This window comes from Hakea prostrata, chromosome 10, assembly GCF_041222555.1.
Source record: "Hakea prostrata isolate BN-2017 chromosome 10, UWA_Hpros_2, whole genome shotgun sequence".
NCBI lineage: Eukaryota > Viridiplantae > Streptophyta > Magnoliopsida > Proteales > Proteaceae > Hakea > Hakea prostrata.
This window is the reverse complement of record NC_142609.1, coordinates 41,005,458-41,074,525: the sequence shown is the minus strand read 5'-3', so window position 1 is coordinate 41,074,525 and position 69,068 is coordinate 41,005,458. Positions and strand designations below refer to the sequence as shown.

The 69,068-nt window shown below is 37.5% G+C and overlaps 9 protein-coding genes and 1 pseudogene across 11 annotated transcripts; 6 read left to right on the top strand and 4 right to left on the bottom strand.

Annotated features, from left to right (window-relative positions):
• Positions 1–693: 693 nt before the first annotated feature.
• Positions 694–3,162, top strand: LOC149003021 (uncharacterized). Its single transcript, XM_089137586.1, has 2 exons — positions 694–1,086; positions 2,525–3,162. The coding sequence occupies exons 1-2, from the start codon at positions 846–848 to the stop codon at positions 2,848–2,850; spliced, it is 567 nt and encodes a 188-aa protein (XP_088993712.1). The 5' UTR covers positions 694–845; the 3' UTR covers positions 2,851–3,162.
• A 2,600-nt stretch (positions 3,163–5,762) lies between these two features.
• LOC149003020 (heavy metal-associated isoprenylated plant protein 7-like) lies at positions 5,763–8,212 on the bottom strand. Its single transcript, XM_089138186.1, has 5 exons — positions 8,026–8,212; positions 7,789–7,945; positions 7,511–7,707; positions 6,401–6,491; positions 5,763–6,300 (listed from the first exon to the last, which is right to left on the bottom strand). Exons 1-5 carry the CDS (start codon positions 8,032–8,034, stop codon positions 5,975–5,977), a joined length of 780 nt encoding a protein of 259 aa, XP_088994312.1. The 5' UTR covers positions 8,035–8,212; the 3' UTR covers positions 5,763–5,974.
• Positions 8,213–20,624: 12,412 nt separating this feature from the next.
• Positions 20,625–26,493, top strand: LOC149003019 (Na-translocating NADH-quinone reductase subunit A). The gene is made up of 3 exons (XM_089137846.1): positions 20,625–20,975; positions 25,501–25,589; positions 25,773–26,493. Exons 1-3 carry the CDS (start codon positions 20,924–20,926, stop codon positions 26,028–26,030), a joined length of 399 nt encoding a protein of 132 aa, XP_088993972.1. The 5' UTR covers positions 20,625–20,923; the 3' UTR covers positions 26,031–26,493.
• A 214-nt stretch (positions 26,494–26,707) lies between these two features.
• On the bottom strand, positions 26,708–28,099 carry LOC149003018 (uncharacterized). Its single transcript, XM_089137845.1, has 3 exons — positions 28,019–28,099; positions 27,805–27,886; positions 26,708–27,721 (listed from the first exon to the last, which is right to left on the bottom strand). Exons 1-3 carry the CDS (start codon positions 28,028–28,030, stop codon positions 27,168–27,170), a joined length of 648 nt encoding a protein of 215 aa, XP_088993971.1. The 5' UTR covers positions 28,031–28,099; the 3' UTR covers positions 26,708–27,167.
• A 1,321-nt stretch (positions 28,100–29,420) lies between these two features.
• LOC149003017 (uncharacterized) lies at positions 29,421–30,513 on the top strand. The gene is made up of 3 exons (XM_089137726.1): positions 29,421–29,639; positions 29,844–29,925; positions 30,048–30,513. Exons 1-3 carry the CDS (start codon positions 29,471–29,473, stop codon positions 30,190–30,192), a joined length of 396 nt encoding a protein of 131 aa, XP_088993852.1. The 5' UTR covers positions 29,421–29,470; the 3' UTR covers positions 30,193–30,513.
• Positions 30,514–34,348: 3,835 nt separating this feature from the next.
• LOC149003016 (beta-1,2-N-acetylglucosaminyltransferase II) lies at positions 34,349–38,720 on the top strand. The gene is made up of 2 exons (XM_089138472.1): positions 34,349–34,716; positions 34,846–38,720. Exon 2 carries the CDS (start codon positions 34,985–34,987, stop codon positions 36,284–36,286), a length of 1,302 nt encoding a protein of 433 aa, XP_088994598.1. The 5' UTR covers positions 34,349–34,716; positions 34,846–34,984; the 3' UTR covers positions 36,287–38,720.
• Positions 38,721–40,613: 1,893 nt separating this feature from the next.
• Positions 40,614–43,931, top strand: LOC149003015 (pentatricopeptide repeat-containing protein At4g16390, chloroplastic pseudogene; annotated as a pseudogene). Its single transcript, XR_016170177.1, has 2 exons — positions 40,614–42,916; positions 43,281–43,931. The product of XR_016170177.1 is annotated as a pentatricopeptide repeat-containing protein At4g16390, chloroplastic pseudogene (transcript).
• Positions 43,932–44,681: 750 nt separating this feature from the next.
• MAP70-5 (microtubule-associated proteins 70-5) lies at positions 44,682–51,169 on the bottom strand. Its single transcript, XM_089136603.1, has 11 exons — positions 50,351–51,169; positions 48,387–48,472; positions 47,798–47,863; positions 47,536–47,706; positions 47,249–47,419; positions 46,946–47,101; positions 46,696–46,842; positions 46,446–46,517; positions 45,722–46,330; positions 45,496–45,647; positions 44,682–45,291 (listed from the first exon to the last, which is right to left on the bottom strand). The coding sequence occupies exons 1-11, from the start codon at positions 50,445–50,447 to the stop codon at positions 45,273–45,275; spliced, it is 1,746 nt and encodes a 581-aa protein (XP_088992729.1). The 5' UTR covers positions 50,448–51,169; the 3' UTR covers positions 44,682–45,272.
• A 10,537-nt stretch (positions 51,170–61,706) lies between these two features.
• ATSPO11-1 (Spo11/DNA topoisomerase VI, subunit A protein) lies at positions 61,707–67,067 on the top strand. 2 transcript variants are annotated; one of them, XM_089137281.1, is made up of 16 exons: positions 61,707–61,841; positions 61,970–62,069; positions 62,478–62,551; positions 62,667–62,768; positions 63,003–63,076; positions 63,431–63,447; positions 64,131–64,200; positions 64,332–64,368; positions 64,753–64,800; positions 64,883–64,941; positions 65,012–65,043; positions 65,133–65,238; positions 65,385–65,505; positions 65,598–65,661; positions 65,753–65,862; positions 66,986–67,067. In XM_089137281.1, exons 1-16 carry the CDS (start codon positions 61,787–61,789, stop codon positions 67,003–67,005), a joined length of 1,089 nt encoding a protein of 362 aa, XP_088993407.1. In that variant the 5' UTR covers positions 61,707–61,786; the 3' UTR covers positions 67,006–67,067. The 2 variants fall into 2 exon arrangements, with proteins under 2 accessions (XP_088993407.1, XP_088993408.1); XM_089137282.1 differs by lacking the exon at positions 66,986–67,067 and having other exon boundaries at positions 65,753–65,879.
• On the bottom strand, positions 65,603–67,450 carry KCO1 (Outward rectifying potassium channel protein). Its single transcript, XM_089137283.1, has 2 exons — positions 66,540–67,450; positions 65,603–66,314 (listed from the first exon to the last, which is right to left on the bottom strand). The coding sequence occupies exons 1-2, from the start codon at positions 67,439–67,441 to the stop codon at positions 66,152–66,154; spliced, it is 1,065 nt and encodes a 354-aa protein (XP_088993409.1). The 5' UTR covers positions 67,442–67,450; the 3' UTR covers positions 65,603–66,151.
• Between the last annotated feature and the right edge of the window lie 1,618 nt (positions 67,451–69,068).

The window sequence follows — 69,068 nt, the reverse complement described above, 5'->3', positions numbered from 1 at the left end:
ATAAAAATATATGAAAAGATCACGATCATCTACCTTCTTGAATACGAAATATCTTAACTAGGGTTGACCTCTAAGCATGAGAAACTCTGTTTGTCTTTGTTGAAGCTTGAAGGTGTGAGATTGTGTAAAGAGTAGTTAGGGTTGCAAAGAAATAATTTTTTTGTTTTTGTTTTTCTTGGTAGAAAAAGAAAGAATTTTGTAAAGATAGAAATATTAGGCAACCAACCTTTCAATTTTAGTGTTATGGTTAATTCAACTAATACAACTTCCCGCCTTGCTCATCCTTAGTTATACTCTAGGCCTTATGATTTGACCATTAGAACCCTCTATTCCTCACAGAATTACAGGATTGCCACCCACATTTTTTATACCACAATAAAAGGTGCTAATTAGACGGTTCGATTTAATCCGGTTCGTATTTGTAAAATGACCTCACTACCCTCTGATATCACTAATCAACATGTTTCTGCAACACGAGAACTTGGGTAGCAAGAATTTCGTTTTCTTAAGGAAAACCGGGTCCATTTCTTTAAGTCAAAGGTAAGGCTATAATAGTAATTTAACACAATCAATTTGCAATTTGAAAATTCCATGGTTCATGCGTAGCAAAGGTTCCAAATTTAATAATCCACAAAGCCCATCATTGTCAGGTTGCTCCCCCATATGTATCTCCCCCCTTCTTCATTCCAACTTCCAACTTCACTTGTTCTTCATTTTTAAGGGACAAAGACCCAGTACAGAATTCATTTAAGAGATTGACATTTCATTTGCAACTGCTAGAGTTTTAAGGCTTTGTCTTTAAGGAGAAGAAACAAGAACAAGAGAGAGAGAAGAAGAAGAAGAAGATGATTATGGGTTCTCAGAGTTGGTGCTGTGTATGTCTTCTGGTTTTCTTTATTGCTCTTGGGTCATCCATGGCAGGAAGACCGGAGAAGGAGAATCCATTGTTAGAGCTGTCCAGGGAGGAATTTGTTGAAATGGCTGGGTATGGAGAACACAAGCTCTCCTCTGTTCTTGTGACAGGTGCTGTTCTTTGTGAAGCTTCTGTGGATGGAGACTCTGAACCTCAAGCAACCCCTGTCTCAGGTTTGTGATTCATTTCAGCTTCTTTATTTTGCTCCCTTTCCCCTAACCCAAATCCAGCTTTATTTTATTTGAGCTTTTGGTTAAGGTAGAGATAGATAGAATAGAAGAAAAAAAAGTTTATGGGTATCTAAGTATATGAACTCCCATGAATCTTAATGGGAGGGGAGAGAAGGGAAATGATTTTGAAGGAAAAAAATGAAGAACAAAGTGATAGAATAGAAGAAAAAAATGTTTCTGGGTATCTAAGTATATGAATTCCTATGAATCTTAATGGGAGGGGAGAGAAGGGAAATGATTTAGAAGAAAAAAATGAAAAACAAAGTTTTATTAAGGTGACTATACACATATAATCTATCTTACCAAATTCAATACTGATATTTTTTAATATAAATTTTTAAGAAAAATTTAATGATTTCTGTTCATCTTGATCATGTTTGTGGATCTATTTTGAACATCAAACTTACAATCCATATGTAAACCATTAACAGTTGAGTTGGATTTTTGAACACGACACCCTTCTTAAAACAAAAGTAAAGATTAGAATCAAAATTCATAAAAGAAAAGAGATATTGACACCTGATTATATGGAATCTTGCTAGGCTTCTAACGTGATGGTGCCTGTGGTGCCCAGCTTTATATGAGACATGAATTCCATTTAATCTCAGCCACACAGACGATTAGTTCGGTTTGAATCAAGGAAAAACTGGTATAGTCTGTACATGCTCTTTTGTGCGATCGAGATTTAATGAAATCTACATGACGTACATCCAATTATGGGCACCACAAGCACCACCACAACAGACGCACCAGCATAACAAGATCAGATTGTATGTGTAGACCATTTGTCTCCATATTAGATAACTTTATTATACTCAAGTCTCAAAATCCCCCTTGAATGTCTAAAGAGTAGGTGATGGGCAATTATGGAAAAGCAAAAAAAGGTAAGTGTGAAGTGTCAAAATTTGAAACCATATATATGTAGTAGGTGATCTAAACCCAGAAGCCATATTGTTCTTTGAGTGTTCAAAGACACTAATTTAGTGGCCAATAAAGGTGGTGGGTTCAAAACTTAAATGACTAGACTTTGAAAACTTGAATAATACTTCCATAAAGATCTAGTGTAGCAATGATTATGATTTGATTTTTCCTTCTCTTAATTTCCTTGCAACAGAGAAAAGCTACTTGGTCAAAGTCTGAAATGCATCTTAAGTCTTGAAAAGAAACCAAGCTAAACCGTCTGGTTGAATCACTAGTTATTATCAATGAACAATTGGAAATAGATGAAAGATGATGATAATTAATTTTGATTTTTGAATTATACACAGTGAATCTTAGCAATAGGTTCATGTATTTATCTGCAAATGAAAATGCAAACCAAATGGGTGTTGAGGTTGATTTTAATGGAGCTACCTATTGATCTGTGTTGTAATCTTTACAGGTGCAAAGGTAGCAGTTGCATGCAGCAGTGTAAAGCAAACTAAGCAGCCAGATAGCACAGCATTGACAGACAAATATGGAGATTTCATCATCGACCTGCCTTCCCATCTCCATGCAATTCCAAATTTGGAAAAAACATGCACTCTGAGAGTTCTTGAGCTGCCAAAAACCTCTCCCTGCAACAGGGTTTTTGTAAGGAAGCCTAAAGAAATCAAATTAGCATCAATTGGGAATGGAATCCGTACTTACAACACTGAAACAATCACACTCCGTCAGCCTCAAACTTCACAGCCGAGCGAAAATAGATTCATGAAGATGATTTGGTGAGGCTAGTTTGTAAGATGAATGGGGCTAAGATTGAACTCAATCAGATGGCGCATTCTGTCACAATGTTGAGGTCATGGATGTTACCCAAGTTACAAATCCTACGAAAGAAAAAGAGTACAGAAGAGGAATAAAAGAAGTAGCAGATTGTAAATTATAGTTACTATCTGTAATCTGGTGTGGAAAGATCATAAAGATCATACATGAGAAGAGTTTTCATAAATATGGTGTGCTATTAGATATTACTGAGTGAATTGTATAGCTCTGATGTTACATACTGTAATATGGAAAGTGCCACCATAAGCAACTGAGAGCATCTTCTTCTTTTTTTGACAAATGAAAAGATTCATTAACCAAAAGGAAGGGAGGGGGGAACAAAGCCAAAGGCACAAGCAAAGCAACTCAGGGAAAAAGAAGGAAAATAAAATCCAAGACCCACTAATGTTTTCTACTTTTCTTCTACTTTTGCTTAGAAGGATGAAGCTCTATCCAAATGATGACGACCTCCGGTAACCCTGTTACTTCGCTTGCAATCTCGAAGAAGGTGGGGGGGGGGGTTCTGAGGAGGAAGAGTTCTCAAGCTCGGGATGAAGGGAGGGGGGGGGGGGGGAGGTGGCTGGATAAGGATCATGAGAGGGGGAGGGAAGGAGAAGGTGTCCCCTTATTCTCAGGTTTCTCACAACACCTTCCTTGGTAAAGAAATGACCCACAAACATGGACTACTGTTTACTAACAAATGCGTGGCCATAAAATGGACTGTTCTTTAGTTCACAATGAAAGAGAAGATGATTTAACTTTCTGTAAATGACTAATGGTGCAGTAAACTGAATGAAAAACCATTCACTATAATCATAATTAATAGAAATCATGATCTATCTGCAGAGTTCCATTTGGCTCTAGATGTGATATGCTTGGCTATGTCAAGACAGCATTAAGTTTCTACTCTTCTCCAACAGGGATCCAATTGAGGATTCTTCCTCAAAAGCCATCACAAGCTCCACCCTCTATAAGCCAACCAGAGTTCCAGACCAAAGTCCCTTTAGAAATCTTGGTTTAGCTCAGGGGTTGGGTGGGTGGTTTGTAAGCTGGGATGTAAATAAAATCTGGAACTTAATTTTCGCTTATCAAGATAAAATGACTAGCCCAACCAATTTATGGTTCCAAAAACATTTATCAAATTTGAAATTCATAGTTGCTTGATTGCAAAAGCTGATTATTGCAGTTTTATTAATTTCCATATTTAATTTCTGGGTTGGGTAATGAATCTGATGACTATCATAACTAATTAAGAATACAAAAGTGACAATCAGAGGTTTTCAGATATCACATTACAGGACTCTTTGTCTTCTGCATTCTATAGCAAGCTGAAAAAGAGTGAAACATCATGCGGCAGAAAGAACTATAGGAAAACAGCATTTTAGCTTTTCATATGAAACCACAGGGTTCTGATTGACATTGAAGGAGAACAGGAACACTTTAAGAACCTAAACAGCTGAGACAGAATCTTCATGCTGGAGATTGATTTTCCCAGAAGTTGTGACTGACATCCAAACTAGCAAAATTTGTTTCAAAATAAAGACAGAGGATATGTCTAGTGAACATATTCAAATACTAACTAACAAGTTTGAGATTTTGGTTCCTTTAGCAAGCACGCTAGACATAAGAGGAACACTTCAGTGTGAAAAACATTCAGAAAATCAGCATTTGCTTCAGTATCTTACCACTGAGGACCCAATCAGGGAAATCTACTTCTAAATTCAAAATCCATAAACTGGCCAGAGACTTCCATTGCTAATGGTGACGCAAGTAGGATTAGGGAGGCAAAGGAGGACTAACTCCCTCATAAGGACAAATTCTATCTGATCCAAAAAAAGAAGGACAATTTCATAGTGGTTTTATCTAAGACGAATTCAAAATATCCCAATGAAACTTAAAAGGTCCTCTCAACCCCCCCCCCCCCAAAAAAAAAAAAAATGCAACAGAAACAGAGCAATTTACATTTAATACTTTTCTAGTTTAGATTCTTTAGAAGCCACAATGTCCATGACAGAATTGTTTAGAACTGTTGGAGATCAAAGGATTGGGAACTGGGAAGGTAAAAACCCTAATATTCCTATTGAAGTCCTACAAGATTCCTAAACATATTCAATGTCTACTATGTAACTACCAGAGCAAATAATTCTTCAATAAAGCTTCCATCAAACATACTTGCATCTACATTTTATAGTCCACACTAACAAATTTGCTTTTCTGAAGAGAACTAATTGTGTTCTGAGGCTTCTGACTCAAGCCAATCTCATACTGGGAAATACTGGTGGTTACCAAGTCAAGCCAGCATATTTTTGGTCCCTACATGAAAACTGAAAATCTCAGAGAAGAACATTCTAACTTTGAATCTAAGAACTGGGTTAATGTTAATAGCACAGTGCAAAAACTAATACCTTCCTCTTATGGGTGGAAAACCATCTAGAAAACGAAAGATTTTCTGGGTATATTCGTTGGAGATGAACTAGAGTAACCATCCAGAACAAAGGAACAGATGAAACTCATGCGAGGCAAATTAAAGCAAATACACGGAACGGTTTGAGCATCAGTTATAAGAGTTTCGAGCTCACCACTCTGCCTCTGCTTGAAGGTCGCCATGAAAGCACCTTCGAATACTTTGAAAGCTGGATTTTACAGACAAAGAGTTGAAACTTGGGCCGGACTGGGCCTGGGCCTGGGCAAAAAGAATTCGGAAGTCCGAATAGATTATCGGAATCGGCTAGAAATTGATCGAAGAAATCGCCGCTGATTCCGAGTGAATTCGGTTTCTTACCGATTTTTTTAATTCTAAGGTTCTTGAGATTGATGATTTGATTCCACCGCAACCTAAATCAGAATTTGTACAGATTAATTCAACTTTAATTCCATGTTCTTAAGTGCTTATGGCAAATCTTTCTATTGTGAAACACTAGTTAAGATTCTATTTTAACTCTCGACAAAAACTTTTAAGAATTAAGATTAACGATACTCAAAAGAAGATTACAACCGTGCACCCCATCGGTGAATCAAGAAGCACCCTTATTTTCGTATGTATAGCTCTAGATTGACGTAGTAGACAACCATCTAATCTTCAAATACGGGACTACATCACGGAACACGCATTAGGGTTCTCATCGCTGAAAACCTGATAAGAAGGGTATGTATGGTAGTATTCTGAGTAGTATTTGGGACCATAGTACTCAAGTTTCTTGGCATCAGCTTTATTTTCCTCTTCTCCCTTACTCTCCTCCCCTTCTTTCTTCTCTTCTTTCTTCTCTTTCTTCTCTTCTTCTTTCTTTTCTTCATCTTTCACAATGGAAGCTTGTTTCCTGGTTCTCTTGTACACACCCTCCACAAGTTTTGCTGGTTCTACAACACCCTTTACTGTTACTTGATTGTTTGCAACATCCGCAGCTACTGACTCCACTCCTACAAAACATCCATTATAAGGAACCATGGGTTATCATTTCAGTAGATAGGTAAGTTTATGATTATGTGCTTATGTGAAGGATTAACTAGATATATAGACCTTCTATCTTTCTGATCCGCTTCTGCAAACCTTGAGCACAGGCTTCACAATGCATATAAACTTTCAATTTGACAGTGATAACAGGAGGTGGCTGCAACCATAAGCACAAAAATAGAGTAATTATTCAAGAAACCAGAATCACAGATCAACAAAAAGATCATTTCATGTGAAGAAGAGAGGCTAAAAAGCTTCTACAGACTAGTTGGTTTGGAGAAATTTTCTCAGGTTTTGTTACTAAGGTAGTCTAGACAAGGGTTTTGGTGAATCAGGTTCAAATAGAGTCCAATTCAGAAGCCAAGAACTAGATTAGTTAATAGAACAAAATTCTTAATTTTTTTTTGGGGGTGGGGTAAGATCTTGGTGGATTGGTTTTGCTTTGATACAATAATGGTGATGGTATCATGAATCCTATCATTGTATAAAGTTCTCCTTTATTGGCATATGGAAACCATGTGATGCCCCGATGCGTGCAAGATTCCGTTTCGTACCAATAATACCGACAAATGTTTGATTCCTATACTTTTTTCTTTTTGGGGGTAGAGATCCCCTTCTATTAGATTATAACCATGAATAATATACCTTCCAAGAATATATAACAACAGCAAAAGTGTATTGGTACCCCACATCTATGACACAATTGCTCACTCTTTTGGTATTTTATGCTTTTATCATATAGGTAGGGTTAGAAAGGAGAAGGAAATGAAAAGGATGGTCCATGAGCACTACTCCTAAGTGATAATGAGAAACTAGATCGACTATTCTTGTTTGATAGAGGTCTTTGTTCTCCTTACACTTCTCAATCATATATTATAAGTGGTCCCACTAAGGAGGGATCAACTCCTGTATTTCTTGTCAGAATTCAGAGATACGCCCCCTAATTTGTGATAAAAAAGATGCAAGGAAAGCAAAGACCTGTATCGTAAGATATAGAAGATTTCAACTCTAATGATATGTGTATCAAGTTGATTATCAAACAACCCAATCAAACTGGACTAGACCAATTTTGAAAAATTTTCTTCTATCTACACTTAATGGCAGATGTGACATACGTATCAGTAAACCATATACATGAAAGTAGGCATACAAGTATAAATACATATGCATAAGTACCTCATCTTTCTTCTCTGGAGTCTCTTCTTTCTTCTCTTCCTTCTTCTCCTCCTCAGGTGATTTGGGCAGAGGTGAAATGAGCTCTACTTTTCTACCACTCTTCTTCTGAACTCTCTCACATACCTTTAATGGGTCAGCCGTCTTTCCCTTCACTACCACCTTACCAGACTTGTAATCCGTATTCACTTCCTCAACTCCTGTGAATTTTAAGTGTCAATTTAAGAAGAAAAAAAAAATGGAAAAAATAAAGTTTTAGAAAAGAGAAGTTGTAGGTAGACCTTCAAATCCTTTGAGGGCTTTAGCAACCTTCTTTGCACAAGCCTCACAGTGCATGTAAACTTGAAGAACAATCTCTGGAGGTTCTTCTGGTTTCTTCTCTTCTTCTTTCTTCTTATCCTCAGTGCTTACTTCCTCTTTCTTTTCTTCTTTGTTTTCCTGCAAGTATATAACAGTTTAGGCCTTCAAGCATGGGAACTAGTAAAAAAAGAGATTTCCATATGGAAAACTTCACTTACTTCACCCATTTCCGCAGAGAAAGAGAGCAGCAAGTAAGAACACTTGGGAAACTAGGAAGAAAGACAGAAATGCAGAAAACGAGAAATAAACAACCTTGGCTTCTCCTTATAACTACAACGAATGAGAGTTTCTCTCTTCTCACCAAAACAAAAGAATGAGAGTTCTCTCTCTCTGTGTAATGTGTGGCGGTGATGTGGTTAAGTAGCTCGTGGAGATCTGCAAGTCTGACGTGGAGTCGTGTAATGCTGACTAAACTTTTCGTCCTCTCGCACTGTTTGAATTGAGAAAATCATTAATTCTTTGCTCTCATTTTCTTCATGGAAGAACCCAAAATTAAATTGGCCCCCCAAAAAGATTTGCCATTAATGGAGGCATCAGCTACCCACATGAGAAACACTACTTTTATGATGAGCAGCAGAGCAGGTTCATTTTACTTAAGAGATGAATCCTCTTTTTAAAATGGTAAATGATTGTGTGAGGGAAACGCAATTATTTATCTTCAGAGTCCGAATCATTTTTGCTAACGGTGCTCCTCTAAGAATGTCACAACCACAAATTATGTGAGGTTCCACAAGTAAAAAAAATAAATCCCATCACCTTAATCTTGTGGGCCCTTGTAATCAGTGGTCAACAACTATTGGGGGAGACGATCCTGATTCCTATTCTCATGGGTAGAGGATTACAGCTCAAGTAGCATCGGGATAATCTGATTTCACGTGATTGTAGAACTTATGCTTCTATGTAGGGTTCATATATGTCTCGATCAACTTCAATTAGACGATATTACTCTTAATAAAAAGAAAACTTGATTATAGATCGACATGATTAATGAGATGGGCTCTTCGGAGTGAAAACCCCTTTAGAGGGCATCCTAATGTTTTATGTGGATGCAGCACTTAAGCAAAACAATTTTGTCCAACTAAGTGGTGTTTTCAAGTATCACAATGGATATTATAAGGGAGGGTTTGAAAAGAGGTTGACTTCTGTTCGGAAGCTGAGCTTTATATGGTCAAGTAGGGATCATAGTTGGCTATTAAGAAGAGATTTCTTTTTCTTCTCGTGGAATCTAATTCTCTAGAGGTTGTCTTGTGCTTCTCCATTGGCTAGGTGATGAATGGAAGAACTGATCAAGATTATCGACAACATTAGATTGTTGATGAGGGACAAAATGAGATTAATCACGCCTGTCAAGTTATGAATATTACCGTTGATTAGATGTCAAATGTACATTTAACTTCTAGGAACACTTTGATTCCCTTTTAAAGTTAGAAGAGATCTTCCAAATAGATAACTCTAAATTTATCACTGTTTTAGTTCCTTTTCTTTGACATCATTTATGTAAAAGAATCACACAAAAAAAAAAAAAAAATCTATCTAAAAGAAAATGCTTTCTATATGAACCTTATATTATTTTAACTGTTCTGAGCCCCTCCACCATTAATTTTGAACCTGCCAAGCTATGTCCCATCCTATAAATGTTTAGGCCTGCTCAGAAAGTTACTACTCATGAACCAACTCACCGGTCGAACCAATGTCTTTAAAGTGGAGTCGGTTGGATGGGCCCAATTTTAAATTTAATCAGTTTTGAGTTGTCAAATTATGACTCAATAAAGCAATAATATCAGATTTTAAGTTGACAAGTAATTAAATTCACCACTTTCTAACAATCAGTACACAAAAAATTTGAAAAATCATGTATTTACAAAGAGTAAACATCATCTATATGCACAATAGTGCATATATATACCAAATGATTGGCTGAGAAAACAAAATAAATACAAGACTATTGAGGACTTTAAAATTTAAAATTAAGCTTTTAGTCTCAGCAAATTATTTGATACAAAAATGCTTTGTTGTGTATAGCCGAGGATTTTTTTTCCATTTATAAATTAAGAATTTTTGGCTAGAAATGACGAAGAAAAATGTTCTCTAAATCCAGTTTGGAACTTCTACCAGTGGGTAGAAGAGTGTACTTTCTTCATATCCTTCCATGAAAGGATTTACCTTTGAGCACTGACAAGGTGGACTCCAGATAGAAGTCTTCCTTAAATATATGATAGATGAGATGAGAGGGGAGGACTATCCTCTACCTGCGATGGTAGAAGATTGAACTCCAGCCCTAAATCCAAGTGATGGGATGATAATATTTTTCTTTCTTCTATATGTTTTGTCCTTGAATTAAATGATCTTCTTGTCATTTACTGATTCAACAATTCGAGAAGATCCCAACTTCTCTCAATCCATGAGAGGGGATGATAATATTTAATTCCCTTTTTCTATATGTAATGTCCTTTCATTAAATGATCTTACTGCCACTGTTTCACTCGGTTGGTTCTGAAGTATTTGGTTTAGAAGGGTGGTTTTTTACTTCGATTGTCAAGCCCTTCAACTGTTGTCTCATGGACCACTTCGTGACCTCTTTAGTTGAAGCGACTCACTATCATCTTGCACATCCAAGTCATTTTCAACAAAGTCTTGATCATTTTTCCCTTCATAATATGCTTGGAGAGCTTCAAGCGCTTGTCCCGATGAAGCGTGGATTGGATTCCTCTTTGCTAGCTCTCTCCCACCCCTAATTTCCTCCAACTCCGACCTCACATAGGATAAAGGTGAAATGTGCATCCTATCTCTACCCAAAAACTTGTCAAAAGTGGTCTCTATCGATCTCTACTGAGATTACTAGTCGATAGGGACTTATAGACAACTTAGATCCATGAAGCATGACAATATTGCTTTCTAACAAAAATAAATTCGTGAAACCAAACCAAACCGAAACTGAACCAATTAACATTCTTGGATAGAAATATACAAAAATATTGTCCATTCAATAAATTTGAGGCACTTCTCATTTTTTTTTTGGGTAAAATTGTTTCCCTGCATTATTACATTCAGAAAATTTTGGTTGGTTGAGAGAAAGGAAAAATGATCAGGATGTAGGAATCAATGGAAGGACCCACCTAATATGACTGAAGCACCATCCAGTTGCTGCCACGTGGAATGATAAGGAGAATCTCCCCTAGTGATGATGCAATGTGGTGGTAAAGATGAGAGAGAAAGAAAGAGGAGAGCATGGAAAGGAAAAGGAAGGGATAAATGGATAGAAAAGGAAGGGAAGAGGAGAAAGGTGAGAGAGCCTCTTCTGTCTCTTACTGAATAGATTTATTTGCCATTTCACACCAATCAATCAACCCACATAGAATATTCTCATCGATCTCTTTCAAAATTAGGGTTTTTTTTTTAAGCTCTAGTGTAAATTCGATCTCAGTGGTTTCCTGGCAGAGAATCTTTGCATTCTCTTTTATGGATCTGACATTGCTATTGATGCCTGTATTGAATGTGTGTGTGGAGTTAGGGTTCCTATCTTTTAGATAATGGATCTCAGGTCTCAAGGTGAGGGCCTCACCAATATGTGACCTTGGGGTCCATTTCCTCTCAGAAAATGAAAACTAGCCTCTAGTTTTTTTTTTTTTTTTTTTGTTCCTCCTAATGGTAAGGAAGCCTTTCTGCAGAGGCCTCAAAGCCGAGGAAATAGAATTACGATGAGACTGGATCCAAGGAGCGGAAGACGGTCATAAAGTTGGGGACGCTACTGACTTGACCTCCTGGGCAAGACGGTTCGCAAAAAACTAGCCTCTAGTTGTGTCGTATAAATTTATTGTGCCACACTTCCGCATTAAGAGAAGTCAACTACCTTTGAAATTGACGTGCATTTTGTGGTTACCTTTGAAGGGAGAGGAAAACATTACCCTTACATTTTTTCACTATATATTTAGGAAGGTGTTGACCTTTCAACTCTAACAAAGTGAACTTTCCTACTAAATATGATGGATGGGCATGAGGGTAGTATTATCCTTTACTTTCAAGTAAGTGTATAAAAATGTACTATCAATAAATTCAATACAGTATAGATTACCGGTACCTAAAATCGAAACCGTTTGTACTCAATATTTGTATATGTATCAGTGTTGTAGGTTTTGGTATGAAAATAGTGTATTATAGTTTCAATATGTAAGTGGTATATTAACGATCCCTCTTTGGCTCACCTCTCCTACTTTTCCTCTCTCACGCCCTGTCACTTCTCTTTATCTACCATAATCACTCTTCCAAATCGATGTTATTTTACCATTCACGTTGTCCTTCAAGATTTTGAAGGGGGGGGGCAGCTTAGTATTGGAGGTTCCTTTTGTCTTGAATTGGAAAATCCAAAGAAAAATGCAATTTTTGTTCTCCTTCCTTTCAATCTCTTTGAGTGAACATGGTAGAGGGGGGGGGGGAGGTTCATCGAGTTTGGAGGGTTATAAATTGTAAATTTAAAACATTAAAACCTTAGAATGTAAAATAGGAAAGTAAGAATTACAAATAAATGCAATCCAAACCTATTAATTGATTGGGCCCAAGAACACCTCTCTTACAACTCAGACTCTAATCATCATCAGGCATGGGGTGTCAAAATTTGGTCATGAATTGATCGGTTGAAGTCTGAGATTGGTCTGACCAGTAATTAAATATGTGTGGCTCAACCACCCACTTGTAGACCAATGGTCGGCTGTGTAGATTGATCAATTAATGCTTTGACCGGCTAATAAACGACTGTTTTTGGCCCGACTGGTCCAACCGGCTGCCGACTCTATTGGTTGGTTCCGGTTCTGGTCTGAAATCTGAAGCTTCTACAGAGATGCAATATCTTCAGCTCAGGATTAGGGAACATGGGCCGAAAATTCAATGGAATACATAAGCTCTTAACCAATGGGCCATGTTGGGCTTGAAACCAGAAACCCATTAAAGGGAGCAGTTCAGAAAAAAGTAACCCATTGGAGATGATCCTTGCCTTACACCAAACGTGGGTTTAACTCACTTAATGGATAATTTTTGGGGTTTGAAATCGGAGGCCCATTATGGATCTCATTTAGGCCCACAGGGACTCACAACCAGTCCAACCCAAATAGCTAAACTATTTTAATCTATAATCATCCATTTCTTAGGTTAAAAGTGTGGGATTCATAAGAAGTGAATATGGAGATTTTCTGTAGGCTGTGTTTGTTTGCAAATCTGGGGTGGATTCATCTTTTACACTGTGGGCCCCAATTTGTAGATGTATGGGTGAGGAGAAGGAAATAAAATGTTTCTTGCTACTATATAAAAGCTAAACATGTGCACATTCACAAAAATCACATCAACCAATGTTTTTTAGTTTAATCCACAACTTTCATTCCACAAAGCCCACAATTAATTTTATGGATTATAACCCAATGGATTTGAAATCTCTAGATATTTCAGCTTTCCCAGACTCCAAGTAACCAAACAATCCTAACATTTTGGGATTTAATCCATAATCATCAATTTCTTTTGTTTAAAGAATTTTCCCACCCCACTTTTATTCCAGCAAACAAACGCAGCCTAAAAAAGGAAAGGAAGGAAAAGTAAGGAAAAATAAAATATGTGTGCTCCACCAACATAATATATTTTCCCTAGAACCCCACAAAAAATAATGAGATTCTTTTTAGACATTAGATTGAAAAAAGTGGGTGCTACACCAACAGAAGCTTGTTTGATTATTCTGCAACACCAAACAACCAAACAAACTCAACTATTTTGATCTTATTATAAATAGTACATTCTTGCTTCTTTTGTCTACTCCTATTTATTTATTAGTTGTACACATTTTGGCTTGGTCCCAAACAGGTGGTTTAACCTTGTCCATGACCTTCAATCTAAGAATTTGAGTTGACCTCAGGTTGACCTTGTGTCTTGTGGTAGTGTGACGACATATTGAGGATAGTTTGTCGGGAGTACTCAAGCCTAAGAACAAGAGAAGCTTGGAAAGATCAGAACTTGGAACCCTAGAGACGTTGTTTAAAACAAAATGGGATTCTATAATGGTTTCTTATCTAAACGAGATACTAGCATGGATAATGCACCCAATAAGGGCATGTTGGGTAATGTGTTGGAGAATTATTTTCGGCATTCTATCATTCTCATAATACAAAAAAATGACCAACAATGCATTTGACAAATTAGGTCCTTCTATCATTATTAAGAAATAAACCAATTCAATTTTCATGTCTGGGAAGACTTTTTGCAAAACAACTTTGACATGTTTAGTAATTTTCAAGATAAAAAACAAACTCTCATTTGAAACGAAAAGGGATTATGTTTAACTTAAATTTCCTTTACACATGATTCATCTTCTTCTTGCTTTCACAAAAACATAATATGTCCCCCCAAACTATAACTTAATTACTACATTTCACCTATAATTTTTTAAATTACTAATCTAACCTTAGACTTTATATGAAATTATTGGTGCATATTATTCTTAAGCTTTGTTAGTTAACTATGGCATAGCATCTTTACATTTTTCAAAAATCCCAAAATAATCCTAAAGATTTGTTACTATTTTTTGTTCTCATCAAGATTGGACACTTTGAAATCCAAAAATATAAGAATATAAAGGCAAAATCGGTATGTCATGTGCTTTTAAAGTAAATATTAAAGTATGATTTAGTATATTAGAATTTAGAAAAAGGAGGGGGGGGGGTGGGGTGGGGGATAATTTTATATATGTATTAATGGTAACTTTTATCATAAAAATCATTCTTAAGAATAACAATTATCAAATATCAATTTATTTTACAAGTGCTCCCAAAAGTTCTCAACATAGGTTTTATCAAACAACTAAAATTGTGTTCAGATTATTGTTTCTTGATGAAAACGACAAAAAAACAATTATAAGAAAGAACGCCGATCTCACTAAAGATTGTTACCAAACGTGTACTAAGGAATCCACAAAACTATGTCCTATGGGAACTAAATTGGCTTGAGTCCAACACCAACTGGACATTAACATGTCATATGGTCAATCTATATAAACCAACTGGAGATTAAATTAAAACTAATGCAGGAAACTTAGTAAGTTTTACATCTCAATCTATATAAACCATATCCTCTACTTTTTTCATTTTTATTGGTAGACTAACTTTCATTTCAAAGACAAAGAGACGGGATAATGATAATCCGAGTTACACATCTTGGCAATCCTAGCAGTGGATATTGGCCAGTCTTTCCTACTCGGTAAGGAGACTGCCTTCCTGGCTAGGGAGTCAGCAACACTGTTAGTCTCCCTAGGAGAAGACACAAACTTACACTCTAGCACTCTAGAAGCTAGATATTTAATATCCCAAACTATAGGGTCAATACACCTAGGAGTTTCCGAGGTGCCCAATATAGCGTTCACTAGAGTCAAATTATCCACTTTTGCCTCAATATATTCAATACCTTCACCAATGTTGAGGAGAAGCCCTTCTCTCAAGGCTAGAGCCTCACCTTCAATAACTTCAAAGAACTCCGCTGGAGTAGACCCCACTACCAAAGGGGCCCCATTATGATTTCTAATCACTACTTATTGCATGTGATATATGCTTATTCCTTTGGCTTTGCAACCTCTTAGTTCTGAGCCCTTTAAACCCCATCTATCAAGGATAATGTTGCCTTCGTCTATCATACTATCATATCATATCATATCATGTTATACTACTATATAAAAGCAGAACTTCAATTTAATTGTGGTATGTTTTTTCATTAGACCAAAATACCCACCAATCAACATACCCTTTCAAACCAAATCACTAATCACTAAAAAGCATAAGCCAAAACCCCCCACTCAATCTTAGCCAAAAGTTTAATGAAGAACCCTAATGTCATCTATGTGACACCATCTCCATGTTCTCTGCAAGACCTTTTACTTTCCATGAATGGCTGGATGTGTGTTCCAATAACCTTGCCATTATCTCCTATTAAAGAATCGATGTGGGTTCCTACCACTAGATGTTTTGCTAATTCTTGATATTGCTTGCTGTTACTTACCAAGTCCTCCTGTTGGAGAAGAAAACATGCTCTTTCACCTTGGCTGAGGAAAATCCTTTTTCACACCATATGGGACCTCTTGGTTTCAGTCCTCTGCAGACCTTGGGTGGGATCAATGCTAGCCCATGATTTTTGGCTTCTCAAGAACTTCCTGATTAGATGCAATATTTTTTCCTTTTTTATTTTGGCCATTATCACATAATGACTGGGGTGGCAGGCCGAGGGAGGGGGATGGTATGATAGGGGCGGAGGTTAGAAACCATGACTTTCTTGGACTTATTGTGTTTACATAAGAGGTTGCCACCATGGTGCTAGAAACACTCCTTGAATTTGATGCAATATTGATTAAGGAGCATCTTTTTATTACTTTTATGCTCTCTGGGAGGTAATATGGTGGTACTCTTGGTGTATACAATTTTGTTTGTGTGGAGTCTGATGACTATGTGATGCAGGACCACTAATCAGGATCCAATTTGCATAGAAGGTCACTTCAAAACATGAAAGAGCGGCCAAAATACTGTTCAAATCACTGTTCACGTAAACAATGTCGCAATCCCTTTTTTGGGCATATTGCAAATATTCACAGAGAATTTTGTGGGGCCCAAGATAGATTTTATTCTGAAGGTTTTATTCTTCACAGATTCAGGTTTACGTTTATTTTCTATTTAGGTGTTTTTGATTTCAGTTAGTTTTTATTTTATAAGATTCTATTGTCCTCTTTTTTTTGGATAACCCTTAAGATTCTATTGTCACTAGTTATTAGAATATTGATTTCTATTTTAGGCTACTAAATTTCAAATTTTTTCGGTAAAGCTTTAGCCAAGTTATAAATAGGCTCTTACATTGCAATAATACACAAACTTATGAAATAAAAAAAGAATAAAGTAAAGCTTGAATTTTGGGTGTCTGCATCTCTACTTGTCTTCTTCTTCTTTTTCTTCTTGTGAGCGTTCTTTTCCTTTTTCCCCTTATTCAAGACCTATTCTTCTAAGAATTCTCCTATCTTTATATCATTCTTTCTTCTCTCCTTTATCCCCCATACTCTGGTTCTAAAGCCTCTTCAATTACGGATGACCCAACTCTATAAAAGCGCTTGCATTTTGTTCTCCTCAATAGTATTCATTTTATATGATTTCCATTCGATGATCTGAATAACTTACCCATTCATCTGATTTCTATTGGTGGACTAGTATTGAATCTTTGCCCAATTAAGTGAGATGTACTGGATATGAATTACGAAGTATCAGATCAAACTTCAAGTAAGGGCATACTAATCACCTTAAGAGTTCTACTATTGCATAAATCCCAAACTTGAATTGAGTTCTACTCTTGCATAAATCATGATCAGCTCACTCTAATTTTTCGTCACTTCTAAATTGAAGTCTTGAAAATTTAATTTTACTGCCAATGCAGGATTGGTAGAGTGATAGAGATCCATACTTTTCAGTGAAAATGTTATGGGTTCGATCTTTGCAGACAGTGTCTCCCCCTTGAGAATGTAATAAAGGTTCGCGCAAGCTGGCCTGAATGAACTAAAATAAGTCAAATTTTTACATCACCTAAAATAAGTCAAATTTTAACCAACCACTATCAATCTATTATACACGATCTCTTATTAGGGAAAGAATAAATAAAAATAAAAAAATCATATACACATTTGTTACTCTCGTGTCTAACTAGATTCGTGACACAACGATGTAAAATGATTACTAAGATCCAATGGAAAAGTAGAAATTCCTTTAAAATTTTTGTCCGTTTTTTAAGCATCCATATAAAGCGTTACACGTATCCAAATAATATATGATCTGATTAAATTAGATATCTATTCGAATCGAATATTTATGTTTGGAAATCTGAGTTGGATTCGGTGGCTTGGACTTTTTGCATTTTGCACTTTCCACTTGTGAGGTACTAGAGAAAGGTGCATACCTTTATGACCGACCACCTCATATGCCTCCCTTTTTTCACATAAATCTTTACACAAAAGTTAATAAAAGAGTCGAAAGTAGATCCCACTTTTGTCAATTTTGTTTTGTTCCAAAATTTGTAAATTGTGAATTAAATTTTTTAATTATGTTGGTCTTGTTAGTTAAGCTCTTGAGTGAGTGATATTTGTTCAATTCTTGGTTTATGTAATTATGTAAGGAGGATTGCAAGTTTGGTCTTGACAGTCCTGACTCATCGTGAGCTTTAATAGGACTTAGGCTCAAGATTTTGGTCCTGAAGGCAGGCCAGGGGACCGAAATATTTTGGTCCTGACTAGGGTCAAGGATGGGCCTAAGATTACTCTTTAACCCGTCGAGTTAGTTTTTAATTTTTGACCTTGGCCCTGATTCTGGACCATAATTTTATCCTTAATGCTTGATTTCAATGAATTAGGAATGTGAACAAGGATAAGCCCAATCAGGGCCGGGTCAATAAAATGACCAATCAAGGCGGGAATGTACTTGCTTTGGCCCTGTAAGACTTAGAGTCAGGGACAATAATTATTGGCTTTGAACTAGAGTTAAGGCGAAAATGTGCTTATATTAGAATGTATAAGGCTAAGCTTAGGTTTGTAAATTATGTATTAGATTCCTTGTCCATATTAGTCTTGTTAGTTACACTCCTGACTAAGTGACATTTTTGTTTAATGCTTAACTTCTGCAATAATGTAAGTAGGAGTGCAAGTTTGGCTTTGATAGCCCTGACTTGCTACCCTAAGTCCGAATAGGGTTTGGGTTCAAGATTTTGGCCTTGAGTGGCCCTGACTAGTGCCATGGGCAGACTTGAGATTACTCTTTAGTCCGTTGGACTCGTCTATGATTTTTTGCCTTGATCCTGACCTTGATTTTGACCCTAATTCTAGTCATAATTTTATCCCTGATGCTTGATCTCAAATGAGTTAGAAATATGAACAATGATAAGGCTAATCAGGGCTAAGGTTAAATATATGGCCAATCAGGGGCAGTGCCAAGGATATGACCAATTAAGACAAGAATGTGATTGGCTTGGCTCTTAAGAATTAGGGACACTAATCTTTGGCTCTGAACTAGGATCAGGACTGAAATGTACTTAAATTATAATATATAAGACTGAGCTTAGGATTGCAAAAGCCCAACCCAATTGGGTCCTCTTGCAACCCCATGTGAGGTAGCTGTCAGTGTTTTGCATGACCTCTTGTTCTCAATGAAAAAGAAGTTTCAAAACTGTTGGTAATCATGGAAAATATGATGTGAATTTGACCTTCTATAGCCACATGAGTCTGAAATTAAACCTAAGATTTAAATTCAAATTTTAAAATTTGAATCATCCAATGACATGAGATTACTTATCTAAAAAACACTTGGTAAGTTATTCTTGTTCGGCTAATGAATCATCAATACATCAATACCTATTGACGATTTGAATCCTTATGAGTGACGATACCTTCATTGATATTTTAAAAACCATGTTAATCATGATCAAGTTGAAATTTTGGGTTTCAATCAAGTGTTCCATAAAGGAATTAGATTGCTATATACGATTGTGATGCCCACTTCCCAAACATAGGTCCATGAATTACCTGGTTCATGAATTATGTGATAAAAGCAAAAGGGTTTGGTATGATCCAACTTGATTGGTGGACCCATTTGTTTGATTAAATAAATATGTATTTTATGTTTTCTTATGGAGTCATCGTGAGATTTGAGATTTTGGCTTTAAGGTTTTGAGTGTTGTAATGACTAATTGAGAAATCTCCATTGTAATATTTTATACTGGAAGTTCTTTTTCTTTGTTTGACCGGACCAGTTTGCGTGTACCTTGACTATATCCTCAGGGGGGAGATTGTCGTTTGTAAAGGTTAAAGCCATGACTAATCCATTGAGAAATATGGATCTTATCACTCTACCAACCCTGCATTAGCTTTTATAAAATCTTTTTAATATGACATTTATGTTATAGAAGATTCATTGTAATGTAAAACTGTTTTTACATATGTTTCTATGGTGAGTGACTGTTCTTTGTTGAAGAATAGGAATTTGATGAATCGGTTTATAAAATTATTCTTAATTGAGCCAATAATATTAAAATTCCAATTTTCGAGAGCAAGGTAAAGGGGTTTACGAGTAGGAGGTGGGGTGAGGAGGTCATGAAAGACTTCCGACCAATAATTCAGGACCCGACCTGTTCTCATATGGCAAAAAAGCTTTTGATAATACGCAGGATGGTCCAATGAGGTAGTCTTGACCGTTTGATGCAAAAATTTTGATCGAGATCAAAGCTCAATCATTGTTGTTTTAAATAATCTCAATCAAAATTCTAATGCAAGTTTGGTTGAATGGTAAGCAAGGTTTAAAGTATCGGTATCGAGTATCGCATCGATTAGGTGATTTTAAGAGACGTATTGTTCTGTATCGAGTATTGTATGGCTCTGGCTGATGTATTTTAGTATAATTCAATGGAGAGACGTATCAAGATGTATCGTATCGGTTGGTCAAATATGGATACGTATCGGCTAGTATCGTATGGTATCGTGGGATACTTTAGACCTTTGTGGTAAAATTCATATTTCTCACTGGAGAGGTTGTGGGTTCGATCCATTTCCCGCATTATTAAAAAAAAAAACTCATTTAAAATGAACGGATGAGATTTGATCTCGAACAAAATTTCCGCATCAAACGGTCGTAATAACTCGTTGGACCGCTGATGCGCTGACAGAAGTGAAGTCATATGGTGACCAGGGTACTTTTCTGATTTCCTGCTGAGATCTACATCTGTTGAAACCTGACACCGTGAAGCATGATAAGGGGGTAACATGATTATTTAAGATTGATCCTCTGACGGTTGGTATACTAGATTTAGTAGAAGATTCGCCATGTCTATGCTGTAGAGCTTTCTAGGGTTAAGTTGCCCAAGAGCTTTTAATTTCAGTGATTTCTCTATTGGGTTACCTCTTGAAGTAGAGAATCCGTTCTCGGTCTGGTTTTCTTTTGCTGATCGATCTTGGAGATTCGTGAGAGTTCTGGGCTTCTGCGCCCTGTAGACGTTGAAATCCATGGTCATCTGCATCTCATGGATCCAACTTCCGTTCAGTCCACTCTTTCAGTCGAAGAAGATGAGTGGGGTAAGATTTCTAATTCAATCAAGTTAGACTAATCTCTTCTGTTGAAATTAGTTTTTTGGATACAATCTTGATCTGCTTCATTTTCTGGTTCTTTTTTTCTTCTTCGTTTGCATGTGGATGTTGTCATTCCCTTTATTCGACATAGTGATGCAATAGAAGTCTTTGACTTTGATGGTGGAAAATCTTACATGTTATTGTTTTGTTCTGAAAATGTCGATGTAGTTTATAATTAGGGTTCTATAGGTATCCACATATTCTTGAATTCTGATTAAGGTATCTCTGTTTTGCATAGTTCATAAATTTGAGTATGGATTTTGGTGTATTTTGAAGGTTTTGTTTTTGTGTTTAATTAGTTCACTCATAGCCTGGTTGAATGTTTTAATAAGATAAGGTTACAGTAGCTATTGTGGTTTTACCCACCATAATAATAGAGAAGTGGAAATGGGTTGAGTGCCACTGCTAACTGTTGTTGGTGTATGTTTATATCATGGATGAGTGATGAACTTGAATAATGTTAAAGCTCCAGAGCTTCCATACCTCTCATGGAGGATTTATGCAAAAGGCATACAGTTTCTGTGCAGAAAGAAATTGTCTCGGCCAGACTTATTTTTGCTGCAGTCTTATAAAAAAAGCCTCAAATGTTTCACAAGGAGTATACCCATGTGTCTGTAACCTGATATACCAAATAGTTCTTTTGTCCTTGGCTTGAAAGAACTGCTGATGCACCAGTTCACTGTTGTAATTGAAGACCAGACTATTCTTTTCAAGTAGCATTTCTGGAGAGAAGAAAAGGTTGCCAGGAATAGAGATTTAGCATATCCTTTTAGTAATAAACACTTCATTAACCCCCAGCCCTCAAGAGGTTTGTAGTTTGTTTGGCCTTATTATCCTGCATAAGTTTTACTCACGAAATAATATCAACCACACTTGAAATGTGCTCGATCTATGCATTAAACATCTTAAGAACTTCTGATCTTGCACTATGACGCAGTTGACACATATTTGTGAAATGAAAACCCCATAGACTGAAAAGTTGACCATCGATATGCTTGTAGGCTACAGTCAGTAAAAGAAGAGTTGGGCTATGATTGGGAAAATCTCCACCTCAGAAAGTGAATTTTTGAAGGCCAGTGAGCCTAGATTGGGCCTGAACTTTGAAAAACCACAATATCACAATGCACTTTTTGCCAGGGCATAAGGAATGGTCTTCAATTTGACAGTTTCAAAGTATGAAAAATTAGCTTGTGTTCTCCAAGTTCATCTTTGTCTAAACCAGATGATTCTTATTTGCATACCAGGACTTAACCTAAGTGATTGGATTTCATTTTATGGCAGTATCTTGAGTAAACACATAATCATCCAATCTGTCATCCTTTTTGACAACTAAGGTGTAATTGTGGAAACTCGTCCATAAAATGCAAATTTATGTTTTGCTTCATTTGCTTCATTTTTGCAAGTCAACTCCTTCAAGTTCTTCCTTCAGCTTGCCCATTATTAAGCGAGATCTACTGGTTTAACTCAGCATCTCTGAATTAGTTGAAGCTGAAATAATTCTCTATTGCTCTCCATTTTGAGGGACAGAACACGGAGAAGAAAGCAACAACAACTACAAGCCCCGTCCTGACTAAATGGGGTCTGCAATATGGGGAAGTATGCATGAGAAGAAAATAGAAGAGTTAAGAGGAATTGGGCTGCTCATTTTTAGAAAATAAACAAATGGAATTTCCTTACTGCTGTCCCAACCATAGGGCTAGATCTGATTTATATCAGACTTTCAGAACAATATATTCCTACAAGCAACAGAGTCATAATTAAGGTGAATACATTAGGCAAAAGAAGCCACATGTGTGGGCTGTCTAGAGGCAACTGATAATTTGTAAGAGTTACAAATCTGCTGCTTATGTTAAAACAGAAATTTGAATTCTTCGTGTAGCCTGCAATACAATTCTCTGTGTACCCAGAGATTTGGATTGGATTTGATGAGCTTAATGTGATTTGGCTTGGTCTTCCACAGAGTTTTTTTGTCTCAAGATTGCTCTACTCGTGCTTGGGCTCTCTTAATGTTGTTAGTTCCCTTGCATTTAATTCTCAATCATCACACTGATTCTAACATCTCAAAACGTAGTTGATATCCCTCAACTGACAATAAGAAATTTGCCAAAACACCGATTTGTCTTCATCCATTTATAAATGAGATATGGGCAGGCTTTAAATATCATATGGAGAAAAACCCAACCCACCACTCCCTGAAAAATAGTTTGTAATGCAGAATTTTTCTGTTGTACCTGAAGCTGCCAACTTGCAGCACTTTTTAACTGTATGAACAAATTCATATATATTTCATCAGGGAAGATGTGAAACTAGTTAAATTCACTTCCAAATCATTCCTCTAAATGGAAGGTTTTGTTTTTCTTCTCAATTTAGGATGGCTTCTGACAGTAGTCTATGGTAGCAAGGTGCTATAAATTCTGATTTCACATTCAAATACAGAGCCAAGTCTGTTGTTTCTCCCCATGACCTGTTGTAAATGCACATGAGATCCCTGTCCAATTGATGCAATTGCACAGTTTTTACTAGGTCAGCCTCCTTGAAGGGAATGATCTGCTTAACCTAGGTCTTCATAGAATAACTAATTCCCAAGATCAATGCTGCCATATAACTAATTCCCAAAATCAATGCCGCCATGATGTGCATACTAACTTTTCCATGTAGAACAAATGGGAATGTGTTAAATGTAAACAACACAGACCGCTTACCGTTCTGTATAGTTAGTCTCCTTGTATAGTCTAAACTGTCCAAGTCTCCTTGTACAGTCTAAACTGTCCATCCTGCTATTCTATACTCCTACTTAGATATGTTTGGTATTTGAATACTTGTCACTTTTCAAACATGCTTCTGATATTTCGAGTTGCTGATTCTAGCAATCGAGCATATTTAGCATATGGAGGACAATTGTGAAAGAGTTAAGTGCTACTAGAGGTTGTTGGACTTAGAGTTGAGCGTGGTCAGAGGTTCTTATACGTAGGACCGGTTGAATGGATAAATACATTCATCAGGTATGGTTGTTGCCTACATTGATGGGAAGAGAAAGTCAAGTTGCAAACACATACTATTGTAAAGGCTCTAAAGGATCTATTATGTAGGTTGTTGGCCTGTGGCATTTCTCTGTTGGAGTGAGGATTAAGACATTCTTAATACAGTCTTGGCACCTAGGAACACTACTAATGGCGGAGCTTTCTGGTTTGACAAGAATACTGACCCTTAATACAACTGGTATTAAAAAACAGTTTTTTATATCATGCAAGTGAAGATAAAACTTAAATCACAGTTTTTGGGGTGAGTATGAGTTTGTATGAGTTGGACTTTATCGGATCTTGGCTAATTACTGTAAAACCCATGAGATCTAAAGTTATGAAATTCTTAATAATAGATTGTCACTAAAAGAGGAGTTTTTGCTGACACTATGGTGCAGACTACCTGATATGATTGACCTAACTTGTCTACATGACAATTTCCCCCCCTCTTGCTATTTCATCTCTGCATATGATATTCAGTAATTTTGTAGCTTCTACTTTTTGCACTGAATTGAAATTTTTAATCAGTTTTAGTAGTTTGTATTTTATGTAGCTATTATTGATATCAATTTTAGTAGTTGGTATTTTTGTGAAACAGAATCCATATAGCTGACCTTATCTTTCAATGATTTACAGTATATGGAAACTTTGATATCTCATGAAATCTTTTAAATATTCCTTTTTTTTTTGGGGTAGAAAATGTAAAATTAAACATTCCATTAGACAAGGCAACTATTGGAAGGAACTTCTACTAGGAACTTCAGGTCCCAGGACGTTGTCTTAGATTTTGCCCATGAGTAAGTTACAAAATATTGGGCACTTTATTAGGGTGACCTAGGATAATATTATTACCAACTTCTTGATCTCTCTTCACATGACATGACTTCTGTGTCCTGTGGAGGAAACCATTTTTCTCTCTTGGTGCAATCTCTATGCTGCATGCTGAGAGAACCCTATGCCATATAGGCTTTTTATTATTCATCATAGCATTCTTTTGCTTAACCTTGGTGCAATAGTCGGTGGACCACAATTGTAGCCTATGGTCAAGGTGTCGAGATAGGCTCAACAAAAATTGTTGGGGGTAATTACTACATAGGAAAAATGACCCCTTGCGCTCTGCTTGTGCAAAAGGCTTCAACACCAACTTTGCCCTACTCTATTGTGGAACCTTTGAACTTTGGGGGAAAAGCCACCTGAAATTTTTGTGAGATTGTGAAGTTGTTCAGAGCGGTGAAACCTCTTAGCAAAACCCCAAGGCAAAATCTTGAGATATGTTCCACTTGTTTTCTACAAGTCCATAACTACTCAAAAATTCCGCCTTTATTTGAACAAAATATCCTTAAAAGTCTCCTCTACCTTTGAGTCTGTTCTTTTCTATTACTAATCCACCAATTTTATTGTTCTGGTAATATTGATTAGTTGACAATAACTTTTCTTCTGGTTTCTGCTAGACACTGAAGGGTTCGTGATTCCAAGCTTGGTAGGAGAGTCAAGTAAGCCTGATGTTCCAGAAGTGAATGACTTGAAACCTTATCCCAAGGTTAGCATGGAAGTGGTTTTTAAACTTTCTTTTCCTGGACTGATGTGATGGTCTGTGCACGTATCATTGTAAGCATTCAAAAGGAGAGTAGTCCATCCCCTTCTTTGTGGAAAACTGAGGCAGTTTCCCATTTAGATGTGTAGCTCGTACACTAAAACTAATGTCTTTTGTAATACTCGGCAGGCCAAAAAGGAAGAGGAAAAGATCTACTTGGGACCTCACGGTGCTCCTCCTTCACAAGCAAAGCAGCAAGAGCTGAACGCAGGTGGGCGGAAGCAGCGGTTTAAGCAGAAGCTAAAGGAAGCAGACAGAAAGTGCACAGGAGGGTCAGGGAGGGAAAATAAGGTGGATAGCCTGCGAGAACTTGTCGGCGGTGGCAGGGCAAATGTCAACATGTCAAAGGGTTCCTCTGAGGGAATGTCTCGACCTACATTTCCATGAATTTCAAGGTTGAGAGGGCTTACTAGGCTCACATCTTCATCAATAAGTCAAATCTGTAGTACTAGCTTTAGATTCAAGTCTTCAATTTCTTCCTTCAGTACTAAATATAAAGCTCTTCGAGTGTGTCTCTGTGTGTGCGAAATATATATATTGTATACAGGTGATTCTAAAGTTCCTATGCATTCAAAGGAACTTGTTTTTGTTTGCTTAAATCATGGATCCTGTTCTGCAAGAGACTTCTGTGGTATTTTTGACCTTCTTTTCCTGAAAGCAATTCGATGTGGGTATGGGGATCGGAGGGTGGATCGGTTGCTCTCCGGCGGAGAGCCCGACACTGAGTCATTGCTGAGTTTGGATCACCTCCCAGTCAGGATAAGGTTTTCACGCTTCACCACAATAGCGATGGGGTTCATGTGAGATTCATTGTGGTTGAATCATAAGCCACCAAAACATTTAAATCTTAATATTTTTCCTTGGACCCATAAAGACATGGTGGTGTCTTGAGGTTGAAGCTGTTGGGGTACCCTGTTTTTTCCAATTGAAAACTGTAAATCACACCCTTTAGGTGAAACAGATCCAACCAACTTAAAATCCACAATTTTTTATTTGAATTTTTGCTTTGAATATTATTGTTCATGTGGAAGAGGAAATTTTAATCAAAAGACCAACAAACAAAGTTGAAAGAGTTAAAAAAAGGAACATATTCTCACACTTTATGTGCAAGTTCAAAGAAAGTATAACCAAATATAAAGTTCTAATGATTTGCAAGACAAGTTACCACTCCTTTCACTTTCTAAATTCCTTTTCCTAACCCCCTCAACAACCAGCTAATTGGTACAGGATTGGTTTTGTGCAAGCCAATCGCGTTAAGCAATCGAGTTCATGTCATACCTACTTCCTTTTTTAATTACAAATTCTATTACGTATAAATTATGGATATAACAACAACAATAAGTCTTGTCCCAACTAAATGGGATCGGTTATTACGTATAAATTATGATAACTCTTCTAAATCAACCACCACAACTCACAATATTGAAGATAGAAAATCCAACCATCCCAACAATGCTAAATCAATCAAGTTAACTCGAACCAACCACTCACCCGGTTTGAAACTCGAACCAGATCAACCAAGCCTCACATGATGGTACATGTAGCTGGGTCCTCTTCGCTGAAGTATTTCCAAGGGCTTGTGTGACTTGGCATGGCATACACATCATAGTACTGCTGTGGTCTTCCATAGTGCATCGATGGCCATCCATAATCTTCATATGGTCTAAAATTCAGACCGATTGGGTGGACCACCGGATAGCCCGGTTCAGGAGCTGCTGGAGTGAATTCATGTGTTTTGAGTGGAGATGGACCAGATGGTGGCTTGATTGGTTTTGGCTCGGATTCTTTCGGGGCCGGTGCTGAGTCGGCTGACTCAGTCTTTGATGAATCGGATTTGGGTGGAGCAGGAGGAGGAGCGGCGACCACCGTAGGCGGTGGCGGATTGGGATCAGCGGGTTTGGGTTTGGGTTGGGTTTTAGGTGTCTCTGGTGGCTTTTCCTCGACGATTTTGATGCTCTTAATCGATTCTCCACCTTCATTGCATAACTTTCTGATGAGTTTCTGAGGGCAGCAAGCGCCATTAATGGAGACTGTGTTCTGTTTCTCATCGAATATCTCATCCTGTATTTGATATCTCTCTGCAATAGCAATTAGCAACAAATTGTTTAATTCGCAATTCACGAATAAAGGAAGAAGGTAATCAAGAAATGAGATGGCTCACCACGGTATTTCTTGAGGATTTTCTTAATCTTCTTGTAGCAGCGTGGGCAGCTAAGATCAACGTCCATAACAATCGCTGGTACCTGCAAACAGAATCGGAAAAGAAGAAAGAGAAGATTTTGTTATCTTTCTTTGCATTTGAACAAACTGATAAACCAGATAACATTATCAAATGATAGATTAACAGAGACTCTGCAAGCGAGAGTAGAGAAAACCTTGTTTGCCATTGTTGAATGCTTCGTGAGGTACAGAGGGTAGAGAGAGAGTAGTGATGCTATCCTAGTCTCTAATTTATAATTAGGAACGTTGATTAATTTACAACTTCACGTGTAGTGGACTAGTAGTTCTAACTTTTGAAAGGACATCTTACCCAAAAAAAAAAAAAAAAAAACTTTTGAAAGGACATGTTCCAAACTTAGGGTAAAATAGACATTTTTCATTTATCCACTCTTGCCGTCTTGTGCCCAAATCCTACACCTTCGAGTGAACCATGCTTACTCCGGGTTTTTGGCTTGAGATCCGTCCACACGAGAGAAACTGAGCATGGGCCAACGCTCTACTCAGTCAGCTGCCACCAAATTAAGTCAGATTAGAGAACAACACCACATCAGGAGTGGCTTTTAGCTACTCGAGCTAAACTTATTAGGTAGAGTCTCACCCCCCCTCCCCAAAAAAGAAGAACCTTAGTAGGTAGTGGGAGTAAGCATTACCATTATTTACGGTAAGTGATGGATAGATGAACTTGAACCACGAGTAACCATTGGATCTTCTTGGTTGGATAGATCCTCTACCTGAGGTCGACATGTAATTAGGTGTAGTTTTCTGTTCTACCCCGCCCGCACTTGATGCAAGAAAAGCAAGGGGGGTTGAGGTGACAACTCTAGGCCTGAACACCTGACAATTCGGCGGGAACTTTGTCCCAAACAGACATGCTTTCAACATATCATTTGATATGAATGGAGCATTAATTGTGGAGATACGATGATCTCCGAATCAGATGAAAAGGGATCCTTCCTGTGGTGGTGGCTCGTCTACTGGCACCTCCCGTGGTTTGTGGATCATCCTTCGACTCGGCAGAATCATCAAGGCATTGTCCTCGGTCGATTTTCCCAGCCTTGTCCATCTCATCATGTATGGTTTACCACTTGATTGGATCGGTGGTTGGTCTAGTAGCCGCACTAAGGAACTTGGTGCAAAATGGCACAACATCCACTAATGAAATTAGTTTCTTTTCGACCCGACAAAATCATCAAGGCATTGTCCTTGGTCGATCTTCTCAGCCTTGTCCATCTCATCCTATTTGGTCTACCACCTAGTTGGATTGGTGGTTGGTTTAGTAGCTGAGCTGAAGGACTTGGTGCAAAATGGCACAACAAAACATGTAAACAACTTTGGGTTTCAATCTACCATGCTCCAGGATATTTTTTTAGTATTGCTAAGTAGCATTTAATAGTAGTCCTGTAATGTATGAACCACAAATTCGCATTTGTCAATGTTTTTAGGTCTTGTCTTCCCCCTTTTTTATCATTAAAAAATAAAATTCTTTTCAATGGGGTTTTAAGTAATTGTACCAAAAGGCTTATGTATTAGTTGTGTGATGGCTAAGTGGATAAGAAAAAGAAGAGAAGACAGAAGAAGAAGAAGAAGAAGAAGAAGAGAAGAATCAAATGGCAGCACGAGTGAGCATGTCTGGTTCTCACGCACTGATTTCTTCCTTCCAGCGTCCAACCAATCAATCTTCATCTTCATCTACATCGTTCCTTCATCACTATGCTGAGACAATTCCAAAGAGGAGGAAGATTGGTCTCCAGCGTTTCAAGATTCAAGCCAATATAGGTAACATGAAAAAAGGAAAATTTTCACTTGAAAACTGATTTCTTGTTTCGTTTAATGGGTTTGGCATGGTTTGAATCGATTCAGTAACTGATGCTGTGTTTTATCTGAATATTTTATAAATTTTACTCGATGTATGGAGTTGGGCATGATTCGAATTACTTCAGTGACTGATGTTGTGGTTTATCTGCGGTTGGCACTGATCAGGTGGAGGAGGAGGAGGAGGAGATTTAAAGCAAGTTGGGGGAAAGAAGAAGAAGTTCATCACCAAAGATGAAGAACCACAACAGTAAGTGAGACCATTTCCATCTTAGCTTGTTCTCTGCTCTGTAAAAATTTTCTATTTTTAGGGCTCATTTACTACAGTTTGCTTTTCCTCTAATTGCACCAGAAGTGTTTGATGAAATGCAGGTATTGGCAGACAGCAGGAGAACGGGAAGGAGAGAACCCAATGAAGACACCTATTCCCTATATTATCATATTTGGCATGTCTACCCCTTTTGTTATCTTAGCCATTGCCTTTGCCAATGGCTGGATTAAAGTCCCTGTTCGATAATTCACCAATGCTACTTCTTATTCTACCTACAACCCAGATGGCCAAACACCACAAGAACCTTCTCTGCATCTATTAATCCTTTCTTTGCTATTCATCTCTGAAAAACAAAGAATACCCCTCTCCCTCCTTCCAAGCTGCTTCAAACTATATTATATGTGATTCTGTATTAACAAGCTGGCATTAGGTTTTTGTTGAGCTCAAAATGAAGGACAAAAGAGTTAAATCGTTTCAGAGATGTATGTTTTTTTCTTTTTGGTAAGCAGAGATGTATGTTTTTAAGCTTGCATATATCTAATACAGAATTTGTACTTCATTTGACAACATTTACAGGAAAGGATTGCCATATGGGGTTAAATCCTTCTACTTGTTAAAAGTTGAATGTAGAAATATTCTCTTGGCCTCTCTTAATGTGGGTGATAATTTTGTAAAATGAAATCAAAATTGGGATTGCATCCAATACCGATTTCTTAAAGAATCCAGATAATCTATTTATATGGTTTTTAGGATTGTGCTTCCTTCCTAACCTTCTACTCTACATTTATGAGAAAGTTCTATCTTTGAGCACTAACAATTAGAGATAGATGGTAGATCTTCCTCTTAAATATGTAGTAGATAGATGTGAGGGGATGGCAATATAAACAAAGTAAGCTGGTGACAAAATGTTTGTGATGAAAATCATGGATAACCATTTTCTAGGGTTAGTAATTTAATTATTTTAATTTTAAATTACATTAATTAAGTTGTTTAATTTTGTAAATCGGTAATTGAATTGTTAACAAAATTTTTGGGGTCTTTTTTGTTATCAATTATCATATTCATATTTTCTGACTTTTCTTTGTTTCTGATACGTTTGGTATCCATTTTAAATCTTCTTTTTGTTTAAAAGATAAAAAATTCCAAACTATATAATAGGTTTTTGTCTATTATAGATTTTATGTAAAAACTCATTTTATTATTATTTTTTTCTTTTCCATTGCTCGGATAATAAATTCATTCTGTTTATTAATCATTTAAAATTCAAATACAAATAAGGGTATAAAGTAAGCATATATTCTTTTTATGAAAATCCTTATTTTTTTTCGCTCTCAAACCCTAACGACCTTATTCAATTTTTATTACCATTTTTTTTATTGATTTTTTACTATTGACATACCAAACTCATTTTCTATTTTATAATTTATTTTATATAAAATTATCAAACTATTTTTTATTTTTGTCCAAAAATAAATTTGTGTATTTATTTATCTTAAATAGAGAATGCCAATTGATAGAAATTAAGGCCCTTCATTGGTAGTTCCTATTTTGTATTTTGATTTTGCTTGGCTTCAGGGCAATATGCGCTAAACCATTCATCGAAACATCATGGGCCGTAGGATTAAGATTTCGATTTCGAGCGCTAAGAAACAAGTGGTTGAGATTTTGATCTTAACTGAGATGTGATATTCGACTGCCTAAAATCACGCTAAACCAAAGCAAAATCCTTTGTATTCTACTAGAGTCAGATCCATGTTGCGATATAACAAACTAACAATTGAAGCTTCATGATTTTGCGGCAGAAATGAAAAGAAAAAAAAATCCTATTCATTGGATGTCATGGAAGAGGTTGAGTAGGGGAAAGGATAAAGTAAGTATTGGTCTAAGAGACCCTCTACTTCATAGACAGGAGCTCTCCTATGCAAGGTTCCTTGGAGACTTTTTTTCAAAACCGGATGCGGAGTGGGCGAGATTCCTTAAAACTATTTATTTCTCATATTGTTCTTACCCTAGAGGCAAAATCCTGGAACAATCCATCATGGACATGGAGAAGTATTTTAGAAGGAAGGGAGGCTCTCAACCAAATTTACTGTAGAAACTTGGCACGAGAAATGATGTCAGATAGTCAGAACACAAATAGGTGCCAGGGCTAGAAGACTTTAAAGTGGTATTCCTAAGATTGAGGGGGTGTGAAATTGTGATGGTAGCTGATATCATCCACCAAGAAAACCTTAAATAGAAGGAAGAAAATACTAAAAGGTATTTTTTTACTAGTTGAGGCTGATGCAATTCCTAGCATACCCTTAGTTTTATTTCATTCTCAAGATATTTAGGTTTGGGTGCTAGTAAGCAATGTAGGTTCCCCATCAAATTAGCCTACAAGTTGTTTGATCATATACAAGAAAGGGATGTTCATAGAGCTCCATCATCCTCAAAGGGCCATACATGGGTAGAGATGAATTCCACAAATTGGATGGACATATGGAAATGTAAAACTCTATCCAAAGTAAAAAAAAAAAAAAAAAAAAAAAAAAAATAGAAAAATTTGGGAAGAGTATGTAATGACAGCCAAGCCACCTCTAAGGAGTTGCGTAAGAGATGTATGAAAGTGAAGGACTTGAGACTTGCGAGGAATGTGGAAAAGAAGAAGAAACAATTACCCAGAGATTATTTCATTGTGGGTTTGCTAAAGTTGTGTAATATGGTAGTCCATTAACGTGGAGAAGTTCACAGAGGAAATTCACATCCATGGCCGAATGGATGAAGACATGGTCGGACCTGTAAAAGCTAGAGAAGAAAGAAGGGGAAAAAATAAAGGAGTCTAATATCTTTCATCCCCAAATGAGGTCATACAAATGGCCGTAAGAACTTGTATAGAATTTTGGTCCTCTATTAGGACGTTGCAACAAAATGATTTTGCTGAAGCAAGAAGAATAGAGGAAGGAAGGGAGGCGTGGAATTGTCCCTTTGTCAAAAGTGAAAACCGATGTGGCTTGGAAATAGAAGACAAAGAAGGGTGATATGGGGATTATTATTAGAGATTGGAAAGGTAAACCTTTGATGGCAACATCGATTCCCAAATCCTTTTCATCCATGATCGAAGGTGAAGTAGAGGCAATGAGAGTTGGAGTGTTGGAAGCCATGGCAAAGTGTTTTGATTTTGCGGAGGTGGAGACTAACTCACAATTGCTGGTTAGCTACCTATTAGATGCATCCCCACCCCCAACATTTATGCTTATTGTAATTGAAGATATCAAATTTATGGGTTTTAAGCCCATTTAAAATCCAAAGGTCCAACACTGTTGCGGACCATCTAGCTTGGAAGACCTACTTTGTTCAGTGCCCGGGTTATGGTCTTGTTCCTCTAGTGGTTACTAGAGTTATGTTCAGTTCCCTCGCTTGCCCTCTTCTCTTCTAATGTTCAGTTCCCTCTCGACTCTCGTGCCCTCTTCTCTTAATGAAAGTTTGATTACCCAAAAAAGAAAAGAATGAAGCTACATTATAAATATTTCATATATCTCTAATGGGGCCAATGATGGAGTTGGTTGAATGACACCAAAACCTCCTCCTAACATGAAAATGATAGTTATTTCTCCTCCAGCCTTTGTGTCTTGACATCAAAGATCCTATAGTCAAATTTTTTAACAAAGCTATGACTTTGCCTTTTAAATATTTTTATAAATCTCAAAATAACCTTTAACTGATATGATATTTTGGTGCAAACCCCAACTACCCCCAATTAGTTTAATAGCTAAAACCCCAATATACCCTTCTAATGTGTGGTCATTGTAAACCCTAGCTTGATGTCTTGTTCCAACTTATTTCTTCTTCAATTTCTTTACATGCAAGTCGCTGAACCATGATGAATTTTGTCAAAAACCAAATCCATCAATCCAATATTACTTTCACAATCATTAACAAAATCCAACTTCCTCAAAATCTTGGTAACACCTTGAAAGGGGTTGAGATCAAACAACTTCCACGGAGAAGTATCACTAAGACTGTTAAAAATCAAGCACAATCCTTTGAGGGTATCCAGGTTTAAAGGATGAGAATGTTCGAAGGTGTAGAGGGATGGAGATTTCAACCCAATACCTTCTTTATTTTACAGTCTCTACTAAAGAGGCCACCACCACCACCATGGCACTATGCGAGAAGCACCATAATTTAAGGATACTATGGTAATATAACTAAAAGTATCGATGCCATACCACTCTTTGACCAATTTACCCTCTCTCCATGTCGTGTCACCCGGTTTAACTGGTGTGCAAAAGGGACATTTCTGGTAAATCAAAAAAGAATGACACGTGGAAGACATAAATCAAGTTGTTCCCATCTATCCTGAACTTTGAAGTCTCTCATTTCCGCTACATAACTAAACGTTTTAGATTAGATTTATAGATCTAATCATCTAATTACTATCTAAGACAGCAGTTAAGTTATCATTTGACTTAATGTTTATTTTTAGAAGTCTTCTGAGTTCCAAATAACCCCTAAAAGCTCACACTTCCATTAAAACCTCCACCTGAATCTTGTTGAGAACCAGAAAGAAGAGGAGAAATTCTTGAAGGGAAGATGAGAAGTCTTTACTCTTACGAAGACTAATGTGAAGTTTCGACCCTCCCTTCTTCTGGGTGTTTCTTGTATCATCTCTTCCTTTACAACAACTTTCAGTCCAGAAGACTTTTGATTTCTCGGAGGCAAATCTGACTAGCTCTAGGTCTTGGGTGAATTCGAGGCTGTGGCAGTGGAAATCCTGTCTAGCTTCAGGTAAGTTGGTCGATCTTCCTGGGCTTGTTAGTATTTGCAATTTATTAATAAGTTGAGACATCTGTGAAAACCCTTGTATTTATTGTGGGTTTTGAGATATTTCTGTTGATTTGAATTATTTATTGTCAGGTAAAGATCTATCTTGGAACATGCTTGTAATCCTTAATGGATTATTTTGGAGTTTCTAAATCTGGGTCTTCTCGGTTTTTGCTGTTTTTGAATTCGTGACTGGGGCACTAGTAGGTTGTTGTGGGAGCATAGAATTTATATGGCTTTCTACAGGAAAACGCGCATCAGAGATGCAGCTTGGCGGCGGATATTGCCTGTGGTTCTGGTTACTTTGTTGGGAATTTTTCTATTAATATTCCATTTTAGAACAAATTCGTTATCCAGTGTTATGTCCGGGACATCAGATGAAGTTGATGAAGAGCTATACTTGAATTCCTCAATGTCTGACTCTAGAAAAAGTCTCATGCTGCCAAGACAAACTAAGTTGTCAATTTTGTTGGAGAGAAGGAACAAATTACCTCCTAGAAATTTAGATATTTTCCCAAATCTAACCAAGGATCACATAACAATCGTCCTATATGTTCACAACCGCCCACAATATCTCAAAGTAGTTGTCAAAAGTCTGTCTAGCGTTGTGGGGATTGGTGAAACCCTACTGATTGTTAGCCATGATGGATTTTTCGAAGAAATGAATAAGATTGTTGAGAGCATCCGGTTTTGTCAAGTGAAACAGATCTTTGCCCCATACTCACCACATCTCTTCCCTAATAGCTTTCCTGGTGTGTCACCGGGAGACTGCCAGAATAAAGATGACCCATCTACAAACAACTGCAAAGGAAATCCAGATCAGTATGGGAACCACCGGTCTCCAAAGATCATTTCATTAAAGCATCACTGGTGGTGGATGATGAACACTGTGTGGGATGGGTTGGAGGAGACACGAGGGTCCTCGGGTCATATTCTTTTCATAGAGGAAGATCACTTCATTTTTCCCAATGCTTACCGTAACCTTCAGATACTTACAGAGCTAAAGCATCGGAAATGTCCTTATTGTTATGCTGCAAACTTGGCCCCTTCTGATGTGAATTCAAGGGGAGAAGGGTGGGAGAGCTTGATTGCTGAAAAGATTGGAAATGTGGGTTATGCTTTTAATAGGACAGTTTGGACGAAGATCCATTTAAAGGCAAGGGATTTTTGCTTCTTTGATGAGTACAACTGGGATATCACAATGTGGGCTACTGTTTATCCATCATTTGGTGGTCCTGTTTACACACTAAGGGGGTCTCGTAGCAGTGCTGTTCATTTTGGAAAGTGTGGTTTGCATCAGGGACAGGGGGAAAAGAATTCTTGCATTGACAATGGCAAAATGAACATTGCAGTGGACAAGATGGATAAAGTTGCCAACATCAAGGCAGAATTACCAGTGTATGTGTATGAGCATCAAGCAGGTTACCAGGCTGGCTTTAAGGGTTGGGGTGGTTGGGGAGATGAGAGGGACCGCAAATTGTGCTTGGCTTTTGCGCATATGTATCACTTGGGAGACAGCAAGAGTCTTGGTTGAGGGTTTAATTTTCTAGAGTGCCGATGTCTTGGATTTTGCACTTATCATTTAATGTTTGAGACAGCAGAACAACTGCTTGAAGAGTTGATAGGTGGTTCTTTGGTTACTTGATTTTTAGTCTGGCAAATTAGAGGTACTTCATTTTACTGTACACGTTAAAGGAAGCATAGTTAGTAATTCTACAGTTTTCTTCTCTCATTTCTTGATGCTGTTAAATTCATTAAACACTTCATTCCTCTCTAGTGACACCACTTGTTTCAAGGATTTTTTTCGTACATTTCTGTTCCTCTTTATCACACATAGATTATAGTGGTCTGGGTTTGGGGATGGGGGGAGGGCAGAAAGCATAATATTTTACTCTGGATTGGCTGTATTTTGAATTCATTTTGGTTATTACAAAATTTTCATCATTATTTGATTGAAAATTTTTCCTTTCTCCCATATCTTTCACTCTGAAGCCTTTTGAAGAATGAAATCGTTGTTGACAGCCTAGCTTTGTAAGAAGTTGCACCTTTTTAATTTGATTGCAATGTTGCAAAGATGATATCCTGTATGTTGTGAATGTCTCTGCTAATGATATAGCCAGCATCAAAGGAGTTAGCACGGTTTGAAATATTAGAAATAAATCTATTTGGTAAGTCTGTATATGGGTGGAACATGAGATAAATGTATATTTGGGTGGTAAAACAAAACATTCTGGTCTTAGGGTATTTCTCTATTTTCAAGTGACCTTTCCACATCTGAATCGTGAGCACATAACATGAAGGCAAGTCTAGGACAGATAGGACAAAATTATCAAAATGTCCTCGTCATCTGAAACTCAGTTGCTACACAGCAATATGTACTCAAATTAAGCTTCAAATATCAATTCATATCCTATACAACTTAACCGTGTACCTGAGTAATAGCTTCAACCTTCACTGTGTATGCCACTCAGATGTAATATGGGTATTTTAAGGTACACCATCTCCACCTAAGGTCAATCTTGCTGCAGCTCAATTACCATTGGTGAATTTTTTGTTGGGTCACTATCCTATATAGCGTCTGAGTGGCTGAAGCATTCAAGATTGAAGCTCAAGTGTAAAAACCATAGTTAAGTTGCAATGATATGAATATATATTGAAGCTTATATGAAGAGGACAATATGATTGTTTTGGCATATCCATTGAAGGCTTATTGCATATTCAGATATGTTCCAGCTGATCTTGCTAGGCCGGGGAGGGAGGTGGGCAGTCTGTTAAATTGGAGCCTACTATGTGTTGTTATCTTCTAAATTAATGCTATGCATGATTTATCTTCTAAAATTTGCCTTAATGTGTGTATTCGATAATTCAGTATATGGTTTATTCTCACCTATTTGATGGTGAGATGAGAGCATTGTGGATGTGAATTCTGTCTCTCTCGCACACACACAGAGCACTGGCACAAAATAGTAATGATTCCCATGAAGGCCCTTTCCATAAACAAGTAACAGCATAAAGAAGAACTGTCTGCAGACATGATATATGACCTTTGGCATCAAACCATGCAAGTGCAATGATCTTGAGAAATTTTTTTTCCCTTGTTGAGTAATTTCTGACAGTGCTGGGAATGCTGCATTTGTTCAGTGTTTGGTGGTTTTCATAGGAATGCTGCTGTTGTTTCAGAGTCCCCCCACCCCCCTCCTCTTTTTCTTTTCTCTACTTTGTGTTCAGGAAAGCAGATTCTTGATAGGGGAGTTGTGAACCCTCAGAGTTGGTCGAGTGCTTGTGGATACGCATAACAAGCTTTTGAAAGGAATTTGCTGGGAATGCATGTTTGGTATTCCTTTTGGCCCCATTTGGTGCACGAAAGCAGATAATTTACTTATAATTTTTTTACCTTATTCCTTGCCTTTGCTGCCAAGGCATTGCCAAGAATGTTCCTTGTCTCTGCTTTTACATTTTTCATAGTCAAAAAGAAAGTTAAATTTTGTGCCAGATCACTTCGAAAGGAGCTGTGGCCTTTTAGATCGTGTCATGTGGTATTTCTGAGATCCAACTGTTCGATTTTCTCGTTCTTGTAATTATAGTCGTTTGGATTTCTGAATCTTCATGTGTCACAGGTTGAGTACTTGATTTGATATGTCATGTCTATATCTATGCTACCAAGCATGGAGTAATATCGTTTATTTATGCTTGTAAATGTGTGACATGGCTCAATATCACATCAAAACATCGAGGTTTATTTACAAAGTCATATATATTTTTTTTTTAAATTTAATTACAGCTCTTTGATGTGGTTTATAAATAGATTTTAACCATTTGATGTGATGTTATGACACATGTCATACATCTACAAGTAGAATTAGACAGGATAAATTTCCTTTGTATACAATATTGATGTGAGAATAACGCATCTGGCACATTCATCAAGAGAGCCTCTAAGAAGAAAAACCTGGAAGATACGAAGGATTGCAGTTCAAGAAAGGATGGTGAAGGTCCCACTCAAACTTTAGACAAGTTGAGTCTTAAAACAATTGTTACTAAAAACTCAACAAAAGTGTTTTGGATTTTTAGTTACTTTAGAGCAAAGTCTAATGATCTCAAAAACTAGCTCATGAGCTGCCTAATCACAAGAGTTGGCTTGATTATTGGGTGCTGTTGCAGCCTGCAAGCAATTCAAGTTGATGTTTTTGGTCTCAACCGATGAGTGATTGCAAGGAAAGCATCTTGGATGGCTTCTTAACTTCATAGGCTCTGCAGAGAAACTGCGAGCAAAATCAAATACAATATATTGACACCATATTGGCAAATGACATATTTGGACCAAACACTGGTACAATAATCATATGGATGCCTTAAGGGTCTGTGTTTGACTGCATAAATTCAGAAATTTGAAATGAAATGAGATTTCAAATCTATGGATGCATGGTTTAAAAAATTAACTGTTTGCTTAGCCTCAAATCTACCGAAGTATGAAAAGTTCCGTCAGGTTACTCCGCTTGAATTCGTAAGTTTTATCCATTTTATACCTAGGGTGGAATCCATGGATTTCATAAATCTTAGAATGTTTTACAATCAAACATGTATAAATTTCTCATTCATGAATTTATGGATTTGATTCAAATAACCAAACAGGCCCTAAGTGAATCTTCAACATCCACAAGTTGTGTGCTTATCATGTCATCTTAGCAAATATGTTGATTCAATTTTGGTAGTTGACTTTAATTTCAAGAATTCAAATTTTTTTTTTTTTGGTGAGGTTCATCTGGTCCAGCTTAGGCGCAACACGATTACATCCTCAAGGGAGATTTTTATATATATATATAATTAATGCCGCCGAATGGGTGCGAACCCAAGACCTCCCCTAGGGAAGTTGGGCCTTTAACCGCTTTAGTAACCCATCATTGGCGAGAATTCAAATTTTATTGTTCAAAAATGGCTGTCAAATTTTGATCATTGGATCCGTATATTTGCTAAGGTAGTGTACCAATAGCATTGGATGGAGGGTGGATCTACAATTTTAGGAAGTAGAGGATTTTCATCCATTCACTACCTACCCATGTAAAGACTTCGATCCTCAGCTGCCATTGTTAGTCCTTTATTGGTTGAGTTCATGCCACACACACTGAAGAACACATCCAACTCCTATAGAGTGTATTTTGCATAAGGTGATGTTAGTGATTTAGCACCATAAGTTGATGTCAATGATCGACACTAGTCTCGATCCTACCCTTGTGAGTAGAGGATTATGCTCTCCTCACACTTAATAAGCAATAAAAAGGGGGATTGGAGGTGAGTTTTAAATATTTAGTGAAAGAGTGTGAAGGGCGTAGAATCTTCAACCCTCTCAAGTAGAAGATCCCGACTCATAATAGCAAGGGTATTTAGGCAGCTGAGGAGGAGTTCGGATTTGTGTTCCCCACACATCTCTCCACCATATATTTATTAAGAGGTCCACCTTTGAGCATTTATGGCCATTTTATCATGAGTCGAGATCACCTCTGTCGCGAGAGAACTATGTGCTCTTTTGATGCTTTTTGACCACACATATTATGTAGGACCCATGTGAGTCCCATGGTCTCTCCTCTAAATTATTTTAGCGGTATTAAGACTGGGCTCTACGCATTGTGTGTGGTGAACAAACATTAGGGGAGCGTGAACCTTCTAAGTCTGGATCACATCCCCAAACCCCGTGAGGGGAATTTTGAACCAAAAAGTTGATGTGGGGCCCACATAAAAATATTAGAAAAGGAAAAATGCAAAAATCTCAGTGGACCCATGTGGGGGACCACCACGTATTGTGTGCTAAAAACCGTCAATGGAGCAAATTGTTTTCCTCCAATAGAGAATTGATCCGAAATCAGATTGCAGAGGATTCTCATGCAATGGTAATTTCAATTTAACGGTTCAATTGCGGTTCTTTCATATGAAAGGATAAACGACCATATCCAGTACACAACCGGGGGAGGAGGAAGATGGCACCCCATCTCTCTTCGCCAGCCAATTCCGGCCATGGTCACCTCATTCTCGGCAGCGCTGTTTCTCCTACACCAGTGTTCCATGTCGCTCCTTCTCTTGTTTCCTGGAATCCCAAACACTTCAACTTTACTCTTAAACTCCTCTCCTGCTCATCTCAACCAACAATCTCTTTCTCTTCACTTCCTCATGTTTCTCTGCGAGACACTGTTCCTCAAGAATCATCTCTTAATTATTCCGAGCCACAAGAAGAATCTCCAAACCCAGATGGGAAAACCACCTCTGCATCCAAAAGCTATGTCTGGGTAAATCCCAGAAGCCCCCGAGCTGCAAAGCTTCGGCAGCAATCTTACGATTCCAGGTATTCTTTACTTATGAAACTTGCTGCGTCTTTGAATTTGTGCAATCCGACTGAGGAAGATGTCTCCAAAGTGTTAACTAGTCTGGGCGAGAACCCACTGGAGCAAGATGCTGTTATTATCCTTAATCATATGGATAACCATGTTACGGCGCCTCTTGCTCTTAAAGTCTTCCAGCAGAAACTGAAACCAAAGCGTGAGGTAATCCTTTATAATGTAACATTAAAGGTATTCAAGAAGTGTCGCGTATTTGATAAAGCAGAGAAACTGTTCGAAGAAATGCTTGTTAGGGGTGTCAAACCTGACAATTTTACATTCTCGACTATAATCAGCTTGGCAAGATTTTGTTATTTGCCCAATAAGGCTGTTGAGTATTTCGAGAAGATGCTGGACTTCGGGTGCAATCCTGATGATGTGACATATTCGGCTATGATAGATGCCTATGGTCGAGCAGGTAATGTTGAGAAGGCTCTTAGTTTGTATGATCGTGCAAGAACAGAGAGATGGCGCATTGATTTCGTTACCTTCTCAACATTGATCAAGATATATGGAATTTCGGGTAACTTTGATGGGGCCTTGAATGTTTATGAAGAAATGAAAGCTATAGGAGTGAAACCAAACTTGGTTATCTATAACACGTTATTGGATGCCATGGGAAGAGCAAAAAGGCCATGGCAGATCAAGTCTATATATAGAGACATGATCAGCAATGGGTTTTTGCCGAATTGGACAACATATGCAGCTCTTTTACGAGGGTATGGTAGAGCCCGTTATGCCCAAGATGCCTTCAATGCGTACAGAGAGATGAAGGACAAGGGTTTAGAGTTGAATGTGGTTCTCTTTAACACTCTCTTAGCAATGTGTGCTGATATAGGTTACACTGATGAAGCTGCTGAGGTCTATGAAGACTTGAAGAAGTCTACTTGTAAGCCTGACAGTTGGACATTTTCATCCTTGATTACCATATATTCTTGTAGTGGTAAGGTTTTGGAGGCAGAAAATACATTGAATGAGATGTTGGAAGCAGGTTTCGAGCCTAACATTTTCATATTGACTTCGCTCATCCAATGCTATGGAAAAGCTAATCGGGTAGATGATGTCGTGAAGACTTACAACCGACTCCTGGAATTGGGTATAACTCCTGATGAGCGATTCTGTGGTTGTCTCCTGCATGTGATGACCCAGATGCCAAAAGAAGAATTTGATAAGTTGATTGGGTGCATTGAGAATGCTAATTCTAAACTGGGTGCTGTGGTTAACAGACTGTTGATGGAGGAAACAGGCAATGAGTTGTTTAAACAAGAAGCCAGTGAACTCTTCAATTCAATTAGCAGAGATGTGCAGAAGGGTTATTGCAATTGCTTGATTGATATCTCTTTTAACCTCAATTTGTTGGAAAGAGCTTGTGAGCTGTTAGACCTGGGGCTTACACTAGATATATACAGAGGTATTCAGTCTAGGTCTCCGACACAGTGGTCACTGCATTTACGGAGTCTCTCTCCTGGTGCAGCCCTGACTGCATTGCATGTTTGGATCAATGACTTGTCCAAAGCACTAGATAATGGGGAGGAGCTGCCATCGGTTCTTGGAATAAATACTGGCCATGGCAAGCACAAATACTCTGACAAAACAGTGGCAAGTGTCCTAGAGTTGCACTTGAAGGAATTAAGTGCCCCATTTCATGAGGCCACTGATAAGGCTGGCTGGTTTTTAACTACAAATGTTGCCGCCAAATTATGGCTGGAGTCAAGGAGCTCTTCCAAACTGGTGACTGCTTAGGCTTTATCTGCTGAAGATAGTTTTGGAAATCTGTTGCATATTCTTTCTGAAGGGTATGTTGGTCTTATAAAAGTGTTCTTTTTGGAAATCTGTTGCATATTCTTTCTGAATGGTATGTTGGTCTTATAAAAGTGTTCTTTCTTGGTTCTTTTTACCCTGTTATTCTCCTGGGAGAGGAAATTTTGTCCCTAATAATACAATAGTAGCTTTCTAAATCCTTAATGTTTTATCTGTTCTGAGTATGTATGTTCTGTTGAATATCCTCACGTTTTAATGATTCGAAAGATAAATTTGAATTGGCCATTTTTTTGTTTGTGTTCAGAGAACTGGTTCTGCCTTTCAGTGACCTCGGCATGATAATTTGCAAATTCAGTGGGTAAAATATTACATCAGTTTTAAATGTGCTACTGTACACAGATTTTCTTCGAGGAGTTCCCTTTGGAAGGAGGTTCTGTAGGTTAAGAGGTGGTGGCAGTTGGAGGACAGCCCCAGCCCGAGGATACAGCAAGTCAGGGCTTTCGCTTCTATCTTTAGGTGATGCCACAAACCTGCTACTTTGTTGTTATCTGGTAAAACAATGAGCTATTAGAAACAAGGTTTGCCACCTCAGGGAGAGGGTCTCTTGGCGGCCCCCCTCTGTGTTTAAAAGAAAAATACGGTTTTACGGTTTTAGAGTGACCCAAGTTCCTATGATCTTCAATTTGGAAATTTCATCTAGAAGGAACCCAAATTTCCGAATTTCCTCTCACTCCTTGTATTCAAATCTACTAGAGTGACATATAAAAGAAGTAAAGGAATCTACTGGGCATTCATTGTTTATTAGGGTGAACCCTTATTGGAACTCCAAACGATTGACATTCATTCATTTGTTCACAATTTCAGGGGATTCTATAGCTGAGCCAGGAATTAAGTATGTGTTTTGTAATGTGGGTCAAGAGTGAGGATATTATTTTCAGTCTAGATAAATGAGTATGCAGTATATACTTTAGATACCTTCGAGTTCATGCTTGTGACTGTTACATTTCCATGTCCCACTGGATGCAGAAAAATTATTTCCCCCCTCATAGATTGTTCCTAGGTTTATCACAGATGCATATAATTGTTAAAAGAGTGATCCTTGAAATGAGCAAATGTTCTGGAAACCATCTACATCCCATGGGCAGCTGTGTGGATCTGCGCCTAGGCCTCCTCCCAATGAGAGGACATAAAGAGTGCATAAGACAGCAGAGGAGAATATTCTAGCCCTTAACCTTGACTCTAGTCAAACAGATCGTTTGAGATTCTAGCAAGGCTACAACAAATCTCCCGAGCCCTGAATCCTGATTCTCAGTTTGATATCAAGCTAGGTTTACCACCTCAATCTGCACATTACAGAGCCTTGCACCAGTCCTTGAGAACTTCTCTTAGAGATGTAACAAATGGCCACCATATCCGAACTTCAGTTTAATAGGATGAGATTGGAAGCTCCCTCCCTCAGAAATTCTCTTTCTTTTATTCTTTACTTATTAGCTTATGTTTAGTATGTACAATTTTTATATTTTGATAAGATCTAGAGATTGTTCTTTGGGAGAATGAAGGTGTTCCTGCTTCAATGTTTACAGTCTCCCTCAAACCAAAGAAAAGGAAAAGCAATATTTTGTTCTCTTGTTCTAGGCTTCAGTCGTAACCAAAATCATGCATAGTGAAGAATGTTTAATTAATGCATGGGATGATGTGGCCTTTGTCAGTCCTCCTATGAGTCCATCTTTCTCCTCTGATATGAAAAGATACCATTTTTGGCTGCCAAGGAGTGCTGGCACAGGCCACACTTCTGGACACAACTACTTCCAATATTTAAGTTCATTGAAAGATGTATTAAAACGTGTTCATTATATCCTTGTGGTGTCATGAGGATTAATATGTCACTTGATTACATGGTTTGGCTTGCCTAAAAGAATCATGTCTAGGTAACCAACTCAATTTCACAATCTGCATGTCCAACTTTTTAAGCTATCAATATTCTCATCAACAGGAAAACACAAAGCGCTTTATAGACACAAACCTATGCTGTGTTTCAGAGTTCATTTATATAAATTAAAAGTTGAGGAACTCCCAACCGAAACAATGAACACAAATTACCCCTTTCGCTCTAGAAACAATTTTATTTTAATGTTACTGCAATCCCACCATTTCCAGATGCACAGAAGAAGCTTGAAAGACGCGGAAAATGAGCAAAAAGTGTTCTCATGTACACCTTTAACTTGGTTTTCATGTCTTTCAGGATGCTGCTTCCCTTTTTATGACAGATTACCCCAATCTTATTTTGATGGAACTGCAATCCAACCTTTTCCATATGTACAGAAGAAACAAGACATTAAAGGTGAACAAAAAGTGTTCCCTTGGTCACTTCTAACTTGGATGTCAAAGCTTTCAGGATGCGTTCACTAGCCTGCAAAAACACATATCAAAAGGAAAAATGAGAGTGTGGGGTTACTGTTTTCTGCACTATGCCACATACTATGAAGAACTCTCCCAGTTTTATGGTGAACAAATAAGGTTATTCATATTGTGAGAGGATGATTAAGAGGAACCCTCAGTATGACATGGATGAGAGAAAAAAGTTGGAGCCTTCTAAGAGTAGAGAAATCCATACCTTCTGGAAAAGTCTGTGCTTCTGATCTTTTGTTTATTGTCCTCCAACTTAGCTGATGCTGCTTCCCTTTCTCTAGCTGCTGCTTCTCTCTTCTTCTTCTTCAACTCTATTTCCATGGCTTTTGCCAGTGCATCAACCTTCTTCATGAGCATCTGTAAAGGTACTTCAGTCAGTATCTTTTCGGGTTCTCGGGTTGAGGGGGTTGGGTAGTTGAGAGATACTTCACCTTATTTTCTTCATTCTTGGCATTCAGAATTGCATCTTTCTCTTCACAGGATTTTCTCAAATTGATGACCTCCCTCTGTATCCTGTCATACAGAAACCCTGAAACTGAATCCTCGCTGTCAGCACCTAGGCTTCCTTTATTTTGGAAGCCCATTTCATTGTCACCCTTTCTTCTATTTTCTCCAGAGACAGCGGGCTCGCCATCAAGTAACCTTTTGGTATTCATTTCAGAGTTTGCATTCACTTCTGTGTTTTCCTTTCCACCATTGTCAGACGACTTATTATCCTTAGGTCCCGATAAACTCCTCCTTGTATTCAGTCCAGAAAAATATTTCATTTTCAAGGTACTGGTTCCTTTTAGTTGTTCACTGCCACTGATTGTGTGAGTGACTAAGTTTTTCTGCTGCAGCAATGAACTTTTACTGATGTTAACAGAATCCCTGGGCTGTGATGCTGATTGCTTCCCTCCAGAATTATTTGATAGAACACCTAAGCTTTGGTTAGAGTTCTCAAGTTTTGGAGACACACAAGAAGCATTAGCATTGACTCTGTTATTTGGCACATGTTTTAAACCTTCTTCTAGAGTCCTTAGCCTCAACCTCAGTTTATCCTGAAGTAAACACAAAATAACTATCTCACTCAATTTGAAAAAAACCATGAATAACTCAAGCGCAAAGAGAAAAATGTTGAAGGATCTGAGGGCAGCATAGGCAACTTATTTATACCTTGAGCTGTGCTTCAGCTTTAGCTGTGTTCTCCGATAAAACAAGCTTGTCTCTGAGCCGTTGTATCTCTGCCTGTAAAAGTGACAGAAGGAAGCAATACTAAATCAAATAAAAAATCCAAGAAAATCTTAGTAAGTACATGGACAAAGAAAGCAGAAACACCTAATGCAAATCCAACTTTGTGTGACCAGAAAAAATTGTCCCTTTAGATGTAATAAAATGTTCTTATGGGATAAAGTTAGAGAAATACCTGCAAATACCTTCGCTCTTCCAGCCATCTTTTGACTGGCATGACTTTTTCATTATCGTCCTTCCACTCATTTGCCACCACAGTTGCAACTCGATTTGCAGAAACTTTCACTCTTGAGAGTTCCCTCTCTAGAGTCCTGTTCTCATCCTGGCACATAGAATGGAGACTTAAGTGATGCAATTATAATTGAGCCCCCTAGCATAAAATTCTTGGAACAGTTATTAAAGAAATACTATAGGTAGAAGCTTACAGATAATTCAGAAATCTGACGCTGATAATCGCGCACTGCGTTTGCAGCAACCCCACTAGCAAGAATAGACTCTTCCAGTTCCCGAATGGTCTGGCTAAGCTTCTCCACCTCAGCAACCTTTTGACGGTTAGTTTTATCAAGGATCCTATTCTCTTCCTGTATTAATGAAAACATTCAGATTGTATAAGTGTCTTGTCTTAGCTTCAAAATCACCTTAACATCATCAGTGGAAACACTGAGATTGGTTTAAAATATCAATTTCAAGATTCACATAAGCCACAAAAAGGAGCTGTTGAGCCGTGCCTGGCAGATCTCTATTTGCCTTTTTAAGTCAAAATTTTGATTTTGAACCTCCTCCACTATTAAAGCCCGTTCCAGGGCATTTCTCAGAATCCTTTGTGCTTCAACTAGAGCAGACTCTTTTGACTTAGTTAGACGTTCCAACGCCTTATAATCTTCCTGTAGTGCTGCAAGCTGAAAGATGAAGAGAACAATAAAATACTTGTCCACTCTTAATAAGCATCCAAAAACATTCCCTCCCTCTTAAAACCTTGACAGGTATTGAGTAATATCATTTTCCATGTACATACCTCATTTTTGTACATTTTAATATCAGCCTCAAGAGGTGCAATAACTGCCTCGAGTGGGACAGTATCCTCATCCTTTTGATCTGCATGCAGCCTTCTGAGTGCTGCTTCTGCAGCAAATTGTGCAGCGAGAACCTCTTTCTTCTCATTCCCTAGCTTCTTGATTTCAAGATTCTGCAACGCTCCACCCAAAACAAGAGGATTTGGACTTCAGAACTGATTATCTAACTCATAGAAGTGATTGTATTTGTAGGAGGAACTGTACCTTGTGTCCTAAAAGATTTTCAGCGTCTCTAAGCTTCCAATCAATAATCTCAAGTTCATTGTTGAGCTGGGGAGAGAAAAGAAGAAACCTTTAGTTGTTAGATGATTAAATGCTTATATATTTGCTTCCCAGATGCCCTGATATAATATAATAATTGTTCTGGGTAATTGGAACTTCCATATATATTCAAATAAGAGCTTTGCATGACAATAGTTATTATATTAGACATCTATGAGGGATTACTCCTACACATCTATTTCTAATTTAATAAGTTACAGAACAGCAAAGGTCTCTATGCTGCAAAAGAGATGGTGAGATCAGGCTGTTGTTCCACATGTTCTGCAACATCAAACTCTATGACCCATATTTCATTGCTAGAGATCTTCCTTGTACAACAAGAGTGCCTTCTTTGGCTTCTGATACATTTAAATGATCAACTACTTCATGAGTACCATTGCTCACATAATAGGACAGAACCACCTAGCACCAACATCGGTGTGCTTGCTGTTCATGGTTGCATTTAAGGAGCGGTTGAATAAATAAATAGTTCCAGCAATCAATGTGATTTGTGCAAAAATAATATCCATACCTCTTCAACTGCTCTGTCTTTCTGAATTTCAGTTGCTCTCAAGGCCTTGATTTCATTATGGGCAAGCCCCAGCTCCTGATCCTTCACTGGGAAGAGCAGTGGAGAGACAAATATAAATTTTAAACAAGATTATTGGTAAGAAAGCTCCAAGTGAATAGAGCGATCTCAATTATGAAAATACAGAAGATGACATATACAGCTTTGGAGTCAATTAGTTCTTGCCCTTTTTTTTTGATAAAATTGAGAATGAGAGAAAGATCAAAAGGTATTCTATTTTCAACTCCGTCTCTGTGATTTGTTTTAGTTTTTACTTCGTCATCATATGAGTAAAAACAGAAACATTTAGAAACCAAAAGGGTTATGAGACAAGAACCCATAGGCATTAGATATAGAGACACCTAACAACCATAAAACCAATTTCACTGATGCCCTAATTAAAAATAAGGGAGTTGACTGATATCCAAAGTTAATGATCAAAAACCTTCCCTAGGTACAAAAAGCAGAGTACATCATATCAGAAGGGAAGAAAATAATTGTTTGTAATTCTTCATTTGTCAACATCAATCAAACTTCTGTGTTAACAGTCTTACCTAGATATACTTCCTTGACAGAGGGACACAATTCACAGACAAAGAAGGCCATAAAAATTAGAAGTGTTTAAAAGAATAAGTTTTTATTTGTTAGTAATACAGAGTAATGACTAGAGATTCATGCCAATACAGTATTCAGTAAAGAGATTAACTGTGCTGAAGTCTGATGGCTGACAACTCTTCTTTTCTTCACTAAGATTGGGGAAGTGTGGTCTTCCTACCAGCTTAGTCTCAGAAGAAAACTCCAGAACCATTTTCCTAAGTTGCTTATTGTTCCCGCTGCTTATCTGTTTCTAATATACGGTTGTTATGAGTAAACTCTTAACTGAAACTTAATGGACCAAGAAGACAACTTAGAATCGTTAGATGATATTTTCATCAAGACGATACCCATAATTTTTCGACTACCCAAAGTTTAGATGAAGATTAGCTGCAATTGAGAATTTCATTGTGAAGCTTTTGAGCTGTGGTCCATCTAGAATTCAAAATTACACCATCAATGGACACAATAGAGGGATTGCCAGTATTGACAAAAGATCCAACATCTCTTAAGCCTGACGTCATTAAATGAAACAAATAAAATGGAAGAACCACAATTCATATTTATGTGTTGGAAAGAAGGGAGGGAAGACTTCCACGAAGGAAAAGTAGAAAGTCACTGTGGGGGGTTTCTGGGTTGGAGGGGTGAGGGAGGGTGTGAAAGTAAGAAAAACCCTTCCACAAATAAGACATATCCTTGTAATCCTCCACATAAACTCTGATTATGAATGATTACTTAAATATGATAAGATAGGACCACAAAAATGAAGCAACAGAAAGCAATAAGCAGCAGGGGAACCCTCTGACCTGGACCACAAAAATGAAGCAAGAGAAAGCAATAAGCAGTAGGGGAACCCTCTGACTTGGACCACAAAAATGAAGCAACAGAAAGCAATAAGCAGAAGGGGAACCCTCTGACTTGGTCTCTTTAAAGTTAGTACCAAAAAATCATTTGGAACCAATAGTCCAGCTAAACTTAGAAGTTAGAGCAGCACTCAAATATCCCCAGAGATCAACTTCCAGAACAGAACGAGAAGAAAGTTGAATATAGCAGTGTTCAAAGGCAACTAGTAAGCCAATTGAACTCAAAATTTTGTCAGACATCCTAGAGCAGAAGCAGAGAAATTCTGATTATGAGTGATGCTTAAATATGATGAGATAGGACCACAAAAATGAAGCAAGAGAAAGCAATGAAGTAAGCATCAAAGAAACTGAATAGAACTGTATTCAAAAGCAACTGAAGACGACTGCAAATAAAACAATCCTTGGAATCTCTACAGGAAAAAAGAAACCCCGAAAGAAGAAGAAATCAATAATTGAAAGCGTCAGAGTAACCTTTGAGTTGGTTCTGCAGTCGATTGAGTTCAATTACTACAGGGTCCGACGGAGTGACAAGGAGCTGTTCAGTACTTAATTCTTCCAAACCCACCATTGTTTTGTGCTTGGATATGCAAAGAGCGCAAACCCACCAACAATAAACAGAGGGTTTATGGAGAAATACAAGAGACGAGTTCTGACAAGAGGAGAGAACCCAAATTTAAAGGAATTGACCGCAAAGCGTGGAAGCATTCCCTTGCTGCAAAGCAAAACCGTAGCCGACTCCGTTTGACGATAACCGTTATATCTTTCTCCCATTTAGACCTAAGTTTCAAATCCACGCCAAATCCAAAACGGAGATTAACAGAGAAGCTAACTAATGATAGAGAGAGCAAGGATTCATTTGCGGGAAAATAGCCAAGATTTTCTGCTTAGAAACTGTGGCAGCTGAGTTGGCAATCTGTAACAACCCATTTTTTGCTTGTAGATGACAATTTCTACTCTATCTATTTCTCCAACTCCGCTTCCTTACTTACCCTGTTTTCCTTTTGCTTTTTCTTCTCATTCACTATTTTCACACATCATCTAGGGCTTCTCTTCTCTTTCACTCCTTTTCACGTCTTGGGCTCTACCGCTCTACTGCATTGTAGACTTGTCAGTCACAGTGGCTTGAAGGAGCTGATATTGCTTCAATCCTGCAAGACAATACTTCATATGGAATTCTGCAAGACAATACTTCATATTGAGCTCAGAGAATTGCAGACATTCAAAATCTTTACATCAGGATGGTTAGTGAAGTGCCATAAAATCTATCTCCACCAACAGAGAAGAAAACAGAACTCCAGGGAGCGCTGCTCTAGAACGACACGTTATTGTCCTCTTTATCCATGCATGCCATTGTGCTGCTGTGCCAACTAAGCGAGCGAATAATGACCATTATACCCCTAACTGACTGAAGACGGAAAAATTGAAATTACAATGACCATTAAACCCCTAACTGACTGAAGTCTGAAGACGGAAAATTGAAATTACAATTATACCCTTATCGATACCCTACGGCCTACACTAACTAAACCCTAACCTAACTTAACCATTTAGGTGGGTGATGAGATTCCGCCTTCACCTCCACCATACACAGAGGTGGTGAAGGAAGAATCCGTTCACCCATCGTCTTGCTCGACTCGCTGGATTACCAGGTAGGACGAAGATTTATGAACCGATTAGGAGGTTCGCTCATTGTATTTCTTCGATCCTTTATAAACTCTATTACATTCCCCCAGTGTTTGGCCACTGGCGATGGCAGGTTCCGGCAAGGTAGCTGTGTTTGTAAACGCATAATAAGTAGATTGAAGCTTATGAAAGCTTAACCATTTATTTGAGATAAAGGTGTGAAATGAAGATTTCTGGCAGAGAAAGTGTCGAATTTTGAAAGCTTCAAGTGGGTAGAAGTTGATTTTTCTCTTTCCAATTTTCCACCTGAGAAGATCAAGTAGAACACTATGTGGAAGAAGAGCGAGAGTGGAAAGGTTTTTATATGGCAAATGAGTTGCTTGAAAAAATAGTTGTTTCTGGTAAAGAAGAAGCAGGGGGCTCTGTCACTCACGAGTCACACCCGTTTTTCTCTTCTTGCTTCAGCGTTGCTTTCACCAACCCGATTCACAATTGCAGAACGGCTGCGCTATAAATTTACTCATTTTACGGTGGTGATGGGTGATTTCCGGCGATGGTGGGTGGTTTTCGGTGGTGATGGGTGATCTCAGGCGGTGGCTCAACTTAAAAAATAAAGAAGTCAACGGAATATTTTGTTGACATTTGAAAAACTATTTAAACTTTGGCAACGGTAATGACTGACGGAATGGACCTATATGTAATTTTGGCGAAGGGATTATGGGTTTTGTCGAAAAGTCTAGGCCTAGGGTGTATATATAAAATACTCAAATATTATATGGATTCTAATCTTCCAATTTTCAGGGAAGATTTTGATGCCACACAATATGTGTATTCGAAAAGAGACTGAGGAGGATTTGTTGGGTTTGGCATTTATGGTTTGTTGGTCTCATCTGACTTGCACACAATGAATTGATTTTTAGGGAAAATAATTGGGACCTAGGTATAGTTGTGGAAAAAGCTCTGAAGGCTTATACAGATTTTACTAATGCTCAAATCAAGCATTCTCTTCCTTTTGCAACTAGATTGAGATGTCAATATTGGACCTTCCTTCCTGTCTGGTCAGCTAAAATTGATCTGTGATTTTTCTTGGCTTTCCAAAGAATCTCGTGGGGGTTGTGGTTGCATTGTTCATGATTCTACCGGTGCCCCCTGCTGGCTCTGTCAATCCCATGTCAGTCTCATTCAGTTTTGGTGGGCGAAGCCATTGCTGTTTTAGAAGGTTTGTTAGTTGTGATGGAAGGTGGCTTTAGCAAGGTGATTGTTGAGACAAACAATTTGTCTCTTGCTCACATGATTAATTAGGAAATCCTCCTGCTTCTGAAAGTGGGCCCACTCATTAAAGACATTCAATACATTTGCTCTCTTTGGGTGGATTTTGTGGTTAATTCTATTTCTAGGGAGGCTAACTTAGTTGCTCATTCCTTAGTCAAGGATGGTCGTGTCTTTGGCAAACAAGACACGGTTTGGCCTATTTCCTCTCCCTAGCTTCTTGATCTTTGTAATCAAGTTGTCTAGGTGGTTGTTTGTCCTTTTGTTTATTTTAATGAATTTGTTTCTTACCAAAAAAAAAAAAAAGAAAAGAAAAGAGACTGAGGCACTCATGAACCACAATTGTGAACCACAATTGTAACCTAAGGTTACAGATATTAAAATGATTTTTCAGTAAAAATTGTTGGAGCAAAATTGTATTAGAAAATTGCCACCTCTCTCTTTCCCAAAGATAGATTCAACTTCAGTGCTGTGTATGGTCACGATCAAATTGAGTGGTCAAAGGTCAAAATCTCAACCACTCATTTTACTTTTTTTTTATTTATTATTATTATATTATATAAGTAGGTAAAGTTAAAAAAGTTTTTAAAAAATAATAAAAAATAAGAAATGGATGGTTGAGATCAAAATCTCAACCACTCATTCCATCCTCACCATATGCAACTCAGTGCTTATGCAGCACTAAAGCTCTATCCCAAAATACTGCTTGTATAAAAAACTTAAGCACTAGATTAGGATACCAATGGAGCATTCATATTTGAGGTGGGATGCTTTACTTAGACAAAGAGAATTGTAAGTTTCCACCACATATTTAAGAGTGGAATCTATCTCTAAATATTAATTTCTTTATTTTTTATTACTACACATTTAAGAACAAAGCTTACCTCTCACTCTTGAGTGTGGGGCTTCACAATTAAATGTGTTGAAAATAATGTGAGGAGTGCTCATTCTTCTTACCTAGGATGGAGGATCAAGATTCGTTCTTGTGATTCTCACTTTTGAGATTTGTAACTTTCTAGTTCTTGGATTAAAAAAATTACAAAATCAAACCATAGAAAATGATGTAACTCTGTTCAAGATTAGTGGGTGTCATTCATGTCACCATTATTAAGCCTTCACCAGAGAGGATTTGCTTTTTTCCACTCTTGTGGACCTTCACCGGCCAAATCCACTAAACAAAAAGTTAATGGTGTTGACTGTTGAGGTATGACATAATGAAGATTTGGAAGCTAATCAAGTTTTTTTTTCCTAGGTAATCAATGGGGTTTTGGAAGATAGAACATGAAGTCCAAAACAAGTGGTTTTCTCCTTTTTTTTATATTTTGTAATCCATCTCTCTCTCTGTTGTTGCAGGTTCCAATGGTGTTTTCCAGAGAGATGATGAAATGGTGATGAAGCCAGACCAGAACAAAATTTCTACAAGTTTGATCTACACATCTGTGACTTATGCTGCTGTCATAGTTGCTTCCTACTACCTTTGATAGGACTAGTTCTAGAGGTTCTCAATTGCTTCATGACTGAACCATTTATTAAGGGGATTGAAATTAAAGGCAACACAAATGGGAATGGTGATTGAAAGGCTGAAGTGGCTTGAAAGAATAATTAGAACACAAGGATTAAGTCTACATCTTTGCTTGGAAGCATGATTGTTAGTAAGAAAAAAATGGAAATATCTACTAATTAAACATGTATTAGGACTATTAGAACCTTAATCAATTTTCATGTCTAGATAATTAGTATAATGGTCACTTTCTTCATTTGATTGATGTGTCTCAAGGTGACAGCACATAAAGAGTCCACAACCCTATCATTCAAATAAAGATAGATGACGAAAAAGCTTATTGAGATGTGAAGCATTCAAATGGTTTCTTGATTGAAATGTCTTGTATGATGCTTATCTATCTAACCCTTATGAGAAACTTAATGAGAATCCAACTCAGCCAAGCTTTGTTTGTTTATGAAAGTGATGAGTTTTGGTTGAAGCTAAGCTAAGGATTCTCATCTTTTGAGTGGCTGTTGTTGGTTAAGGTAGGTAAAACCTTGTCTGGAAGCCCAAATTATAAAAAACCTAACAATGCCTTTCAATTTTCAATTTTTAAATTTTTTAATGGGGTTGGAGGGGGTTGGTTTAGAAAAACCCTGTAACACGGTGACTGTTATGTCAAAATTGGAGACCACCGGTCCAACCGCTGAGCCGGCGGTTCGGTTGTTGACTTGGGTGGTCGAACAGTGAATTGTCATTGGATAGGTCAATGATGGTTCAAGACTGATTAGTCACTGTTTGGTAGGGGTTTAAATGGATAACCGAAATCCGCATCCGCATCCGTATTCGTTTAAGGGGTATTTGAATCCGTCAAATTACTAATAAGATGTGGATATGGGTTCCCCTATCTTACCGATTATTATCCATCCGATAAAATTATCCGATTAAGTAACTTATTTAGATTTATTTTTCTTATTTTTATAAATTTTTTACTTGAGATATGTGATTATTTTTCTAGATTTTCTATGAAAATAGCTATTAAAGTTGCTAAATTCTTAAATTTCAAACTTAGCCCTCACAAACAAAATGATAAAAATGTAAACAGGTAGTCGAAAACTTGTACTCAATTTTTATTCATGTTCTTTTAGAAGAATCTACTTAAGAAAATAATTATCTGATTATCATCCGAATCCGATTAAATCCTTCCGAAAATCGATAGGATATTATCCGAATCCGTCAAAATATAATAGGATACAGATATAGTGTTACCACTATCCGATCCAAATCCGGTATGTTAGTGCTTGGCCATGCCTGACCACCGAGAACTAGAAGATGACTAGGATGCATTAAATGCAACATCCTTTGCTAGGTTGGGTGATAAATTCCTCACTTCAATGCCAGGTAATGGTACATATTATCTATTACTGATTTCCATGCCTCCGTTTTGATTTGCATAGACTCCGAAGTAAACCCTCGTTCAAAGTGATCATGCTTCTTATTCTAACATGAGCTTCGGAGGTAACTCACTAATCCAAGTGGTTAGCTGCTTTAATAGTGCACTCTTTTAAACATGTTTGACTCCAACACAAAGGGTTCAACCTTGGCTTGAAAACAAAGTTAGACTCGACAACAATAGTGACGATTACAGACTAATTCATTTTTGGGAAGAGAATGAGGAGATGATAATAAAGGTACCAAAAATTAATTTCATGTTAACAAGATGAAGGGTGGAAGAGATTGTCAGCCTATTTTTTAGATGATGAAACAGACCTCATTTTAGTATGGAATTAGGTAATATTGTTGAAATACATAAAATCCTTATATGAAACCAACTATTTCTTGGTTTAGCTTTGTAGGTGATTGAAACCAACTCTTTTTTATTTCTTCCATTAATTTTTGGTGTTTGAAACTGACACCCTCACTTGGAGTAGAACAATGGTTGATGTTCTCTGTATTCTGAAGGCTGTCACAGTAAAAACTGAGTAGATTTGGCTCTCACTGGCCTTGCCTGGGGTGAAAGCTACTTCTGGTAACTTGTATTCATCCAAATCTTTATAGGCAAGGAATGGAACACACCCAAGTCCAGCCCAATTCACTAAGGAAGGTGAACCATAATTTATGAAAATGACTACATGATCAAACTTCCTTTTTTTTCCTTCGAACCATAGTCAGGATTGTTGGATCTACCTCTTATCATGTATGACACATTCACACATCACATCAAACGAAAATAAAGGACGAATCATAAATCAAAGGAAAACCTATCTTAAGCATATCTCGAGTCCATCCTGACATTTTAATCATACTTTTCAATGGAGAGGTCATAGGTTCGACCTTTGCGGACAACAAAGCTTCATCTGGGGATGTAATCGAGGTGCGCACAAGCTAGCCGGATAAACCTTAGACACAAAACGAAAAAAAAAAAAAACTTTAATACGTGCTCGACAATGTGTTCACTTAGTCAATTAGAGATATATACAAGTTGAGTTTGAAAATTTTTTTAGCCAAGTATTCTACTAACCATCTCTAGGGATTACGTCAGTTTGCAATCACCAACCCTCCATAACTAAGATCTAGAATTCAAGAATTTTTGTCCCATTAACCCATGCACAGTGTTTTGTTTCAAGGTTAAAATCAGGGCTGGGTCATGGTAAATCAAGAGGGGTCGGGCTTAGGAGAACCCTAACTAGATACGATTTGGATTTAGGATTTAGGTCCTCAGGATTTAAATTGGGTTTAGAGTTTAGACTAATCCAACCCAACCTGGCCCATTAACACCCAAAAATCAAATCATCCAAAACCAGTGATCCTATGCAGTTTTTTGGAATATAACTTGTTGGAATCCGACTTAAGTCGACTACATTTGATGCAACTTTTGTAGCTTTGGTAAGGGGAATTCTGGTGGGTGAACTCCGGCAGGGGAAAAGCAGGCGGTGGAGGCAGTTTCCTCCAATAGGGAGACGGGGTCCGACAGTGTCCAGCGATGTTCAGAGGTTTCTGACAACGGATATGAAAAAAATGGGTGGAGGGAGATCACCCACCTAAGAATATTTGGATAATTTTTTTGCCCATAGGGCATTAGACAATTTAAAATATAAAATTTAAATAGTTTAAATAAAAATAAAGACAATTAGGTAATTTTATAATTATTTTAACAAATAAATTTACAATAGCAAAATCAAGAAGGTGCCGTGTAATTTTCTCTAGCTTTTTTGACTAGTACATCAAATCATACACGTGAAAGTAGTCAGTAAACTTGATTTGAATTACTGATTTCATCTTATTCTTCTGCTCCCCTAGTACTCAGAAGTCCAAGATTCTCTTTTTTATCCCTTTCATCGTTTCAAAGGTCCAAAGAAGGGTAATGGCGGCTACGGTTTTCCATAATCCGTAATCCGTATAACACAACTGGTTTCACAAGAAGGATATTTCCGTAAATAGATTGTTAAAAGAGAGGGCATTATGGAAAGAGAAAGAAGCAAGGAAGGTTAATTTAGGTAATAAACAGCACACTGAGACAAACACAGACACTCACACGTCAGAAAGTCCAATTTAGGTCTCTGGTTTATTATGAGAGATTAAATGAAAGTGAAAGCTAAACTCCGTAGAAATTTTTTTACACTACTTGGAGAACTGCAAAGGGATTTCAAAAATTGAAAACATTTTCAATCAGAGAATCTTTGCAGACGAGGATAACCTCCAGTAATCTGTCTTTTTCTCTCTCGTGTTCTGAGTAAAGCTACAAATTTCGAAGCAATAAGCCTAAAAAACTAGCAGCAACAAGGCTTCCGTTGTTCGATCGGCGATGGCGATCGTTGAAAAGCTTATGAAATTCAAGTATTACTACTTCTTTGGAGCTATTTTCTCGCTTTTGCTTCTGTTGCTGGTCCTGCTTGCGCCTAGATTCTTAGATTTGATCTTCTACTTTTGGCCTCTCTTACTCTCTACTGCTTTATGTCTCGCTGCTGTCGTTGTCTTTGGTTTGGTTTCTCCGATGGAACCTGAAGCTCTTGGAGAGAAAGCCGGAGAAGGTCTGTTAGATTTCGTTGCCGCAAGGCCGGCGCAAATGGAAGAGGAGGAGATCCCGAAATCTGAGAGTAAAGAAGAAACAGAGAAGACTACGAAATCTGAGAGGAAAAGAGAAGCGGTGGAGACCCCAAAATCTGAGAGTAAAGAAGAAACGGAATCTGAATCTCGAGTTTCAGATGAGTAAAGTAAAAACCCTAATTCTACTTTCCTCTTTCTCGAGTTCTCGTAACTTTAATTTCTTTCCCTTTTTTTTCTTCTTTCTTTTCCGTAGTGTTCGCTGGTTTTCTAAGCTTAGTGGAAGAAAATGGAAATGTAAATTTTCAGGAGATTATTATGAATATTATTATTATAATTTGCAATTATTATTCTTCGATGCCATTAATGGCATCATCTTCATCACTGCAATTATTTTTTCTGCCTTTTTGATCCGATCGACCTTTCTGGGGAAAATGGTTCTCCGCATAAGTATAGACACCCAATCAGAACACGAGATTGGGTATCTGGACTATGCCCCAGTAGGTTCTATAATGGACCATTCAATGATTCAATTATATCTTTTTACCAAAAAAAAAAAAATTTTAATTATATCTAATAGATGCATCAAAGGGTTGAGATGTATTTATAATTTTACATTAATTTTTTTATTTAATCACAATATTTTGATGTAATTTATAAATAGACCTCAGACAAATGTGAATTTTACTAGTAGACCCTAGACATGGAAGTGTGGATTCTGTGGAACACCCCCTTGGAGGTTATTTTTGTCTTTGTGTTTTTGTATTGAAAGCTCTGCACCGACATTATATTACTTCGTTACTTGTGTAATTATGTGAAGCCATTAAAATAATAATGATTTTCATTTTGTAAATGATGAACATTAGTTTTTAATTGGGCAGCGGTGGAATTACTCGATCAAGTTTTGGGTGAAATGTCTAATTACCTAATCTTGATTCGTAAACGTTTGGGTTTCCTGGTAGATACATAATACCTATTCGATGGCATTTATGTAATATTCTATAATCTCATGTGCCGATGTGCGCAAGGATTAGCTCTTGATATTACCAAAAAATAAAAAACTCTTGATATTCTTTTTGCTTTCGAAATCAGCGACAAGAAAACTGCAACCAAAAAAATCCACAACCACCACGTAAGCGCATTGCGCACGTCGTACCTTTCGGCGTTCTCATGTGAAGGAAATTCTTACCCACAAAATGTGAAAAAAAAAAGGGGGTTTGTCTTTTTTTCGTAAGCCTTTACACCTCAAGTGAGGCTTGAAAAAGACGAAAATACCCTCTTGTGTGCATAAAAACAAAAATGTCCCTCTTTAGGTTTTTTCTTTTAAAGTTTTTGCTCTTTAGTAGGGTGAACCATCTTCCTTCATCGGAAATTCACCACTGCTCCTCCCCTGCCGGCGACGAAACTGATGGTGCCACAACTGACGACATCAGGACCAGGACCAAAGCCTTGAGTTCACATAAAATCCAACAAGCACTAGCCTTGTCAAACCAATTTTTCTTACATAAAATCTTGATGAGGATGTTGTAGGTCTCTAAATTGGGAGAAACCCCAGAGGTTTCAAAATACTGGAAGAATTTCTTAGCATAGTCCCATTGGTTCAACCTAACGAAAGCATTAAGAAGGAAATTGTAAGATCAAATCCCTGGTTGACACTCAAAGATATTGTCCATCCGGTGGAAGACTACTATCCGGTACCGAGTTCTTCGAGTAAACCTTGATGGTCGACAAGGCAACATCTTCTGAGCACTTGCATTGCTGAACTTGGATGAGGTCGATAAGCCGAGTCACCCGAAGCGGTCTCAATGGCTAGCGTTTGATTCGGACGTGCATTACATAAGGTTTTGAGATAATCGGGAGAAACAGATGCCACTAGAAATCAAAACCTTTTGTATAAAAGTTTGGAACCACGACCAGGGGGAGGGTTAGTAAACGCATTTCTCAGCTATCAAAAGTCCCAAACTTAGATGGCTCCTTCAAATTTTGGAGAAGAATAATCAGGCCTCAAGTGATGGGATATTGGGAAGGACAGTGGGTTGCCGAGTTCTTCGTTCGGGGGGGGTGCGATTAATCGTAAGTTGGGGTAAATAGCGGAACTATTCTCTTTTTGTTTTACAAAAATTTTGCCTTTTCCAATCTTCACTTGCCTCTTGAATGGGTTTCATTTATTTATTTATTATTATTTGGATTTTAGGCGCAGAATTTCTACCCCTTAACAAAAAAATAAAATAAAAATTTAAACCCCTAGTAAAGGGGTCGAAAGGAGAAAAAACTGTACTTTTAAGTATAAACTTTTTGTCAACAGAATAACGAATTATTAAATTAACAATTTAGTAGTGTCAAGACATTTCTATTTATTCTTTTTTCTTATAATAACTTAAAAATAAGTTAAATATTAATTTTTGTTGGCTTTGTTTGATTAGATAGAAAATTAATTTTTTGTATCTAAAATTTAATTTTGCAATCATATTAATTTGATTTTAAAAGTAACAAATACACTGTATGTACCTCTTTTATTTTATTTTTTTTGTAATCTAATATCCTATTTTATAGGGGTAAATAATTATGTAGGTAACCAATTAATAAAATCTTATTTTATTCCTGAATGAAGCACCAATTATTTGGTTGAATACCACTTTATGACTCAAACTCTAATTAACAATGCGAATGTCATCAAATGTTTTTTCTACTCAAAAGAAAATAACCATTTAAAAAAAAAAGACAACACTTTTATGTAAGAGATAATAGTTTAAATCCTTTCAGGTCGGGATAAAGCCACATCTATATTAATTATTTAACATTTCTTTGAGAATATAATTAATGTGCCCGTAAGCATTCAAAAAGTTTAGTTGGTTCTTTCACTAACAAAGGACAATTCAAAAACCATTTGTCTTTCCTTTCCATATAAAATGACCTTAGTACCTTCATATGCATGAAAAATTTATTGTGAATCTATGCGTTTCTCCGTGCCAAGTCCAGATCCATGTGCATCCCATCGCTTGTGGACCATAGACTACAAAAGAGGCCACAGGGATATTAGTAATGGATCCCATTTCTTAAATAAAATAATTTTTTTATCATTGTCACCTGTGGGCCCCATTTGTATGTGGTTATAAAGCAGTTGGGGAACACTCTATGCTCCTCGTCAAGGTAGATAATCTAATTAAAAATTAGTATTTTACATCACTCTCTGAGTCTCTGGTTGGTTTGGATTTTTCCACAAACCCGATAAGTTGAATTCGGACCGACAAAATTATAAAAAAAAAAAAAAAAAATCAAACCGAGCCAGAAAAGGTTCTATCGAACCCGATCTGTACGATCCAACCAAATGACTCTGCTACCGCAAAATTGGAATACAAGTGCCACGTGGCTTCTTACATGTTCTCACATCGCACCGTCTCAGTAAAGCTTGGGTTCTCAATTCAAAGCAAACTTCAAACCCGCGCTTTCCTCCTGGTTTTCCTCATTTCCCTAACGCCTCGCATGAAATGGAGGGAAGAGATTTGAGCTCAAAATCCTGCGACCTGCTCAAGAAAATCAGAGGTAACGTATGAATTGAAGCAACCTTCAATGTGATTACTAAAGGTTTTGTGGCTTTTTTTTCCATCAATTTTGTTTACTTCGATCTGGCATTCCAATTGTAAACTTAAGGTTCCATTAAATGTTTGCAGAGTTCACTAGATCTCTTCTTTCAGATCTCTGCAGGGGGAAGTCCCCACTGATTGCCCTGGATCGCTACAGGAACTATTGCTCGGATCCTTCTGGAAAATGGTAGATTGCTTTTTACGTACCTGATTATTAGTTTAGTTCGCCTAATCCAAATGTCAAATCAGTGTTGTGGTTTACTAGTAGAATTTGATTAATACCAGCACAAATGATTTGGAAACCGAATTTAGTTATCATTTTATGGTATAAACCAGTAGTAGCGATCGTCGATTTCAAATAGAACGTTACTTGTATTCATGGCAACGTCATTATGGACGTCGCTATTCGCACATGGTGCAGAGATCCGAAGCTAATGGCACAGGGACGACCATACACTACCAGAGGCAATGCTGGAAAAAGTGAAAACAATCACTGTCTTCTATGTTTCTTTATAGATGTTTCTTACTGTGGTGGGACAATTCAGAGTAGCATTGTCTTATCCTTTATCTCAAATGTAACAATTCATGTGTGCAGCTGTTGCAGCTCTGATTTGTACAAGGGCAAGGAGATACTCTCGTTTCAAAGGGAATGCCATGTGTATCGACTGGGTGGGTTATCATTTGTGTATATGTTATGACTGTTGGCAATGTGTTCGCTATCTGAGATGGTTACAGATACAAACAGAGACTAATGAGATACTTTAGTCTTCCTCTTTCCTTTCAGATGTTTTGCTAAGGGTGCTACACATTGTTCAACAACTGCTGCAAGAAAACAAGCATGGATCAAAGAGAGATATATACTACATGCATCCATCTATATTTCTGGGTAACTCCTTTCTCATCTTCCTTGTCCCAATTTTGTATTGCTATGACATGTTCTCTGTAAGATGCATTGTATGATTACCAGCATCATGGAGTTAAATGCAATGATAAGTTTTATTTGTCAGGAAATAGTTGCTTCTCGCTTGAATAAATACTATTGATGGTGAATTTTCAATAGATCAAGGTTCCCAGATTTGTTGCGTTTTTTGTCTAACCTTCTTGTTTCTTTCAATTGCAGAACAGTCAGTTGTAGATCGGGCAATCAATGATATATGCATCCTTTTAAAATGCAGTCGTCATAACCTGAATGTGGTATGCACTGCTACCAATTTTACAATGGGCATGCTCTAATCCATTAATTCTTCCCATGCCTCATTTTGATGGTCCAATATTTTTCCCAAGAAAGTTTACACTAGATCAAAGCTGCTCTGCTTTTGATAACTTGAGTTCCATTATATCAATGGAAATTAGTACAGGGGCAATCCTGAATCCTGAATCCTGAAGTTGGAATTTTAAGGTGTATCTAACAAGCTAATAGCTACAAATTATTTACATTAACAGATAGGTGGAACAGTGGCAGATGAGGGTTTCAGGATTCTTTCCAGAACCTGTTGCGGTTGAATTTCTATTCTGAGAATATCTACTGCATGTCTTATCTTTTGGCAGGTCTCTGTTGGAAAAGGGTAGGTTCCGACTATTTACAGAAGTCTATCATGCATGGAGGAAGGGAATGTCTGTAACCATTTACTTCTCTCTTTTTTCCTCTTACTTAGATCTCCTTCTAAGCATGTAAGCACGTATTAGGAGCTGCAGATTGATAACCTTAGCTTTTAACTAGTATTGTAAATAACTTTCCCAAATAGAGACATCTACAAAGTTAGCCATTTAGCCATAATCAACCCATCCAGTGGCTTTGATCCAAGAAGAGTCTTATTCATCTATTAATTTCCCCTGTAACCAAAATTCCATGGGATCTCCATATGGGAGAGGCTATTGCAAACCCCAAAACGTAATGTGCTCAATCTATTCACTGTTGTGGTTTTCTACGAGGACAATTATTTCTTATGAACTCTTATGCAATGTTTCCGGTTCAATCCATTGTGTGATGTATCTTCTTACACTGTGAGTAGCATACATTCTCAATTTGTCCCTCATTAGAGGAACGGTAGTTCCAAAAGGGGAGAGACAAAAATGAGAAAATGTTAATCTATCGTTGAACCTCATTCGCTATGTCATTCTGACTGTTATGTTTATTGCTCATCGTCTGACTCCAACATAACTATTCATCTACACAACTTTTCCCCATTTTGTGACTGCTATTCTATTTGTTGTGATAATGGATTGTGGACTGTTTATTGTTTCCTAGGTTGGTGATGGGATGGTTTAGGTTTTATGAGGGAAGAAGGAAATTTGATTGCATAAAGAGTCCTTGCACTGTAAGAACAGATAATGGCAATCCAATTTTTATATTTTTTTTTTTGTTGGATGAATTAATGGCAGTCCAACTTATGTAGGCATATGTGTGAAATAATCCCACTGAGATCCAGAAAACATGATGATTTTGCAGGTCCATCCTGTTCCTGTATATGTAGAAGAAGTGACAGGTATCAAAGTTGATCACAAGAACAAAAGCAATAACTAGATGGTTTAATGGTCAATTTGCTCAAAATTAATATTAACCACTTTGCTAGTTTGTGATAAAGGCAACCCGACTTATAATAACCATTTTGCTAGTCTGTTCAAGTCACTCTTTAAACCAGTTTGTGCCTGAAATTCATCTGCTTCAATATTTTTCTGCATGGCTATGTAGTTCCAAAATATATTCTGCTACTTACCGGACAAATTATGTATCCCACTTTAATCTTTGATATACTCATGAATTATATCATTAACATTTTACCTGGTTATGCTTTAATCTTGCCTTCACAAATTTGAAACTCAAGCATGTTGTATCATTATCAAGTTTTGCTTTGGACTCTGTAATACAGGCATAATGAGCATTGCGGAGTATATCCTAGTTGTTGAAAAAGAAACAGGTAAAACTGAACATAAGTTTGCATCATCATCAACAATTCCCTCGTACAAATTGGTTCACTTGCTTCAGATTTGCAACTGCAGTGTTCCAAAGGTTGGCTAATGATGGGTTTTGTAGTACAAACCGTTGTATCATCATCACGGTATGCTTGGTCATTTAATATCTCCCTGTAAATGCTCAGACTTGAAATGATGTCAATTGTTTGATTTTAGGGAAGAGGATATCCTGATGTTCCCACAAGGAGGTAAGTCATGGTTGTTGATTTCTTGTATTCCTTTTCCCGTTTTGTAGAAGTCAAGAATACTTTTTAAGAGATAAATTATTGTGGAACAGATTTCTGCGTCTTCTTGTTGAAAAATTGTGTCTGCCAGCCTACTGCTTGGTTGATTGTGATCCATATGGTTTTGACATCTTGACGACTTACCGATTTGGTTCTATGGTAAGTTTCCTCAATGTTAATTGCATTATCATCCATTGAGCATTTACTCGGTGCAAGGGAAGTTCTAATTGCAAAACCTGAAAAGTTTTAATCTACTCTCTGATGTATTATAATTGCTGACTACTTAAAACTTGCCTCCTTAGTAGCAAATGGCATATGATGCAAAATTTATGCGTGTAACTGAGTTGCGTTGGCTAGGAGCTTTCCCTTCAGATCCAAAGAGATATTGCCTTCCAGAACAGTGCCTTCTTCCTTTGACAACAGAAGGTAAGACCTTGCTGTTAAGTTCATCATTTTAACTTCTAGAACAGAAAGTTCACTGTTTCAATTTCATGTTCTGAGTCCTGGCTTTCTGTCAGATAAGAGAAGAGCCGAAGGATTGTTACAGAGATGCTACTTGCAACGAGAAGAACCACAGTGGAGGTTGATACTATGACTTTTCTATTATGCCTATTTCTTGCAGAGCTTAAATGGATTATTCCTGCTGATAAAATATGGTACTTCTCCATCATAGGTTGGAACTAGAGATGATGCTTCAAGGGGGAGTAAAGTTTGAAATTGAAGCATTGTCTGTATCCTCTATTTCCTTCTTGTCCGAAACATACATTCCATCAAAAATTCAAGGTCTATTATATATCTGAATGTTAGCAAATACTTTCTCTGTTTTTTGCCAATAGAAAATAAACCACAGAAACCATCATAGTGAAGACAATCATTTTGCAAATATGAGAATACTGAAACTCAATCTCAAAGTGTACATACCCTTCATTGTATGTTAAATAAGTTAAATCTACACAACACATGATCCTGGAAATTGGCTTTTTCAGATACAACACCATACATACATAACATCGCAGTCTTCAAATCCCTGTGAAATGTACGAACAAAAAAAAAATCTCCGAGAAAGCATGAATTAACTCCCTGATTGAGATGATTGTGCAAGCTCTAAATCCGATACTGACAATGTCCCAGACTGATCATAATCAAGATTCTCAAATTGCTCCATTAAGAGAGATACATCTTCTTGTTTGACCTTCCCCATCTCTTTGAGCTTATATAGGATGAATTCTGCAGCACTGTGAAGAAATGGAACCGAAATAAGATATGAAAATATGAACATCACAGAAAAACCAAAACAACTATATGAGACTGTAACCGAGAGATGGATAAGAGAATATAAAAGATAAGACCACCAATATAAATGAATTCAGAGAGAAGAAACCTCTGTAAAGTCCATGGAATGATTTGACTTTTTTCTGTAATGTACTTATTGTGTTCAAAGCAGTGCAAATTCAACATACCTCAGAACCCTATCATCATCGAGATCACCTGCCTCAAGATCTGTGTATGTCATCTTCTTTTCCAGAACCCATTTGACCAGCAACTGTTGCCGCCGTTCAGTATTTAGCTCTGCTAAGTATAGAAAGAACTGAGCTATGCAAATGGTACTTGCCAATATCCAAAACACAGCAAACACTCGTCCCATTTCAGTTGAGAAGCTCTGGTCACCATACCCTAATGTTGTAATAGTAGAACAAACACAGTAGAAGGCATCAACAAGATCAAGCTTCTCAACTTTGTATAAGAAGATTGTCCCAACTAATATTAGCAACAAAATAATGATCAAGGTCAGAACAAACTTGTACTTCACTCTGTTGGATTCAATTTCTTTCAGAATCTCCCTTTCTCCAGTTTTTTGATGTATGTGGAGTGCTCTAACTAACAGAATTTCTTGTTTTTCTACAAGATAATCTGCTGCTTTACTAAGTATTAACCCAACAACAGCCATACCAGAGAAGACAAATGCACAAGCAAGCAGTTTGGTTAATTTGCTATTTGGGACAAGATCTCCATATCCAACTGTGGTCATTGTGACAACACAGAAATAGACGGCATCAAGAACATCATTTGTTTTCTTGCCACCGATCTGGTTCCTTACGAGGAAGAAACAGAGAGTGCCAACACCAAGGTAGACAAACAACAATGATATTACTCGCACAAAACTTGGATTTAAATTCCCAAAGATGGATGGGGGACGTGGAAGAGAATCCTTACAGTTCTTCTCTGGCTGGAGAGACTCTGGTGGCGGAGCACTTTTACAGCGCCGGAATCTTACTTTCTTGTTGGTTTGATTTTGATTTGGTTGGGGGGATTGATCTAATAATCCTGAAAGCAGAGACTGTTCGCCGTCTGCATTGGCCATTGAAGATCTACTATGAACAAAACCTTCTTCAGTCTTGGATTTCTATCTGTAACTTGGCTTACGGTTGAACGGTCATCCTTTGAAGGCCAGAAACCCTATTATCATGAAGATTTGCTCAGTACAAGCGACAGAATCAGAGTTTTCAGACGACAGGGGTTTGTGATTCTGGGTATCTAAAATGTCCGACCGTTATCTCGAAGATGGTTCTACTTGTACCCTGTTACAAGAAGGAGAAGAAAACAAAGGCTAGTGGTGAAAAAAAGTTTAAACGATGACTTTCTTCTCCGGTATGAAAGAGGAGAGGGACCCAGAACATTTAAAAATGATATTCCTCTAGAATGACCTCGCACCATCGTGCAGGTTAGCAAGTGGATTTGCCTCACAAATTCCTCATTGGACGCGGTTTTCAAACGGCTTTTACGAATACTGGACCCGGAGTGTAGATTGCATGGTTTGAGCCGGCTCACAAGGTCAACGGTCACATTCTTAGGTATAGCTTTTTTAACACATTATAGGACCTATTAGGTCACATCTCTAATTTATTTTAGAGCAAATTACATGATACTTTCTATAGAGGGGTAAAACTTTTAACTACTCGTTATTATCTCTTAAATTACATGGCACCCACACTAAAAATTACTAGTTACATTAAGTTATATTTTTAGTTAGGTGGATGTGTAAAATGATTAAAATATATTTATTTATGTTTAAAGTATTTAAAATAATTCACCCAACTCTTTGATAATTCCTTCACCCATTTTCTACCTCTACCACTCTTTCTGCCAAATTGTTGTTGTGTTATTGATTGTGCTTGATTTAGCGTTGCAAGAGAGGGGATGAAACTGTGGGTGTAGAAAAATAGAGAGATCTTCACCAGCAATGGCAAACCCTAAGGTTTTCTTTGATATGTTTGTCGGCGGTGCTTCGTCGGTCGAATCGTCATGGAGCATGTCACTCGTCGTACCACAGAGAACTTGCATGTTCTTTGCACTGGAGAGAAGGGAACTGGCCAAAGTGGCAAGCCCCTGCACTACAAGGGATCGGCCTTCCACCGTGTGATCCCAAGTTTCATGTGCCAAGGAGGAGATTTTACAGCTGAAAATGGTACCGGCGGTGAGTCCATCTATGGTGCTAAGTTTGCCAATGAGAACTTTGTCAAGAAACACACTTGACCTGGCATCCCTCTCCATGGCCAACGTTGGACCTAACACCAACGAACTACACTGTGACTGTATGGAGGGGTGGTTAGAGAAGAGGGGGAATGGGTTGCTTGGGGTATTTTAGTAATTTAGTATAAGAGAGGGTATTTTCATAATTTTACTTCAGTTGTGTGATTGATAAATTTATAGTGAGAGTATTAGTGTAATTTTTGAATCCAATGGGAGTATTATCGTCATTTTCATACCCAGAGGGTATGTAGGCAATTCGAAAATCAAATGTTAAATGCTCTAAATATAAGTAAGGGTATTTTGATCTTTTTACACATCTACTTAACTGAAAATGTAATCTGTTGTCCGTTGGTAACTTATAATTTTGAGTGTTAGTGCCATGTAATTTAAGAGGTAATAGTGGGTGGTCAAGAGTTTTATTACTCCCTTTATAGTCGGATGATGTGTAATCTGCTCTT

Bases quoted from the DNA above. Each gene is read 5' to 3' on its own strand.
- MAP70-5 (XM_089136603.1), bottom strand. From the start codon at position 50,447: ATGGTGGGTTTGGAAGAATTAAGTACTGAACAGCTCCTTGTCACTCCG. The intron at 47,864-48,386 runs GTATGGATATTA...TTCTCTCCCCAG, and splicing joins AAGACAGAGCAGTTGAAGAG to CTCAACAATGAACTTGAGAT. The intron at 46,843-46,945 runs GTAAGCTTCTAC...TCTATGTGCCAG, and splicing joins GTCAGATTTCTGAATTATCT to GATGAGAACAGGACTCTAGA.
- LOC149003019 (XM_089137846.1), top strand. From the start codon at position 20,924: ATGGATCCAACTTCCGTTCAGTCCACTCTTTCAGTCGAAGAAGATGAG. The intron at 20,976-25,500 runs GTAAGATTTCTA...GGTTTCTGCTAG, and splicing joins AGTCGAAGAAGATGAGTGGG to ACACTGAAGGGTTCGTGATT. The intron at 25,590-25,772 runs GTTAGCATGGAA...AATACTCGGCAG, and splicing joins ACTTGAAACCTTATCCCAAG to GCCAAAAAGGAAGAGGAAAA.
- LOC149003017 (XM_089137726.1), top strand. From the start codon at position 29,471: ATGGCAGCACGAGTGAGCATGTCTGGTTCTCACGCACTGATTTCTTCC. The intron at 29,640-29,843 runs GTAACATGAAAA...GGCACTGATCAG, and splicing joins CAAGATTCAAGCCAATATAG to GTGGAGGAGGAGGAGGAGGA. The intron at 29,926-30,047 runs GTAAGTGAGACC...GATGAAATGCAG, and splicing joins AAAGATGAAGAACCACAACA to GTATTGGCAGACAGCAGGAG.
- ATSPO11-1 (XM_089137281.1), top strand. From the start codon at position 61,787: ATGGAGGGAAGAGATTTGAGCTCAAAATCCTGCGACCTGCTCAAGAAA. The intron at 62,552-62,666 runs GTGGGTTATCAT...CTTTCCTTTCAG, and splicing joins ATGCCATGTGTATCGACTGG to ATGTTTTGCTAAGGGTGCTA. The intron at 62,769-63,002 runs GTAACTCCTTTC...TTTCAATTGCAG, and splicing joins GCATCCATCTATATTTCTGG to AACAGTCAGTTGTAGATCGG.
- LOC149003021 (XM_089137586.1), top strand. From the start codon at position 846: ATGATTATGGGTTCTCAGAGTTGGTGCTGTGTATGTCTTCTGGTTTTC. The intron at 1,087-2,524 runs GTTTGTGATTCA...TAATCTTTACAG, and splicing joins TCAAGCAACCCCTGTCTCAG to GTGCAAAGGTAGCAGTTGCA.
- LOC149003020 (XM_089138186.1), bottom strand. The intron at 6,492-7,510 runs GTACTTATGCAT...TTATGGTTGCAG, and splicing joins CTCCAGAGAAGAAAGATGAG to CCACCTCCTGTTATCACTGT. The intron at 6,301-6,400 runs GTCTATATATCT...GATGTTTTGTAG, and splicing joins GCGGATCAGAAAGATAGAAG to GAGTGGAGTCAGTAGCTGCG.
- LOC149003016 (XM_089138472.1), top strand. From the start codon at position 34,985: ATGGCTTTCTACAGGAAAACGCGCATCAGAGATGCAGCTTGGCGGCGG.
- LOC149003018 (XM_089137845.1), bottom strand. The intron at 27,722-27,804 runs GTGAGCCATCTC...TTGCTATTGCAG, and splicing joins AATCCTCAAGAAATACCGTG to AGAGATATCAAATACAGGAT.
- KCO1 (XM_089137283.1), bottom strand. From the start codon at position 67,441: ATGGCCAATGCAGACGGCGAACAGTCTCTGCTTTCAGGATTATTAGAT. The intron at 66,315-66,539 runs GTATGTTGAATT...ATTTCTTCACAG, and splicing joins GATGATGATAGGGTTCTGAG to TGCTGCAGAATTCATCCTAT.